Below are 72,089 nucleotides of genomic sequence, written 5' to 3'. Positions count from 1 at the left end.
TAAAAGTAGGCAGCAGGTCTCATCGAAGCTGAATACCTCTGTTTTATCTTTCTGTTTTGCTTTAACTTAATGACAATTGTTTCTAAGTTGTACTTCTGGTACATTATTTACTATAGACAGAATCTTCTACTTAAATGAACAGAAAATAAGTAAAAGGCCATGTTTTTGCCATGAGGGAGTTTACAGTTTATCTCAGCAGAAAAGATAAATCCAAACATAAAAGCAAAGAAGAATTAGACTTGAGCCAGGTCCTTGACTGTTAGCACAGAAAGATTCAGAAAACAGGTCATCTGAGTTGTTGTGTTCATCTGAGAACTCTTTGAAACGAAGTGGACATTGAGATAAGATCTAGAAAGATTTCTTACTCAGGTGTAAGCATCATTGAGTTGATATTGAGTTAATATCCTAGAACTTTATTCCCATACTCTTGAGAAGCTTGTTTCTTTTATTTGTGCTTCCAAGTAAGCATACATTTGGACAAGGATTTCATGGCTAAAATATTTTAAAATAACTATTTTAATTTCATTTTTAATAAAGGTAGGCTGCTAAGGTAATAGATGGGGGCGAGGTGGTGTTTGTAGCAGGTGGGGAGAAAATGGGGTGCCGAAATGGTGTAGAGAAGATGACAAAGGGAAACCTAATTCCCTTCAAAATGTGACCTAGGACTGGCCATGATCAGCATTAAGAATGTTGGTCAATCTGTCACAAATATGGAAAATTCAAAATGACAGACTTTTCTAAGTAGAATGTTCATTAAGAAAATTGTTTGGGTCCGGGTACGTTAGCTCACGCCTATAATCCCAGCACTTTGGGAGGCTGAGGCAGGTGGATCCCCTGAGGTCAGGAGTTCAAGACCAGCCTGGCCAATATTGTGAAACCCTTTGTCTACTAAAATACAAAAAAAAAAAAAAAAAATTAGCCAGGGGTGGTGGTGGGCTCCTATAATCTCAGCTACTGGGGAGGCTGAGGCAGGAGAATTGCTCGAACCCGGGAGGTGGAGGTTGCAGTGAGCCGACATCATGCTGCTGCACTCCAGCCTGGGCGACAAAAGTGAGACTCCAACCCCCAAAAAAAAGAAAGAAAGAGAAAAAAACAAGAAAATTGTTTGGGCAAGAGTGTTGGATCCTTTTAGCTAAATTCAAACTGTGTCCCAGCTGACTTGTCTTCTGCCATCAGTTCCTTTGTGGTGTTGGCAGCCTCACATTGAGCATGTTTGAAATGTCACCAGAGCAGTTCCTTCTGCTGAGTCTTGAGGACAATTAGCCATTGTCATTACCTATAGGTGTTAGTGGTACATTCAGAAGATTTCACATTGCCTGGATGCCTGAAGAACATGTACCTGGAGGAATTCCTAGTATGGTTGCACTTAGCCCCATTTGGGGACCATTAGAACTTAGAACCTTTAAAGTGTCACTCCTGAAAAGGAAAAAAATAAGCATAGACAAGGGATTTCAGAGAAAAGCTACTGAAAGAGCACTGAGGTTGATTGAAATGGTGCTCCACCTGCTTGTGATGTCAAGGAAGTATCTTAACTCTATTCGTGCAACAAATCTTTATCTTGTACCTACTATGTGCAAAGTGTGGAAAGAATATCTGATAGGATTGTTGTGAAGATTAAATTGGATAATATTTGTTAACTGTATAGCCCAGTGTTTGAAACAGTAGTTGCTCGGCAAATGGTAACTGAGATTAATGGCAATAATCAAAGGCACACTTCCATATTTTCATTACTAAGCACAATCCATATTTAAATTGAAATAATTGTAGAATACCTACATGCAGAGATATAGTCTGCACAATTCCCATTTCTAACAGAAAGGACAGGTCAAGTCTCCTTTTCCAGACTTGTAAGAACCAATTTAAACTTTTCAGTATACTGGAATTTTGATGAATTAAATATTGTTCCAATAATAATAATAATATATTTTTATGTAGCTTAAAAATACATTTTCACATTCATTAACTCTAAATGAATTATTGCCAGTAGGCTTGGAAATCTCCCTGTTTCATAGAGATTTTGGTATGTAAAATTTTTCTTAAATGAATTTGGCCTGGATCAGAAAGTGAGGTAAAACAATTAAAATATCCAATTTGGGAGAATTCTTGGTAGGTTTCCAGCATGTCGTTCATTTTTATAATCAAGCTGTTATATGATCTTTTTTTTTCATTATGCATGAGCAAATAGACTCCACTACAGTCAATTTGAAGCAATTATTATCTCTGGCACGATATAATCAAAAGGCTACTGCTATTTGTTGAAGGATTCTTTGTTTGCCAAGATTATTAATCAAGTTATGCCAGGAGCACATACAGTGCTGCTTGGCACTCAGCAGCTGGCCCGAGCAACAGGAAAATAAATCAGAATTCTTGATGCTTGTATTTTTTAATATTCCTGCCAGTGTGGGTATTGGAGAACATTTCACATTAAATAGCACTAATTGCCTTAATTGGCTTATGGCTAACAGGCCCACTGTACTGCTGGTATGTAGTAAAAGTAATTGGGTTTACTGGGAGCACTTAGATTCTTACATTTTCAGTGGTTCAGGTGTGACACACAGAGCAAGACAGTTGCAGTGCATGTATGACCCTGGTGTCTTATAGAATAGTGGGATGTGGTGAAGGTAAGAAGCCCCCTCTGATTAGCCTGGGGTGACAGCTCTTCACACAATCATTCATGGTAAACAACTCTTTACAGAGAACACATGAAGGTTTATTAGCCAGTCTTGACTAACTCCCAGAACAATCCATGAGCAAGCAAGAGTTCTGACTTGCCTGGAGGGCAGCTGCATTTGCAACTGGCAGAACTCAGCTTTGCTTTTAGGTGTCTAACAACAAGTGTAATAACACTGGCAAAATTTAAATTGCCTTCCTATTTTATCATGGCCCAAATACATAAATCTTGATCCTGTCTTCATTGCCATTGGGTGTTTTCATTTTATTTTTAGTGAGGTATGTCATCCCAAAGGGCACCTCGTGGCTAGGTGAAAATGTGCCCAAGGACTGTTCAGCAGACTCCAGAGAGTACAGCCACCCCGTCTCCATTAGCTCCTTTGTCAGATTGCAAATGCTAGACGTTCTGCAGAAAGGGCTTCACCCCTTTAAAATGCAAATGGACCCCACCCATGCACACACAAACTGGCCATGTAAACTTTCATACATTCACATCTTAATATGCTTGAATTTAAAATGCTGTAAAGGGACATGAGGTAAACACTCTAAAGGAGCTCCTAACAAAAAGGGATAATGGACAGGTGTAAATAGGGAAGAGAGCTCAAGATGGGAGTCATTCCCCAAAACCATTACACTCCACTGCTCTCAAGTAGTGAAAGTGTGCTTTATTTACTGATTAATGTAATTAAACACGAAAAAGCAACTTCTTATTATACCTACACATTTAAGGAATAATTTCACTGCTAAGTGGTATTGAAATCACATGTGGCTAAGGAGGAGCAAAAGTATTAGAATAACAAGGTTTGCCATTTGTAGTGGAAATTAAGCTGAAATTTCAATTCAGGAAGCATTAGAGTCACATCTTACCAAAAGGGGAAAGCTCACCATTTTGAGCATATTTGGTGGGTGGACAAAGTTTTGAGACTAAAAGTCATGACTGCGATAAGCCAAGTGCTCGATACACACTGGAGTAATCGATGCCACCTCTCTGTTTGAAGGACCTGGGGGTCTGGCTTTCCAGAGATGAGGAGGTGGGTTTCAGTCTTAGCCCTACCCCTGCGTGACCTTATCGGGGTCACTCTAGGGAGGGCTCAAGTCTTTTATTCTCTGTCTGCCCTGGGAAGGGCCCCATAGCACACAAGAGTAGCTAGGTAGAAATCACTCAAATTTGGAGATTTTTACTAACATAAGAAAGGGTAGAAAGGAAAAATGAAGCCACAAAAAACCCTTAAGTGATACAGCAGTTCAGTCTGTTTCTCCTTTTCTCTGATGTTATTACATCTGAAATTTATAATCACTTCTCATCCATACTTGTGAGCAATTAAGAGCATCTGCCAAGAAAAGAAAGGAAAAACTGAAAGTGAGTAATGGAATTGATGGCAAAGCAGGGAGTTGTTCGTGTTTCTTAAGTTGTAGGTTTATTAGGAACACATTCTTAATGATTAAAAGCAGTGGTTATTTTCATCTTATGTTCAAATTTTAACCTATTAAAAGTAAAACATAGGTAGACTTCCTCATTACAGGTTTCAATGCCAATCTGTTTGAAAACTAGCACAAAATAAAAGCATTCTGAAGAAAACTATTTCTAAAGTAATCCCATTACATTTCTACTTCTTTGGATGCTCTGGTAAGTAGGATATCCTTACAAAATGTAAATGTATTCCGTTTTTTATTCTTTCAACAAAAGTCTATTAGGCGGTCACTATCTGCCAGGTGTTGATCTGGACTCTCAGGATATAAAGAAAATTAAATCCGTGACCCATGTCTCTGGGTGGCTCGTTGTTTATTAGGGAAGATCTAATATGTTAAGATGCTTTTGGTTGCAAGCTGCATCTCTAGCTGTCTTCAAGAGTGAGGAAGGGCATTGAGATATATTACAGGAAAGCCTGACATAAGGCTGTTTAGGGGGAGCTAATCCAGTGGCCATAATGTCATCAAGAGGGTCCTTTCAGACATTCAACTCTGTGCAACCCATATTGTGCCCATTTCATCTTCTGGCTGCTTCTCCTAAGCTCATGGATATCTGCTGGTAGCATCTATGTTTTCTTGTAGTGGAAGAGACAAATAGCTTCCTTTTGCTCTTAAGAATCATGAAATTTCTTGCCCAAACAGTAAACCATCTTTTATGGACTTTAAAAGCTCAGATTGGTTCAGACCTACGATATCTCTAAACCATTCCCCAGTAAGGGGCTGGGATTGCCATCATTGGCTTAGCCTAATTAGGGTCCATCTCTGCAGCAGGGACCCACCAGATTTCCCTGAAGCATAGTGGCTGTTCAGAGAAGGGTTCTATTAGGCAAGAGGAGGGAAACAGTTCTGGGCTATAATGTTTCCCTCTTTATCTTTTGTAATACTTAAAGCTATTTCAGTAAAGTAGGACTTGATCAGCTGATGATACGGTTTCTGAAGGATACATCTTCTGCTAGGCTAATGGTTCTCAAACTTGAGAACCTGGAGGGCTTTTTAACATACACTTTTGTTAATTCTCAGGCTGTACCCCAGAGTTTGCTGATTAAAGAGGTCTGAGGTAGAGCCTTGGAATTTGTTTCTAACAATTGCAAAAATGCTGGTGCTGGCTTTGGGAACCACTGTCTAAGATGTTGCATCTAGCAAAAAATTGGCAACCTTTGATTGGCTAAGATTACTATGAGAGTTGGACAAACCTTACTTTAGATTTTAGAAACATTTCTTTTCATGAGTCACAGTTTTTCATTTACTTTATCATTCAGATGCCAGGTTAGCCTTGAAGACATTCTTTCCTCTTTAAGATACACCCTTGTCAAGTTACACAAGAAAGGCCTCAAATATCTTTTGAAAGTTATTGCTACTGTTAGTCTAATTGTCTTCAAAATTATCTTTAAAAGTGTACATGTGAAATGTAAACTTTATGATAGCCAAGTTTTAAGAAAGTTGCAATTCACATTTCTGCAATTGTGAAATACCTATTATTGTGTAAATTGAGCTCTTCTAGGGAAAATATATTACTGAAAACATTGGAAAACTAATGGGATATAAAAAGATCATGATGTATTGACTCTCCACATGTTGAAAACAGTCTGTTTTTTTGACACCAAATACAGTAATTTAAACCATCTCTTTAGCCCAGTTTAAATAATGGACATTTGTTTAACTTAAGCAGTAAGCTTGGAGATCCCTGTCACTGGAAACTCGCTACATTTTCCAAGACAATTTGAGTTGGCAGTTGAACCACTATGGCCAGGTACTATTCTGAGAACTGTATCTATTTCATTTAATAAATATTTTAAAAAGAAAAAAATCAATAAGAGGTTTTTTTTTTTTTAAGAGTCAAAGTCTTTTCTGTTGTCCATGCTGGAGTGCAGTGGCACAATCATAGCTCACTGTGGCCTCAAATTCCTGAGTGTAAACAATCCTCCTGTCTCAGCCTCCCAAGTAGCTGGGACTACAGGCAAGTACCCACCACATCTGGCTAATTTTTTTTCTTATTTTTTGTAGAGCAGGTGTCTCTCTTGTTGCCCAGGCTAGTCTCAGACTCCTGGCCTCAAACAGTCCTCCCACCTCTGCCTCTCAAAGTGCTGGAATTACAGATGTGAGCCACTGTGCTGGACCAGTGAAAGCTATTTTAAAATGTTTTTATAATTTTGTGCTTCTCTTTTAGTGACTGCTATGGTCTGAATATTTGTGTACCCCCAGATTCATATGTTGAAATCTTCTCCCCCAGTGTTACAATATTAGGATAGCAGGCTTTGGGGAGGAAATTAGATCATGAAGGTGGAGCTCTTATGCACGGATTAGTGCCCTTGTAAAAGAAGCCCAAGGGAAATTTTTGCCCCTTCCTCCTTGTGAGGACACAACAAGAAGATGAACCAGGAAACTGGACCTCACTAGAACCCAGCCATGCCTGACACTCTGAAATCTGGGACTTCCAGCAGGTGGAATGTGAGAAATAAATTTCTCTTGTTTATAAGCCACCCAGTCTGTGGTATTGTAGTTTAGTGGCCTGAACAGACTCAGACAAGGACCTAGAAAAGATTAAGATTCACAGCAAAGATCTTTTAAATATGTCTTTCCTTTGCTTAAGACCTTTCAGTAGCTTCTGCTCACTCACTGCATGAAGATCTAGTTTTCTAATGGCACCAAAACCCCACGTGACAGCCTTACTGGTGGAGCCTCGCCTGGGGCCCCTCTGCCCGGAACGTTTTGCATCCAGCCGCTGACTTTCCTTCTGGGTCAGGGCAGAATCATGCTCCCTCCCACTGTGGGTTTCTGCACACACCCTTCCCTCTGTTAGAAAAACTTCCTCACACCACACTTGCTTGATCATCCTATTCACATAGTCCACATCTTCACATCTGGACTCAAATCTCACTTTCTCGGGAAAAACTTGCTCTGTCACTAGGATTTGTGGAATGAATACATGAACACAAACATTTAAGAGCCTATTATAAGACAGGCATGTGCAATATGATACTTAATTCTTCTGTCCAGTAATCAGCCAGCTAAAGGCAGCTGCTGCTTCAAACGCGAGAACTATAATTTGCTCAATATTGTGTTGGAATGGTGCTGAATATGGGACCTCATATGCTTCTAGTAAGCAAAGAAGAATGTTTTCCATTTCTACAAAGCAAACGATTATCACACACTGTCTGCCTTGATTATATACGGTCTAGTATTATCTAGTAGAAGGTATGTTTTGTTTCTCCATACCTTGGTGAGGCATTAAATTGGCCTCACCAAGAAATAGTATTAGTTTGAATAGTGCAACAGAAGCTCCTTGGAAAATCCAAGTAAGAGTTTCTCTGCCCATAAATGCTGATAGGAAAAGCAGTTAGTTCTTTTCTTTCTTTCCTGCTCAATGCTTGACCCTCTATTGAACTTAATAAAACATAATAATGCATATGAAAATGTTTTAATGTAAAAAGCACAAAATAATTGTACAGTGCTATTTTTATAAATAAATGCTTGATGAAGGACTTAAAATGATGCTTAAGGAATATCCAGATATTTTTCTAAACTCTGTGTAGAGCAGGAAATTTGAATTTTTACAGAAAAGAATGACTATGATTCATTAAGAAAAACAACTGATTTAAGACCCACAACCTAAATTACATTCAGTGAAAATGGCTCCAAATTTAATGTGAAACTAATTTTTTTAAAGAATAACTTCTATAACATTCAGGAGAAGCCTGAATTTAAGACATCCCCGTTTCTCTCAGCTAGGCCATGACATTCAGTCTCTCCATTTTCATTGCATGGTATATATTTTACATCCACATTTTAATTGAACCTTTGTCAAAGACAGTCTTCTAACCAAAGGAGATGGCCGTGCTCAACATCATGGCATAGACTTGAAATCTGAAATTGCATGTATTCTTAGGATGCTAAGCCATTTTGGGGTTTTATTTTAGCTCGTAGTCTTCTAAGGCATAACCACTAAGATGTGGTTTAAAGAAACATTGCAAAAAGTTAAAAGAAAAACAAATTTAAAGATAAAATTTCAACAGAGTTCTTAGAATTTTGGAGATGTAGTAAACATTCAGAGCAAGGCTAAAAATTATACCATGTTTGTGAGATTTAGATGAATCTAAAACTGCAGGTTTTCTAGAAGTTTGCCTACAAACTCTAATGTGCTATATCTTTTCCTATAAACAAAGCAAGTAAAGCTTAAATTACAAATCCCTGTAAAGTTTCTAGAATTTTTCTTTTAAGACAGCTTTTTGTTATTTCTTTTTCAGCCTGCTGTACTGCCACTACCCAATATATAATATTTCAGGAAACATTGCATTATGAAGGGCTCCATAACAGTTAATGAAGATAAGTCTGTATGGCATGATATTGTAATGAATTTTCTGGTGAAAATTAATTAGATGTGTGAATGTGTGAATGCTAACATTTATTTACATCCCAGTCTAAATGTTCAAAGAGGTGTATGTTAAGCACACAATTAGAAGCAATGATGCATTAAATTGGCCTCACCAAGAAATAGTATTAATTTTAATAGTGCAATGGATGCCCCTTGGAAAATCCAAGATAAGATTTTCTCTGCCCAGTTGCCTGCTTTTGAGACTCCTTGTCTGACTAAGTCACTTCTTTACATAAAAGTTGGCGGAAAATTGAGGATGGAAGGGGAAAGTGCATTTCCTATTTCACATCATAAGGCTGGCTAATGTCTCATTAACCTATGGACTTGCTCCCAATTCCTTTTGATTTGCACTGTGCAAACAGTATCTAACAACTACTTTTGCAAACAGTCAATGACCTTTTAAACCAGGGAGGGAATTCCTCACAGCTGGAAGCCTTCTGTTTCTGTGTTCTTTTTAGAAGTGTTACTTTCCTTAAACTATAAAGAAACAACAACAGTCCTTCCTCATTCCCCGGGTTTCTCTTAGTTTCAGGTGAGTTCTTGGTAGACAGGAACCACACAACCCTAGGATGAGCAGTAGAGACTTCCTTGCTAGCTCAAGCACTATTCTAATATTCTGGGATTATTTTTAATTTACACTGGAAGTTTACTGGGCTGCCTTTTAGTCATATAATTAGGTTTGAATATTTTAGTGTTCTAGTGCTTCCTTATGTCACACTATATATAAACTAGTAAGAATAATGACTACCATCTATTGAATCCTAACCGTGTGTGAAGCACTGGGCTAGTATATTACATGGACTGTCTAATTTAATTCTCTCACAAATGCTATGCATGGATAGGCTTTATTTACATCTCCGTTTCATGGGAGTGAAAAGTGGCACTCAAAGGCTAAATAACTTAACAGTTGGTAAGTGTTCGAACTAACTGGGATTTGAACCAGTGTTTGTTTGCCCAGTATGCCAATCAGCCAATGCTAAATGTTTAGGGGCAGTTTGCATTATAATCTTTAACCACATTGGCTGATTAAATAATAGTTCTTTTGTGATTTTCTCTAATGAATATCTTATTGAATCCTCTAAATAAATTTCACGTATATATAATACAAAAAATCCCAAGAGATATTGAATAATAAAAATATTGGCCGAGCGCAGTGGCTCACGCTTGTAATCCCAGCACTTTGGGAGGTCGAGGTGGGCGGATCACAAGGTCAGGAGATAGAACCTTCCTGGCTAACACGGTGAAACCCGTCTCTACTAAAAATACAAAAAAATTAGCTGAGCGTGGTGGCGGGCTCCTGTAGTCCCAGCTACTCGGGAGGCTGAGGCAGGAGAATGGCGTGAACCCAGGAGGCGGAGCTTTCAGTGAGCGGAGATTGTGCCACTGCACTCCAGCCTGGGCGACAGAGCGGGACTCCGTCTCAAAAAAAAAAAAAAAAAAAAACACAATTATATATTGTGTTGAACACAGGAAATAAAGATTGTGATAGTTTGCACCCTTATAAGTTTGCAAACTCCCTCTAAATTAAAAAAAACACTAAATTATACATTTTGTGTAAAGGAATTGCTCAGGTAACAAGGCCCCCCCGCCCCGCCATGCTTAACCCAAATGTCCTATTCTCCAGAACTGACAACTTCACAGAAAGACAGCAGTTAATGAACTCAGTAACAAGGCTGAGTTAGAGTATGTACTAGTCTAAGAGAAACTGCCGAGTCAAGTAACATATTTCAGTAAATAAAAAATGATTTCAGACAGCTCCGAATTCTAGATAAAACTGTTTTGCCTCAGAAAAACATTTCTGGAAGAAAAATGGCAAATTTCATCATCCCTAAAAATGTGACCACAGTCAACACTTACAGCCTACACCTGCCTGCACTTTAGTTCTTGTAAATCCAGTGAGAATTTGACATCACCTCAGGGCAATGAGGATGAAACTCTATTATGAATGTGTAGAACTGACTGAGGACCTCATCACCACATTTCTGTTTCGTCTGTTATCCATAGGACTGAAGAATTTGATCAGTATTCGCCTCAATTTTCTGTACAGGAAAAAGACAGAGAAAGGTAAGAAACGTGTGAATTTGTATTCTAAAAAGCAGAATAGAAAGGAAAAGTACATTCTTATCGAGACCTTGTCAAGTGGCAAATACTATAACGTTGAGGTCAAAAGCTTCCTTGTTTACAAATGTAATTCTATGGCAAAGCTGTTATAAACTGTCTTATGGTTTCAACCTCTTGTAGGTTAATTTTACATCAACATACATAAAATTTAAAGCTAAAGGAAAATTGCCAAATAATTCCAGGATCTAACTTTATTTGTCCGGTAAATATTGTTGATCACCTACAGCTAAGCATTGCGGTGGGATTGGAAGTGGGGAAGTAAGTAAAATAAGTAAAACCTTCTCTCACTTTAATTGCATATGTGAGATTTTAAATTTGTAGCATATTCTCTGTGCTAGTTTTTTAAACAATTCAGATTCTACAAAAAAAGTTTCATTGGGATCATTCCAAAACATATTTGTCAAGGTGGTCTGTCACTGTGAGGGTTTATTCTAACTTTTCACTTCAATTTAAAAAAATGATAAACCTTATTAACCATAGAGTGACTGGCTTATATCAAGATCTATAGTGTAGTTCAAATGTTGCCTCCTCCCCAAAGCCTTTCTTGACTTCCTCAAGTGGATGTAATATACTCTTTTTTTCTGAACTCCCTTACCATTTTTTTTTAATTTTCAGATAATCATTGATTTAGATACAGTTAAAATATAACTGTAAGATATAATACACAGAGATTCTGTGTACCCTTTACTCAGTTTACCTCAATAGTAACATCTTGCTTAGCTGTAGTATAACATTACAATCAAGAAGTCGACATTGAGACAATCCATCAACTTTATTAAGATTTCACCAGTTTTGAAAGCATGCAATTATATATGTGTGTGTGTAATTAGTTCTATGTAATTTTATTACATATGTAGATTCATGTGACTACCACAGTCAAGATACAGATAGTTTGTTCACAGGACTACATCATGCTAGTGACAGCCATGTAGCTCCCTCCCTACCGCTGTCCCCAGTCTCTAATCCCTAGCAACCTCTAACCTGCTTTCCATCTTTATAATTTTTATTGTTTCAAGAGTGATATATAAATGTGTTATATAATATGTAACTTTTCCAGTTGGCTTTTTCACTCAGCATAATTCCCTTGAGGTCTATCCAAGTTGTTGTGTGTGTCACTAGTTCATTCTTTTTTATTACTGAGTAGTATTCCATGGTATGGATGTACCACAGTTTGTTTAACTGTATACCCATTGAAGGGCATTTGGATTGTTCTCAGGTTTTGGCTATTGCAAATAAAGCTCTATGAAGATTTGTGTGTAAAAAAAAAATGTATGATATTCCCAAATCTACATCTTGGAAGAAACATGCTGATACAAATGTGTAGATATAAAGGAGTGATAAGCCACTGGTAAAATCAAATTCGTAAACCCCTAGGATGAGGGAGACCTCATAGATCATCCAGTTCATTCCTCACACACAGACATAATATGTTAATATTATATACGTTGTTGTCATGTGTCTGCTTGAAAATTGTCACTTTTCCTTTTGACTCCCAAACTTGAAATGATTCTGTTTCAAGTCTCTCATCTACCTCCAATGAATCTGAAAAAAAAAAAAAAAAAAAAAAAAAAAGGGATTGCAATAGTCCCCACCTGCAAAGCACCTTTGAAAGCAATATGAAGAAAAGCAATCAGAAATGAGTTGGGCAAATTGGAATTCTGTAATAATTGTGGGTAGTGGAGAGTTCAAGTTAGGATATCAGATTGATTCCTAGTTTCTTAACTCCCTTGACTGGTGGTTTCCAAGGTTACCCGGAGGTCTGGTTAAAAAGTCATCTCTGGCCCCACCCTCAGAGTCTCTGATTCAGTAGGTCTGGGTGGAGCCTGAGAACTTACAATTCTATCAAATGTCTAGGTGATGCCAATGATATTAGGGTGGGGAATGGGGCACTTTGAGAACTTCTGCCATAGATCACTAGATAATTTATTTTAAATAGCTGAGCTTCAGCTTCCACATCTCCAAAAGGGAATGCCATTACCTTTACAGTCTTACTATGAAGACAAATACCTTGGCACACACAATTCCTGCTACATAGTAGATGCTGAAGAAAATGTTTATTTCCACCCCTGTATCAACTTACAATGCTGAAATATTTGGTAACTCCTAAATAATCCATATACAATAAAAATGTAAGGGGGGATAAATTTGAATGTGTTACTTGTTTGCTTGCTGTTTTTTGTTTGATCAGTGTGATTTGATTATTCCTAAAATTTCCATTCTTCTAAAAAATAATCTTGATTGCCTTTTATTAATTTTTTCTATCCTTCACTATAAAAATCCAATATCAAACTCATAAGAAAAACAAAATCTCTATTTTAGGATCCTGAATATCCACTATCTACTAATAGGCTATAATTTTTTTATTTAAAGGTATCTTAGAGATTATCTGGCCAAAACTGCCCATTTTATAGATGAGAAAACTTACCCAAGGTCATAATGCCATGTAGTAGTGATTAGACCTCAGGTCACTCAGGCCACTAGGCTTGACCTGAGTGACCTGAATCTGGTCACTTCCTGAAAAGGACTTCACAACATTTTTCTTTATTATTGAACAATATTTCTATTAAATAATAAATTGGCAGGAAGGGGAAGCAGGCAGGATCAGGGCCCGGCCTCAGTGTGCCTGAGTTCCAGTGATTATGTCTGGCTTCTGTAGGAGCCTGCCCCATGGGAGGTGGAGCTGGCAGCTTTAATCACTACAGGTGTTGGGTTAGAGTTGAGGAGGGGGCCCAACCTGGTACTAGGGGATGACTGGGAGAGCATTAGAGGACCTGGGTGTGGGACAACATTCATTTCCACCAGGGCAGGGGGCCTTGGTTGGCCTCCTGTGGCAGGTGCTTGGGTGAAGACTCCTCTTTGGACTCCTGTCATCACCACATCTTCTGCAGGTGCCTGTTTGGCCTCTTGTCAACTATTCTGCCTTCCCTCCAGGCTGCAGGAAATAGTGCTCTAGTATCCACTGCCCAGAGTGCACAGTCCCCAGCAGTGGGAGCAGGTGGGGGAGGTGGTGGGCAGCAGGGCCATCTCCACTGGCTCAAATCAGCAATCTCTTCTTAACTTCAGGAAAAAGAATACTGTTGCTTATTGTTGCCTTTATTGCCATTAGAAAAACTTTAACTTTGGGGAAGAAAGTACAGTGTCTCTTTAATAAATAATACTGTGAATTTTTCTGCAAACACTTTTGTTGTAGAAAAAACTGTTCTTGTCACACAATCAGGAAAGATTAGGCTTGCACACACTTTGAAGGGTGAGGGGGAATGGAATTAATTGAGCAAAAAGGAAAAAAACTCAGCAAAGCAAGAGGGGTTCCAGTTAGCAGGCCCCCATCTCACAGATTGAATCCCAGGTCACCACCCAAGAACAGGAGAGACCAGGCTCCTCCCTTCTGCAAATGGTGTGAACTTCCCGAGGCCCCACCCTGTCCTCCCAGTGCGCAGGTGGGCACTATTCAGAAAGTATCAGTCGGGAAAGGGCAGGCTTCATCTGGAAAGGGCAGGCTTCATCTGGAAGGGGCAGTCCAGTTTTTCAGCCTTCAGGCTGTTTTAGGCTTGAAGTAGGGAGTTTTGTGAGGGAGGGGGACCCTTGGCTGCCTCCTGTCTCTATCTCTTCTACTTTGATGGTATAAAGCTGTCTTTGAAGTAAAGATTCTTCTAAGGACTGGAGATTTCAGGGATTCCCAGCAGCACTCCTGTGATAAGTTTTCTCTTAAAACACCCACCTTGTTATCTTGTCTCTTCTTGTACCTCTGGTGATTACCAGTTATTACGGCACAGAAAGAAAATGGGAGATAGGAATCTCAGATATCAGTAGGTGGGAAATATCCTTTAATGTTTTTACTCGCCCATTTTCTGGGTTCTTATTTAAACTATTTTAGTCTATAATTAAAGCCATGCATGAATATAGCTAGGTTCGGTCTGGAAATGTTGATCCCTACTACCATCGACGTCCCTAAGGTTCTTGGCATCTGGGGGAGGAGATAATAAAAGAAATGGCAAGAAAAAAAAAAGACTGTTTAATAGTGATAGTCTATGCTGGTGATTTTGAACCACTGAGATTCCCAAACTGAGTAAGAGAAAAAAACTAAAGGGACAGTTATGCACTGAACGTTTACACCTCCTCTCTCCAAATTCATATGGTGAAATCCTAACCCCTAATGTGATGGTACTTGGAGATGGGGCCTTTGGGAGATAATTAGGGTTAGATTAGGCAATGAGGCTGGGACCCTCGTGCTGTAATTAATGCCCTTATAAAGAGGAGGTGACATGGAAATCCCTCTCTGCTCTCTAACATCTGAGAATACAGTGAGAAGATGGCCATCTGCAAACCAAAAAAAGGACATTGGCCAGATGCCAGGTCTGTCAATACCTTAGCCTTGGACTTGCCATCTTCCCCAAACTGTGTCAAACAATCTTTCTTGTTTATATCATCCAGTATGCATTTTTGTTATAGTAGCTGACTACTGAAGCAACTGGAGTTAAGAAGCTTGGAGAAAATAAGTCTGAAAACTGACTTTTTTTCACACTAACTGCAGAGGAAACATAGGAAAAAAAATTGTATATATTACGAGATGAAAGGTATATTAAGCTATACAGAAGAGCCTTATAAAAGCAAAGAAATGACTATAAAAGTCATGAGAAAGTTGCTCTTGACAGAGGAAAGAGCCTATGGAAATACACACACAGGAGAGATGGGGCCTCTTAGGTGTCACCACATTCCATTTGTTATCCTGGATGGGTTTGGGTGTTTGTCTTAGAACTATTGGTAAATGATACAAATGCTTTTATGTACTTTTTTATGTATATTTCCTAATATTTTTAGAGCCTCGTAACAGAGATTAAATGTCTGTTAGATGTTTGGAATTTCTGTCTGAAATCCTGAAGAATTTGATTGGAGTATGTTAATAGTAATATAGATAAAATAATATTTCTTGCAATAGCACATTGCTGCTATTTGTATGGCCCTTGATTTCTCACTTTGCTTTTTCCCAAAAGGCTGAATTTATTAGGTGCTCTTTTTAATATCTTACAATTATCATGTATTAGATTTTAGTCATTTATTACGTGCCGAGGTTTTCAGGAACAACTGTAAGAAGTAAACCAAAAGTGTTTACTGATTTTATTTTGAAAATAAAATAGTGAAAAGTGGCACTTAGGCTAAAAAGAAGTTTTATAATTTAGGTTTACACCAACTGAAAAACATGAAGGAAAAAAGAGATGGTAGAAAGAAAGGAAAGATGAATGGAAAAGAAAAACTACTACTTGTGGAATGCTCAGTGTATGCTAGATGTCTTCATTGGTAGCACTGCATTTACTTCTCAAGGATCAGGAGAGGCCACTTCCTTTTTACAAAGGGGGAAAATAAACAGAGGAGAATTTCTTGTACCCCTTCAGTTCGGTGGCATGCAATCTCTAATGTTAGCATTTATTAGGAAGGGGGAAAAAGGCGATGGAGCCCAGGTCTGGTGGTATTGACAACCTTCCAATTAAAGTGGCCTTTGAAGAAGTTTCAGTTGCTTCCTGTCATTTCATTAGAGACAAGGATTGGGAACTCCATAAGGTTTCCACACTTGCACTTTTAAAACCAGAGGGTCTTACATTAATACAATACATGTGAATAGATCTTTTCTTCAAAATCTGACGTGTCACCTGGCTCCACAGAGAAGACAAAGTCACACCTTATTGGGGGATGGTGGAATAGACTTTTGAAATTAGGAGAAATTGTATGATGTGTCATTAAATGCAATTTCTTTTTAAGAATTCTTTCATTGGTAATTATTCTTATTATGTAGGTGGACAGTCTCTTAATGTAGATAAAGACCTTTGCAGCTGCTCTCATCGTCGGCCTCATGTTTAATATGCACTTTGTAATTAGTGTGGATGTAAAGCCCCACATTTGCAGTCAGCCTCCCTTTCTGTCAGATCGGTTTTTAATCTGGGCTATGTTCAGCTGCGAAAGGCTGATAAGCATTTCTGAAATCTCTGTACATGACAAACAGCACTTTAATCTCGCCTTTCAATTTCCAGTGCACTCATTACACAAATTCAGCTCAAAGAACCTTGATGCATGAAAATTAGCCTTCCTGGATGCAGTACAATTTCTTTTAACCTTTTCTAAAATACTCTGATCCTCCAGGCCATTTGGCCCAGGAAAATGTAGGCAGTGGCTTACTTGTAAAATGGGGAAAATTCATCCCTAAGGCCCATGAATGCTAAAGTTGAGCTAAATATGAGCTATTTGTTTTAATTGAGGATGCGGGAAATGATTTCTTCAATTTTAATCTAATTTTCAGAGAATAAACATCATTACATAGAGATAAATTATATTTCCACGTAGTACTTTCATAAAAGGAACTATCAACTAGCCTAGCTGCCTGATGGAGCTTGCTCATTTAAACCCCAAGCCAATTAGCACCAATTTTCAATCAGTTATGTAAGTATTAACCTGTTCCTCTCTGTATGTAATCTGTCAGTGAGCTGGCTTGGAGGAGATGAAATTCTTAAAGTGTCAAATTGCTTTCCTTAATATATGCTTAGGTCTTTATTTGCATTACACCCTAAGCTCTGATTTCAAGCTTTCAAAGATAAAAATGTGTGAAATAGCTGCTGTGCCTTGCTAGTCTCTAGAGATGGGTGGGAACTGGGGAGGGATATGTACTACCTGCTGAAAGATTCTCCAGTCCAAAAACTGAGACTATCCTACAGGGAAGCAGGAATCAATTTTATCTTTCATTTGGCTGCACGTCCCGTGTAATATTCCTTGAACACAAATCACAGTGAGTTGAGGACAAAAGATTCCTAATATATTTAACCCTGTTGGGATTGTTAAAAATAAAAACAGCATCTGAAATTATCCCACAAAAAAGACAGATTATTGTATGTAAATAAACGCTTTAATAGAAGCTATAAACGTTTTTGGTAAGAAATTTTTCAGAAATGACTGAAGGGCTTTTCTCTAAGTTTAAAGAGGAATAACTAGTTGCCCCACAAGCCCCTGCCTCACCCAAGCACAATACAAAGGCTACAGCTGAGCTCAGATCTTTAGGCCTTGATTTAGAGATTTGCTTCCCCACATTTCGGCAATAACCTCTTCAACTATCCACATGCCAGGAGAGGTTTGGGAAAATAACCATGTTTTGTGTTTAGGCAAGGTATTAAGCAAATCAAATTCAAGGTGTCTCATAAAGACAAAAGAATAATATTTATTCAATGACTCTTGTTGCCAGACCTTTCGGTGAGATCAACCCAGGGGATCTGTAAAACCCACAATGAAGAATACAGTTTCTTTAATAGGAAGAAATATCTGTTCTCCTGAATACAACACAGGGATTTAAGAATGAAAAATGGATAAAATGTGCATATTCTCTTTATTTTTAGGAATACAGAGCCTGAGGCCTCACCATTTCTTCACAAATAAGCCTAGTCTTCAGACTTTGTTGACGCAGAATTCTAAGCCTGGGAAAACAGGCAAGGGCAGGAGAGAACTTTGGAGGAGGCTGGTTTGATGAGACCACGGTAATTTTCTGTTTTCAAACCTTGTTGAGCTTTGTTCTTTTAGAGAACTGTCTTAAGGACTCCACCCAAGGCAAGTTGTAAGAGACAGGTTTCCAGGGGGCTTGCTAAGTGAACAATTGTATTTAAATTACAATATCTGTCACATTTGTCTACCCATGTATGCAGAACTCTAATAAGGGAGGGGAGTAGATTTCCTTTCTATAATGTCACTGGAGGCAAACAATAGAATTTTTCACATGGTAGAATTTACTTTTTGTAATTGTAAAATTCTCTTTTAGTAATTCTAATGCTGGAGGCAACTGCTTAAGAAAAGGCCTGAGCTGCCTCCCAGAGTATATCACATCTCTGAGGACTCCCAACCTGAAAACAAGAAAGCAAGCACAAATTCCTGGGGATCCAGTCTTCTTCACCAAAGAACTTCCAATGATTGGGCACTGGCATTGGCATTATGCCAATTGTATGGACATGTCAGGCCACCATGTTTACCCCACAGTCCAGACTAAAGCCATCTGCTAAGGCTGCCTTACCAACCCGTCAGTAGGTCCACCCTTGAGGACTCCAAAATAAGCCAGAGGTCACTCAAGTGAGCACCCTAGACCGCGATAGTTTGTTGATGTGCTGTGAGAAGTGGCCTGTAGATTCTGCTATCAGGTGATGGATACCACTCCCATGTGGTGTGGTTAACAACGTACAGGTTGGACCATCGTCTGTTTCATTCATTCGTCCATCTATTTAAGTAACATTGCTGAGTAGTAATCATATGTCTAGCACTGCCCTTGAGTGAGTGGAGAGTAGGGGGTGTATGCGTATGCAATGGTGTTTATGTCCATGTTAACTTCCTCCAAGGAAGATCTACTCAAGGCTCAAAAGGTCAAGGAAGAATTTGAAGAGTGATAGTGTCTCTAAAAAGACCACATCTTTCAGCCCTAGAACACTGTATTGTCTATCATTTTTGTACTTTATTTATTATGTCTCAGCTGTTTTTAATCTGCTTGGAAAAAGGTGATGAATCGTTTTCCAAGTAAATCCAGTGGAGCTCTCTCGGACTCCTCAGGCCACTTTCATGTGTTAATTTAAGAATGCTGTACTGAAATAGAGATACAAAGATGAAGAAGGCAGATGTCTGTCCCTCAAGGACCTCTGAGTTTAGGGAGATAAATGCAAACATAAGCATTTAATTATGATACAACCAACATGTATGTCCTAACACAGCATTTCTCAAAATGGATTCCATAGACTTTCCAGTCTTTTCCCTAAGGTGTGTGAATCAATCTGGACCAGAGAGATCCAACTGTACTTAAAATCTCAGTTCCACTGTTACTGGTGGAAGAGATCTGAGTTACCCTGAGTTACCCCAGCATATCCTTTGAGGTCCATAGCAACTTCAGTCCTTGTCTCCTCAGAAGAAAGCATTTGACTGAGAGGCATAAGGCAGAAAAAGAGACCGAGGCAAGTTTCTGAGGAGGAGTGGAAGTTTATTTAAAAAGGCTTTAGAAAAGGAAAGAAAGGAAAATTCATTGGGAACAGGTACCCGAAAGTCTAAGAGAGAGGAGAAGACAGCAAAAAAAAAAGGAGGTCTTTAAACTTGACCTTTGGACTTTATAGGTTCACCTCTTTCCCATGATTCTCCCTTTAGGGTGGGCTTCCTGCATGCACAGTGCTTTCCTTACCCTTTGGAAGTGAGCACACGCCGTGTGTTTAGGGAATTATACCCATGCCCATCTGAGGCTTTTTTTCATTCTTTTGGTGGTGTGTGCTCCTGGAACATCATGCTTTGCCATTTTGTCTCTTAACATGCATGCCCAAGAAGCTGCTTCTCCCTGGGGCCTGCATTCAATTAACACTTTTAATGTTAACAGGTGTGGACCATCAGGAGATAGTCCCTCCCTGGCTGCCAAATTATCATTTTTAGAGAGGCAATGCGATAATTGCCAAACCATCACCCAACATTTCTAGTGGGTGGGGGGAGCACTCTCTCCTGCCCACTCATGCCTGTCTACATCTAACACCACTACTCACTGTTCACAGCACTACAGGCAGCATACTTTAGTTCCTGAGCATTAGTGTTCTCCTTGTAAAATAAGGATGCTACTTGCTACTTTTGTTGTGGAAATTAAATGGTAAGGCAACATGTAATGACTTGATGAATTACATTTCTTAGAGTGTGCAGAGTGCCTTACATGTCTTATTTCAGCCATACAGTATTAGAATTGCCACTAGATATGGAACAAAAAAACCACAGGTATATAAATGTGTTAAAATTCATGGGAGGCCATTGTTTTGGAGTAGCCTCCTGCACTACGTCCTAACAGACAAGACAAAACCAGAATCTAGTCACTTGTGCTAAGTGCCAAGTAATCAAACTAAACTTTGAAACAGGCCAACTTCCCAAAAACAAGAGATTTGCAGTAACGAATCAGATGGGGCCTAGTTTTCCTGAGACAGTATGACAAGGAAGTTCTATTTCAACCCATTCCTTTATTTTAATGCATAAGAAAAGTAACTTTGAAATGACCAATCCCTGTCCCTTGTTGCTGCTTCCTTCAGCCCTTTTCTGCCTATACAACTTCCTCTGCTCAGCTCATTGGAGTATTCATTCGATTTTACGGAATAAGGTATTGCCCAATTTCAGAATCACAAATAAAAGTAAACTAACTTCTTAAACAAAATTTGCTATAATTTTGTCTTTTGACAAAAGTAAATACACTAATAGCTTACTTATGACAAAAGAGAGAGAGAGCTGCTGTATACCACTGACAGAATATACCTATCATTAATTTATTCTCCTCTTTTCTTAAAAATGCCAACTTAGGAATGCTTAGGAATTCTTTCCATACCAATCCAAATTCAACACATTTCCCTCTAAATTTAAACAGTTCAAGTCTAGCTGGAAAACGTTTTCCAAGCCCTTGAATGAATGACCCAAACTTCTGTTTTCAACAGAAGACTGCTTTTTAAAGTAAACATTGAATTGAGACTATCTTTCCATTAGTACAAGTTTTAATAAAAATGTAAAGTGGTTTGATTTCAGATATTTTGCATCTGCTTTGGAGGCAAAGATTTGAATTTCATGGTAAAATAAAAAAGATTTTGACATTTCATTATAAATATCAGCTCTTTTCAAATATATTGTTCTGTCCTAGAATAATGGCATTTCATTCAACATCATTTCCTTATAACATTGATGAGAAAAGAAATCCATTCCCAGCTGCGGCCACTCCCTGTGGGGTTTGCACATTCTCCATATGTCTGCGTAGGCTTTCTCCAGGTAGTCCAGTCTCCCCCGTATCCCACAGATGTGCACGGTAAGTGAATTGGCATGTCTCCATGAAAGCAGACGGATTGAGTGTGGGCGTGAGTGTCAATGTGCCCTGCAATGGGATAGTGTCCTGTCCGGGGCTGGTTCCCACTTGGAGCCCTAAACTGCTGAGGTAGGTTCTGGCTACCTGTGATCCTGAACTAGAATAAGCAAGTCAATAATTATCATTCTTGCTTTTATTAATTGTTCTTAAATGTTTGTATAGCTCACATTTATTTCAGTGGTTAATCTGAGAAGTGCTTGGGGTCTTTATGAAGTGTGGTGATGTTTTCGTGATCAGAAATATGTCGTAGAAGCTCGATTCTTGTTTATATCAATTTGCCTGTGGTCAAATTGGTTTTGTTCTAAGTTGTTTTGCTTACAGTCAGTTTCCTAGAAGCTATGGACAACACTGAGTGAGGACTTGCTGTGATAGAAACAGGTTGCCTTTGAAGAACAAGTAAAGTAAAAGGAAAGGAAAATCAAATTGGATCATAATTCTGACTCTTGAGGTTGGCCCTAAGTTCAGATACACCTGTCAGGTAACCAGGGGAGGTATGGCTACTCTACCAAAAGAGCCATACTGCTGCCAACATTCAGCTCTAGAATATATGGGCACCACTTTTCAAGAGCAATAAACAGTGCATAAAAATACCACACATACATATCATTTCAATGCCTGGTGGATGCTTCGGTGTGCAGAACAGAAAAAGCAGGAGGTTGTATTAAGTTAAAATTATCTTGAATTAAACAAATATTCCATATTTCCTCAAGCCTAACATGCCCTTGATTTTAAAACATGCTAAATATTTGATGGCAGCATTTCTTGGAAAAAAACATACGTTTCAACATGAATATAAACAGAGTATTTCTAGTAACAAATCTAACATAGATTTCTCCACACAATTGCATGCCACTTTAATCTTTACTATTACAATTAACCTTGATCCCGAGATTTCTTCACCTTCAGGGTCTGTGTTTCTAAGTCACCTTTCACTATTGGCAGCCCTGGTTATCATCATGTTGCAACTAAATACTATGCTGAATGAGCCTTGGAAAATCTGTACCCTTCCCTGAGATTTGAATGCATAATCACAGGCTCCTGCCCAGATGTTTCAGTACCATAGCCCCAACTACTTCATTTCCCATTTATTTTCAACCTTAGTTTATTCTCTACTTCTCTGCCATTTAAAGAGTTTAGCTCGTAATTGGGTAATATCTTATAGAGTTCTTAATGTTTTCATGAGATAACACATATAAAAATGCTTTCAAAACTCTAAAATGCTTTATAATATCCATTCTTCTTATTTAAATGTGTACTCTTCTCCATCACCCTCTCATCCTCCAAATTGAATTCTGCCTCAGAGCAGACTGTTGCCTGCCTGCTTTATGTCCTGCATAGCATCAGAAGACCTCTAGTCCACTTAACATGGGCTTGGCATATATTTTGTTACTAAAGCAAAGGGCTTAACAGTAAACTGATTAACAGGTTGGCATTTTTATTTTAAAAGTGGGTGGTGTAAATGTGCCGGGGAATTAGCTCTGGCAGCTTAGTTGCTTGTTCCCACACCCGATTTGACTTAGTTTATCCATATAAAAGAGAAGAAGAAATATAAAATAACCACCATTTCAGGATTGTGAGGATTTGTTCAAATCATCAGGCATAACAGATCGTAGCTTGGCTCTGCAATCTGTGTGGGCTTTGCTGTGGCACTCACATAAGAGAACCGTATGAGTTTATTCTGCAAAATCTTTATAAGATAGAGTCCTCACCCACATTTCCTGTGAGTGTTTCTGTTTTCTGTCTCTTGCTTGCAATTAAAAACTGATTCTTAGAAAATTGCAGGATTAGTCAGCAGTATTGACAGAAGGAAAAGATAAACACTGAAAGAAAAACCTACAAGAGAAGTGTCTCAACATAATGGGGATAAATTGCGCCAATTTTATCTCTGAAAACTGGTTCAAGAAACATTGGAAATCCATCCTTCACCTTCTAAAATTCTTTGATTCTCCTGGAAACAATAAACACCTTGAAAAGTTTGTCTTCAGTTCAACAGTTCCATAGGAGAAGCTGTCTAGTTTTTAAAAGAAAAAAAGAAAGAAAGAAAATATATATTCTCCATCCCTGTAAAACAACCACAGATGATTTTATATTTATGTTTCATAAGGGACTGAACACGTTTAAGCAAAGCATGACTCTTTCTGTTTACTGCCACTATTTTCCTGTGGTCATCCTTGATAGGTCGTAGTTATTTTCATATGAATCCTCTCCGAGTATCAAATGTGTTTTTGTAATTTGTCTTGAGCAATAATAGTGGATCTTATAGCTATAGGCTATATTGCTTGACACCATCAGTACCGATAAGTGACAGAATACAAATAAAAAACATTTTGCACAATGCATATGCTTTGAAAAGAGTGAGAGTGGAAAGGGCAGAGGCAATGTGCCCAATAGGAGAATGTTGTCAACTACCAGTCAGTTGTGCACATTGTTAAATTGAGTTGGCAACTACTGGATTCAACATCTGTTAAATCTATTAACAGTATGAGTTGTTTCATTTTACTTATTCATATATTTCGTTCACTTTCATTTATTATGTAGGTAGTTATATCATCTAAAAATCTTACTTAATATGTTAGAACATTTTAATACTTGTTCCTAAAGATTGCTCTAATTGCTCTAATGCTCTAAAACCATTTCTCTGTCTTGAGTAACACTAAAAAATTAAAAACAAAAACAAAAGCTAATTACCTTTCTTTGGTTTAGTGAAGCCTCATGAACTTTATTCAGGTATGAAAGATACAACAGCAGAGGTAAAATCTCTGTGTGAATGATGACTAAGTCAAGCAATACATTACCAAATATTTACTGAGTACATACTGTGTGCTAGGCACTAGTTAAGATTTCAGGAAACAAAACAAAGTCTCTGCTCCCAAGAATCTTGTTTCATGTATGAGACAGACAATGAAAAAATAAAATAAAAACATTTAAAAGAGTACCCTGTAGTAATATTAAGTGCTACAAATAAGTTAATAAGAAAGAGAAAAAATTGCTGTAGAAGGGAAGGTTTATAGTTCTTGTTTAGCCACACTGGCCTGGGAAAGCGTCTCTTGAGAAGGTATCGTTTAAGCTGCATTTTGAATATGGAGAAGGAGCAGTCATATGCTGGGAAGTCAATATTCCAACTAGTGTGTCTGAGAGTAACAAACATGGGGAAGGGTACAGGGAGATGGCTTTGAGAGGTAACAAGTACCAGATCATGTATGATGTGGGTAGATCACAGGCAAAAAAAAAAAATTAATTACTCGACTATAATGAGGTAGAAAAACTGTGGTGGGGGAGACAATTACAGAAGGCCAGTCTAGAGAGAATATATTTGACTCTTGTAGAGTAGAGTTCAAATTCAAAACCAGTACTGCAGGCAGGACAACTTATACCGATGCATTGGATGTGAATTGGAAAGTGACAAATAAAATTGGAATTTTGACCCCAAGAGCTAGATGGATAACATTACTGTTTATATAAATGTTGAAAACTTGGTAAGAAGAAGATTCTGGGGCTTGTATATGTGTGTGTGTTTGGCAAGGGGATCAATAGTTATTTTTTGGCCATGTTAAGTTTGTAGTGACTACTAGACCTCCAAGTAGAGACGTGAAAAAGGCAATTAAATGAGTACAGAGTACAGCAAGGAAACTAGATTTAGAAAATAACATTTGAAAGTTACCATGATGGAATTCATTTTCAATGTCATGAGACTAGATAAATCACTTAGAGAGTGAATGTAGTCATAGAGGAGATGGCCGGAGAGATACCTAAAGGACATCAATGTTTCAACAGTTGGCAAAGCCCCTGAATTGAAGGAAGCAAAAGCTTCCTCTAAGCCTAGAGAAGAACTTAGTCTAAGAAGAAAAGAATCAAGAGCCACTAGAAAATCAGGTAAAAGGAAGACAAAAAAAAAATTAACCACTATCTTTGCAAAGATGTGTGTCATTGGAAATCTTAATACATTGAGCCATATCACTGGATGAAATGGGAATGTAAGCTTGATTTGAATTCGTTAAGGAGAAAATTGGTAAAGAAGTGAAAACAGCAAATACATACAGAACCTCTCTCAAGGGTCTTGCTAGGGAGGGAAGTAGAGAAATGTGGCAATAAAAGGATTTGGAGTCAACACCACTTACTGTTTATTTTAAGATCAGTGATATTGCACTCATGGTGGTGGGAATGATAAAAAGGTAAATAGGGAGAAAGTAACAATACCAAAGAGAAAAGGAAATTCTGCCGGATAAAAGCCACAGAGCAGTTATGAGGGCAAAGGAACCAGGGCACAAGTAGAGGATTTGTCGTAGATAAGAACAAGGCCAACTCATCTGCTGTCCCAGTAGGAAAGAAAGGCAGACTCGATGGGTGTAGGTGCAGGTAAGCTGGTAGAACTGGTGGTAGCTCAATAACAAATTGTAATGGTGTTCTCTTTTAAATATGGCCATCAATTAAGTCTTTGGAAGTAATTGCTAGCTATAGATGAATGATCTTCATTGAAGGTGCAGTATAGCAGCTTTATAGTTGTTAAGAGAATGGTAAAGGAAATAATCTATTCTCTGTTATATATATATAGTTATATATAATTTATTATTTATTAAATTTATTTTTATTAAATTTATTTATATTAAATTGTAGTTTTATATAACTAATTTATATATACCATATAAACATATACATTTTTATATATGCAGTTATATATATATACGTATAACTACAATTTAATGTTTCCTATTGAAATTATCTCTGTTAAATACACTGGTAGAAAAAAAGCAATTTTATAATAGAAAGTAAAGAAAGTGAATTTATCTGCTTGAAATATATATGAAAATGACACCAAACAATGCTGATTTTAACAAGAACCTCCTTTGTTGTCAGCAGACACATGTTCAAGGCTTCCACATTTTTATTTTTTTTTAATAGGGCAACTGTCAATTTGAATTACTCCGTCCTGCTTTGCATAATAATTTACATGTTTATACACCAAGAATGCTCTGATAAAGGACAATATCCCATGAGAGATGAAAAGGCTTGATTCTTGAATCACACTTTTGCATCCTTGAATAGCAAACCCCCTTTTCCAGCAGCAAAATTGTAGCATTGAGAAAGACAACAGACCCGGTCAGTGGTTTGTAGTTATTTTTTACTGTGAAATTCCATTATACAAAATTGCTTGGAGCAATTTTAACCTACATTACCCCAGTTAAAACACGTTTTGTTTTTTAACCATGAAGAGTAATTCTTACCTAAAAGGGGGTGATCACAAGGAAGCTTTTCTGAGCTCCCAACAAGAAAAGCCAAGCCACTTTCGAAGAAAAAAAAAACAAACTTGTTTGTTCACAGTTTTTGTTTAACACACCTAGTAATTTCAATATTTACTGATATCCTTTACTTATCAAATAAGGATTTTGGTCTTTAGAGCTTAATGCTCTGCTGAGAGTTGCTGAGGGTTATTAGAGTTCTCTGAGATTTTATTTTTATCTCAGACATAAAGTTGTCTGGGTACATCCTAAAAATACCATACCTCTCTTGATTTTTTCCTGCTTCTCCGTTAGTGAGGCATGGCCTGAAGCTAGGATAAACTCCCATTTAAACTACTTTATAATATGCCTCCCTGGTGTGCAGTTTCTCTGTGTTGCTTTCTCAATTTCTCCAAGCACAGCACATCAGAAAAGACCACATAAAACCCTGGGAAGATGATCACATGTGGGTTAGAGATCGTTGGCATCCAAAACTTAGGCATGAGATTAGGAGTTGGAAATTCTTAAGGATTCCCATGACGCCAGTGAAAACCCACTGTTAATACCTGCATTGATGGTTGAATGCCAACTCCAGTGGCCTTACTGTGGCTCCCACTGAGAACTGTCTGCATTGGCATCACCTTCCACTGCTCATCCTTCCTTCCTGTCTACCTGCCTTTTTGCCCCGCTACAAGATAGTCACTTAGTTTGGATTCTCACAGGGTTCAGTCATCTTTTCCCAAGCCAAACATTATTTCAGTGCTTTTAAAAGTATGTTTCATAGAGTGGTAATGTCTCATGGATGGGTCTCACAGTCACATCTGGGAAGTATTTTTTCAGGGTAACTGGGAACTCTCCAATCTGGTCTTTTCAAACAGAGAACATCTCCATCCCTTTCTATTTTCTAATACAGATTGAGTGTACCTTATCCAAAATGTTGGGATCAGTAGTGTTTCAAAAATTTTTTTATTTTGGAATATTTGCATTATACTTACTGGTTAAGCAACCCTAATCCAAAACCCCAAATCTAAAATGCTCCAATATGCAATTTTTTTCGAGCATGATATCAGTGCTCAAAAGCTTTCAGATTGTGGAGCATTTTAAATTTCACATTTTTGTATTAGGGATACTCAACCTGTATTAGGGTTCTGCCTTATACTTTTTTTTGAGAAAGTGATCTGTTTTGGAAAAAAGAAAAGTTAGAAAATTACAGAAATGATCCATACTAATGGAAGTGGAGGCATTAGTCTGTGAATCCTCCTAGGTTGAATTTTAACAACAACATTCTAGAGGTAAAACCTGGTGGGACTAAGAAAGAGTGAAAGTGAAGGATGGACATTTATGGTCAGTTCTTATGTGATCTCAAATCACATGGACAGCCAGCCTCTTCAACTTAGATGTGGAAGACAAGCATTGCCTCCATGTTAGCAACAAGAAAACATTCTCTCTGGATATCTTCAAAAATATCTTAACATTATTTTTCTTTTTCCATTTCTTTGTGGCCTCATTTGCTTTTTGCAGTCTTTAGTGTAGTACAGTGCTAGGGGTAGAAATGGAAATTTGTATTTTCCTGGAGAAAACATAAAACAGAGTTAAATAAGGGCTGGATTATAGTGCCTCGCGATTCACCTAGTGAGTCACAAATAGAATGATGGATTGCTCTTCGGTCATGAATACCCATAGCATTAATCAAAAAAGAATATCATAACATATAAGTTCTCTTTTCTCCTCCTGCAATGTGGTAGAATTACAAGATTAGTTCTGTCTTTTGGCAAAGAAGAGTTTCTGCTCCAGACTCAGTGTTTTTTAATTCATCTTGGGAACTAGGCAATGAACAAGCAAGAGGGTACAGGAACCGAAAACACCTAGGTTCTATCATACATACAACTTTCAAGAATTCTTTTTATATTTAATTAAACCAGATATTTTTGCCTTATAACATCTTGCTAGATGGTAGGAGCTACTTATTTGTTTTGTGGTGGGGGTACTAGTGAACAGAAACAGTGAAGTGTGATTCTCCCCAGTTCACCCCCACCCCTCCATTTCAGGGTCAGCATAGTTCATTTTTCCATAAATCATTTTTAAAGCAAGATCCTCAGTCAAAATTCTGGCTTTTATATAGAAAAAAGAATTCTGATCCTTTGTGTCTCCGTAGTCAGCTAAGCTCCTCAAGTCTCACTTTCAGTTAGCGTGAGTAAGAACAGAAGCCATTTCATCTGACTTGGCTAATAACCACGTCTGAAGAAAGCTGGACCTTGCTGCCTGATGGTGCTGCAAGGAAATAAATGTTTTTCCCTGATAGAGCACTCACACAGTCGGATTTGTGTTGTAAAACGGAGGAAATTATCCAACGGCTGTAATTACAGTGACTCATTGACACAAATGCTGAGAGGCAGATGTGGCATAAATAATGAGAGAACACAAAGAAGACTCTTCATTATCAAATCCAGCCTTCACATCTTCCATCACATAGGAAGGCCACAAGGCCAACCCTGAGAATCCCTCTTTCCCCCAAGGCTCTTTGATTATTCTTCCACCTGGAGAACTGGGTGGTGAATATCAGACTGATCTATAAGAGTAACACAAAATGCAAACGTGAGCCATCCTCTAAGACTGCAAACTGTGTGCCATCAAATGAAAACTGCCATATGGATGGAATAAATAAGGCATATTTAGGGACTGTGCCAAAACCACAGAGCAAAAGAGAAACCCAAACCAAAGCATGACTCCAACAAAAGTCAGGCTGAGCCATGAGGAGACAGTAACAAACGGCAGTGAAATCAATTTCCTCAGCAGCATAGATGGTAGCCAGCACAGGAGGACAGAGCTGTTTTGAAGTCAGACACACCTGGATGACTTTAGAGAGTCACTGATGCTCTCTCAGCCTCAATTATCTCCTTTATAAAATGGGGGACTTGTTTTAGGGAACAGAGAACTAACTCTTACAAAGCTGTGAGAATTAAGAGGTAATAAACATGAGCATAAGGCCAGGTGTGGTGGCTCATGCCTGGAATCCCAGCACTTTGGGAGGCCAAGGATCATTTGAGTCCAGGAATTGAGACCAGCCTGAGAAACCTGGAGAAACCTCATCTTTACAAAAAATACAAAAATTAGCCAGGCAGGGTGGTGCATGACTGAAATCCTAGCTACTTGGGAGGCTGAAGTGGGAGGATCACTTGCGCTCAGGAGATTGAGGCTGTGGTGAGCCATGATTGCGCTACCACACTCCAGCCTTGGTGACAGAGCAAGACTCTGTCCCCATCCCCCACCCCCAAAGAAACCACAACCATGAGCATAAAAGGTGAGCATGACTCTAGGTATATATCCTCAAGAAATGGTAGTATTTGTTTCTGTTTACTAATAAGAATGGGGTCTGGATATGTGTTGAGAAGTGCTCAGAACGAAGCACTCCCTCGCTCCCTTGCTCTCCTTCCCCTCCCCAAACTTCTTGTCCTCTCCTCCCACTGGCAGATACGCCATCCATATGCTAGGAAGTTGAATCCCCATTGAGTGCATTGACAGAGCTAGTTAAAATAATAGATGTTTAGAAGGGAGAACAACATGAAATTAGTTATCATCCACTTAAATACTTATATAATTTATTCAAGTTTACCTTGGAATCAGATACTTAGAGAGGAAACGCAGCGTAGTCTTAAAGAGCATGGACTTGGGAGACTGCCTGTGTTCATATCCCACCTCCCACTTGCTGCTTTGTGACCTTGGGCACTTAATCTGTTTGTATTCCAGTTTTCTTTTTGTAAAGTGGGGAAAGTCATCCACATAATGCTATGAGAGTTACATAAGTTAATTTTGGTAAAGTGCTTAGGATATTTATCACCTGGCAATTAGTGGGTGCTACTTAACTATTAAATAAATAGATGAACACTAATAGATAGGTATGATGTGGTGGGATATAAAGGATAACTAGTAAAAATTACATTTTTATCTTTTTATTTAGGTTTTTACCAAAAATTTGAAAAATATAAAATTTTAGTTAAAGGTCCCGACAGTGATAACAAATACTTAGTTTAACGTTATACCTTTTAGAAGAAAACAAATGGTAAGCCATGTCTGCAATGATATGAAAAAAGAAAGACATACCTTACAATTTCTATATCATGAGCATTGTATTGACTAAAGCCTGAGTGGTAGTCATATACACTATGAAGGTTTCTTTTTCTTTTTTTTTTTGAGCTGGAGTCTGGCTCTGTCACCCAGGCTGGAGTGCAGTGGCGGGATCTCAGCTTGCTGCAACCTCCACCTCCACCTCCGCCTCCTGGGTTCAAGCAATTCTCCTGCCTCAGCCTCCCAAGTAGCTGAGATTACAGGTGTGCGCCACCACGCCTGGCTAATTTTTGTATTTTGAGTAGAGACGTGGGTTCACCATGATGGTCAGGCTGGTCTCGAACTCCTGACCTTGTGATCAACCCACCTTGGCCTCCCAAAGTGCTGGGATTACGGGTGTGAGCCACAATGCCCAGTCTAGTTTCTACTTTTTGTCTTTGTTTTTGCATCTTATAGTATTCCAAAATGTCAATTTATAATGGTGATACCTGTAACAACTACTTTATTTCTTTATATTTTTATGATATGAATGAGGACATTTAATGAATTGTGTATTTTTTCTATTTACAGATTTTTTTTATTAAGTTGAATACCATAAAAACCCCGCATTAGCACTAAAATATCAATGTTAATTATATTGCTGCTAATACTAGTTAGTAGTAACACTGTTATTACTGCTGATAAGAATGACAACAGAGCACCTGAGCTAGTCCAGTGAATTGTGCATTTTAAGCCAACATCTCATTTGCGATTTCTGCCTTTTTCCACTACAGTAAATGTATTTTTTATGACCCTAGAGTAGCAATCTGTATTTTTAGTTCCAATAGAAGTTCAACATTCCAGGCCGGGCGCGGTGGCTCACGCTTGTAATCCCAGCACTTTGGGAGGCCGAGGCGGGCGGATCACGAGGTCACGAGATCGAGACCATGGTGAAACCCCGTCTCTACTAAAAATACAAAAAATTAGCCGGGCGTGGTGGCAGGCGCCTGTAGTCCCAGCTACTTGGAGAGGCTGAGGCAGGAGAATGGCGTGAACCCGGGAGGCAGAGGTTGCAGTGAGCCGAGATCGTGCCACTGCACTCCAGCCTAGGGGACAGAGCGAGACTCCGTCTCAAAAAAAAAAAAAAAAAAAAAGAAGTTCAACATTCCAAAAGACTGTCACACACTCTATATTTGTGTTTTTCACCCACTTTACGTTTATTGCAAATTATTCGTTCATTCATTCATTCATTCATCCAATACTGATAATCTATGAGATGCTAGAATCTTTTCTTAGAACTTGTATACTAAAGTGAGGAATTTTCAGAATTGTTTTCACTAATGTTCACTATGGTTAGTAGCTTTTACATATTTTGGAATCTGGAGAACAATGAATGGATAAAATTCATAGCCTTCAACAGTCATTTAAAAATTTGGAAACATTCACCAGTTAGTGGATTTCTCTTTGTAGTATAAGTATACCATGGTGGAAGCATTTCCCCTCTGGGAACAAGGAAATCCAGACCCATAAGAGATTAAAGTTTTAGGTACAGGACACACCAGTCCCTCACATGGGTACCATGGGAATGATGATAAACAAGGCTGCTTATACTTTTACTCTTAGGTTCCCAAGCCCATATTTTCTACCTATTAGGGACACAGTACCATAAAATGGTCATTGATTTAGAGAGTATATGCTGTCCTGAAAGACACCAAACATTCAAGATACATATTCTGGTTGGCACTCTAGGTGCATCTTCAAAAGGTGTTTTCATGCCATGTCAAGCTGGCAGCTTCTGGGTGATGCAGGACCAGTGTGATAGGACCAGTGGATTCCATAGTCTTATGCCCATTTCTGTATCTCTTTTACTGTAGAGTGGGTCCTTTGTTTTGAGGTAATATTATGAAGAAACCAGTGTCAGTGAATCAATCTCTAAGTCCCTGAGTAGAGGTGCTGGAAAAGATCCTGTGGGCAGGAAAGGCAGGTAAGTGTTAATCTCAGTGAAGATAAACTGCCGCCCTCTGTCAGAGTGGAAGGAGTACAATGTAATGAACTTGCCACAAGTAGCTGATTGAACTTGATGGATGGTGCCATAATGGGGGTTCAGCACTGGTTCTTATTGTTGACAGGTTAGATAATAGGCAGAGGCAAAGGCTGGATGGGCCCTGGTCAGTGGGAACTCTTACTTTTGGCTTTATGTGTAGCTTCCATTCCTGCTACCCTGGCTACTACATTCACAAGCTTATTGTGCGAGGACAGGAGAGGGTAGTTGACATCAGGTCACTGGGCCATTTGATGTACTTACTGGTTCATGGCCCCTTATTTAACATGTGCTCTTTGATAAGTGTTAACATGTAATACCAAGGTATTTATACTCCATGCTCACACCTATAAATCCATCTGCAGGATTCTATCCCAGACCTCCTGCTCTCTGAGCTTCTAACCTTCCTTCCAGAACCTGGACCATGTAGCCATATATTTTCTTTACCTAAGGCCACTTCTGTTCTCACACAAAGTGCATGACAATATGTACCACTGAAAACTATTTATTGTGAGGATTTCTGCTTATTGCCACCTTTCAAGGCCCTCCCTGAGTAGGACTGAGGCTTAGGAAGAGTTCCTTTTCAGCTTTCACTTACTGGGCTGAACTATCTTTAAACCAAGCTCGACCATTTTCCTCCTTCATGAGCTACTCACATGGGACTCTCAGCATGGCCATAGCATGACCTGAGGGTGAGGAGGTAGTGCAATGATGGTAGACGACTTGGAATTCTGTGGCACCTACTTATGCAGCTTACTTTGGACCTGCTCATGTCTACTCCTGAATGTACCACTCTGTCTTACGATGAAGTGTGTCTGGCCCCACTTCTTATGACTTAGTGAATCTGGCAGAAGCCAAATCATGATACATAGTTCTGCCAGTGTGGCCACTTGATGCCCCATGACCAGATGCTACCAGGACCTGATTTTAAAATGGTACATGTTTCTGGGCTTTAGATGGCATGGCCTTGCTCCAGAGACTTAGGGTTGGTTGCCATAAATCCTATACAGCATATCTTCCCACACAGACACCAGATGGGTCATAGGGAGCAAATGACAGGGCTGCTTGCATCACAGAAACAGAGCTCTTTCTATCTCTGGATCCCAGTGAAATCTGGTAGTTTTCTATGTCACTCTGTAAATGGGTCACTGCAGCATTCCCAAGAGTGAATACAGTGCTGTGCCATTGTATTATGCTTTTTTTGTGTGTTATTGGGTGTTTTGAAATGTATTACTTTGTCCTTTACTTTGGAGGAAATATCCTACTATGTCCCAGACCACCAAACTCTTAAAATCTTCACTGAATATTTATAGGAATTACCTCTTACTGTAGAGCACCATGTATCTTACCAAGTCCTGCAGGACCCTACAACTTCATGCTCACGTTGGCTGATTAAAATTATATGTACCAATATGACCTTGTTATATGATACCTCTAGACATGTGAATATAAACTACTTTTAATTCTTTTTGCTGATATGGATGGAAAATGATGCATTCATCAGATCAATGGCCATTTACAGTGCCCTTGCCCTCTGTTTCAGCAAAGGTACCATACTTGTCACATCAGTTCCAATCAAGGCTACTACTTGTGTAAGTTTATAACCATTGTAAGTCATCTTCCAGTATCTTACTGTTTTGTGTTTTTTTTTTTTTTTTTTGGAGAGGCCAGAATACTGAATTATATGGTGACATAATGGTGATGATCAAGGTTACTTCCTTTAAATTTTTATGGTTGACACTAATTATTACCTAATGTTCCAGGGATATTGTATTATTTTGGATTTTAACATCTTGGTTGAGATAGGGGCAATTATAGGGCCTCCACTTAGTCTTCCCGAGTTGTACCATTACAAGTATGTTGTTTCCAAATCTGCATTTTGGGACAAGGGAAGTGTTTAAAGTTATGTCCATGGATCCAGCAGATCCATTTCCTTTTTATCTTGTGACAGGATTCCATTTATTATCTGGCTACTGCAGGTCCCAACAGTAACAGTGGCCACAATAACACTTTGGGTTCCTCAGTATCAGTGACGATTTGGACCTAGTATCCAACTATCCTCAAAATATTTTAGTATTTTTCTTACTCCAGTATGTGATTATCTGAGTACAGTAATGGGGGATACATTGTAAGACCCCCAGTGGATGTCTGGAACTATGGATAGTACCAATGCCTATATATACAGATGCCCCTCAACTTACAGTACAATTACATCCCAGTAAATCCATTGTAAGTTGAAAATATTGTAAGTGAAGAATGCATTTAATACACCTAACTTACCAAACATCATAGGTTATTCTAGCATTAAACATTCTCAGAACATGTACATCAGCCTACAATTGGGCAAAATCATCAAACACAAAGCCTATTTTATAATAAAGTACTTAATATCTCATGTAATTTATTGGCTATTGTACATTATGTCAACATTGTGATAGTTTAGTGCCATTGTACAGTCAAAATCTCATGAATACTGTACTTTATGTCAAAATTGTGATGTTTGGCACCATTATAAATTCAAAAAATCAGAAGTTGAAAGATCATTAGTCTGGAATCACCTGTACTATACGTTTTTCTATACATATATAACTATGATAAAGTTTAATTTATAAATAAGGTGCAATAAGAAATTAACAACAATAATAATAAAATAGAACTATTATAACAATACAGTATTATCACTACTCTTGTGCTTTGGGGCCATTATTGTGTAAAATAAGGGTTACTTAAACATAAGCACTGCCATACTGCAACAGTCTATCTAGTAACCAAGATGATTATTAAGTGATTAATGGGCAGGTAGTATAAGCAGAGTGAATACACTAGACAAAAAGATGATCCGCACTGCTTAGAATAGCGTGCAGTTTAAAACTTATGAATTATTCACTTCTGGAATTTTCCATGTAATATTTTCAAATCTTGGTTGACCACAGGTAACTGAAACTGGAAATCAAAACTGCAGATAAGGGGTGACTACTGTAAATAGCTTTATAAGAACTGGGAAATCCTTTCAATCCATACTTGCCTTGGTATTGCAAAGCCTTTCTTCATTTATACTTAGCCTCCCCCTCAGTCAGTGGAATTTAAATATTATAATTGGTTCAGGCCTGGAAATTAAGCAAAGGATTTATGACTTTTTCTTGGGCGGGCTGGTCTCAGCTTTCTGATTATCCATTCTTGATTTCTTCTTATTACAATAAAGAATAAACAGTACTCTTGTTGGCCACTGATCTATTTTGCCCTTGGACTTCAATGTTCAATTAACCATCTCCATACTCTTTGTGGGTCAGGTTCCAAGACTGCCATTCTGACCTTGCCATTTATTATGATAATTGTGATCACTTTCCTTCTGATGCTAAGGTGTCATCACCTGGGCTTAATTATTTGTGCTTCTGTCATCTCATTGCTGCTAGAGAGCCCAGCTCTGTAACAGCATCTCTTATTGTCAGCCCTGGACTATAGCCATAGAGATAGCCATAATTGTGTTTCTAAAGCTGGTACCTCTTGCCACCAGTCTACCTTAAAGAAGAATGGGTCACTTCTACAAAACCTTGAAGTCTCAGAGAATTAAAATTTCAAGGTTCTAGAGTGCATCAGCCTCAGATTTCCTCAACCTAAGTGACAGAGATAAAAAGAGTTGTGCTACTTTATCTTAATCTATCCTGTAAGACATTTTATTTATTTTCCTTACAACTTTTTGTTTTTAAAAACTTCTCAATCTTCCTCAATTGTGATTATTAGAATCCCCAACTAATGAAAGTTACAGTTTTATTCATAGTCTATAGGCTTCTGATTAGGTACCTATATTCAATGACATATATTTAAAATTTAAATAGACTTTTTATTTTGAAATAATTGTAGATTCACATGTAGCTGTAAGAAACAATTCAGAGGCCGGGCGCAGTGGCTCACGCCTATAATCCCAGCACTTTGGGAGGCCGAGGCAGGAGGATCACGAGGTCAGGAGATTGAGACCATCCTAGCTAACACGGTGAAACCCCATCTCTACTAAAAGTACAAAAAATTAGCTGGGCGCAGTGGTGGGTGCCCGTAGTCCCAGCTATTCGGGAGGCTGAGGCAGGAGAATGGCCTGAACCCGGGAGGTGGAGCTTGCAGTAAGTCCAGATAGCGCCACACTGCAGTCCAGCCTGGGAGAAAGAGCGAGACTCCGTTTCAAAAAAAAAAAAAAAGAAGAAAGAATACAGAGAAATGCAGAGAGATCCTGCATACCTTTTACTCAAGTTCGACCAGTGGTAACATTTTGCAAAACTATAAATTCAGTATCATAGCCATGATATTGATTTTATAAGCAAGATACATAACATTTCTGTCACCACAAGGATCGCTCATGTGGCCCTTTTGCAGCCACACCTACTTCTCTCTCACCTGCAACTCCTCCTTAACCACTGGAAACACTAATCTGTTCTCCATTTCTCTAACTTTATCATTTCAAGGATGTTATATAAACGGTATACAGAGATACCATTAGGTAAATATATGCTCATCATAATTTTCGGAAGATTCATTCAGGTTGTTGTGTAAATCATTTGTCTGTTGCTTTTTATTGCTGAGTATGATTCCAGTTAACTGTTAACCCACTGCAGGACACCAGGTTGTTCCAGTTTGGGGCTACTATGAATAAAGCTGTTATACACATTCATGTATGAGTTTTTGTGTGAACACGGATTTTCATTTATCTCATATTAATGTCCAGGAGAAAAAAATGTGGGTCATACTGTAGTTGAATGTTTAATTTTTAAAGAAATTATGACTTTTCAGGGCAGTTGTGCCATTTTACATTCCCAGAAGCAATGCATCAGTAACTCAGTTTCTCTGTGTCCTTGCTCACATTTAGTTGAGTTTTTCAATCCATAAACATGGTACATCTCTTGATTTATTTAGATATTCTTTGATTTCTTTCATCAGAATTTTGTAGTTTTCATCATGTAAGTCCTATATATGTTTGTTTTATTAGATTTTCACCTAAGTATTCTATTATTTTCTTGAGTGATTGCAAGTGGAAGCATATTTTTAATTCCATTGCACCCACATGTTTATAGCTAGTATTGAGAAATACAGATGAGTTTTGTATGTTTATCATGTGTCCTAAGACCCTGCTGATCAAATTTATTAGTTCTGGGAGGGGTGTGTGTATGTGTGTGTGTGTACCATTAAGCATATGTCACCTGTAAGATGTTTGCAGATGTCTTTTATCAACTTTAGAAATTCTCCTCTACTCCTATTTTTCTGATAGGTTTTATCTTGAATGGCTACTAAGTTTTATTAAATTTTTTCTGCATTGATAATATAGTCCTGTAATTTTTCTTCTTTAACATATTGACATGGTAGATTACATTGATTGATTTTTAAATATTGAACCAGGCTTTAATTCCTAGAATAAATCTCATGTAGTCATGGTGTATAATTCTTTTTATATATTGCTGAATTCTCTCTCTAATATTTTAAGAATTTTTGCATCTATATTTATTAGGGATATTAAATTGTCATTTCATTTGTTTGTTTCTTTCTTTGTACTGACTTTCTCTGATTTTTGGCAACAGGGTAATGAGAACTTCATAAAATAAATTGTGAAGTGATCACTCATCACACTTTACATTTTGAGTTGAATTTGTGTTAATTTTTCTTTAAACAATTATGGGTATTTTCTGGTGAAATTATCTGGGCCTGCAGATTTCTTTTGGGGAGTTTTACAATTATGAATTCAATTACTTTAATAGTAAAGTTATATTTAAATTATCTCTTTTGGCTGGGCACGGTGGCTCATGCCTGTAATCCTAGCACTTTGGAAGGCCGAGGCAGGCAGATTGCCTGAGGTCAGGAGTTGGAGACCAACCTGGGCAACACAGTGAAACCCCATCTCTACTAAAAACACAAAAAATTAGCCAAATGTGGCCATGTGTGCCTGTAGTCCCAGCTATCGGGAGGCTGAGGCAGGAGAATTGCTTCAACCTGGGAGGCGGAGGTTGCAGTGAGCCGAGATTGTGCCACTGCACTCCAGAGTGAGACTCCGTCTCAAAAAGAAAAAAAAAACTTATATATATATATGTATCTTTCCTATTGGGTGAATTGCTGATAGTTTGTGTGTTTTTTGAAGGTTTAGTCCATTTTGTTGAAGTTGTCAAACATACGTGTATAGAGATGTTCATTGTTTTCCCCTATTATCCTTTTAATGTCTGGAGAGACTATAAGGATATTCCCTGTTTTATTTCTGGTATTGGTAATTTTTATCTTCTCTCTTTTATTCTTTGTCACTTTTCTTAGTTTGTTTTGCATTGCTGTAAAGGGATACCTAAGGCTAAGTAATTTATGAAGAAAAGAGGTTTATTTGGCTCATGGTTTTGCAGGCTGTACAAGAAGTAAAGCACCAGCATCTGCTTCTAGTGAGAGCCTCAGGGAGTTTTCAATTATGGCAAAAGAGGAAAGAAAGCAGGCATGTCACATGGTGAGAAAGGGAGCGAGAAGAAGAGAGGAGGAATGGCCGTGCTCTTTGTAACAATCAGGTCTCATGTGAACTAATAGAGTGAGAACCCATTACCATAGTCATGGCACCAACCCATTCAGGAGGGGTCTGCCCTCATGACTCACACATCTCCCACTAGGTCCCACCTCCAACCCTCAGGATTGAACTTCAACATGAGATTTGAAGGGCACAAGTGTCCTAACTATATCATCAATCTTGCTAGAAGTTTGTCAATTTTATTGAAAAACATTTCCAGGTTACTTCTTCAGCTTCAATTTAAGGATATGTGAATCAGAAAGCATGCCTGGAGAACTTACTAATGTGTTATTCCTTTGGTCTCAAGTTCCCCAGCAATTCTGCCTTGTCTCTACCTTTTGGAGTCTTCTTATGCTTGTTTCATATAAAATGTCCAGAGTTTTTAGCTGTATTTAGTGGAGAAATAGGAGAATTATGTTAATTTTATCTTTCTGCAAGCAGAAGCCAATAGAATAATTTTTATATGTATCAAACCTGTATCTCAAAGCAGGTATGAAACAAAAATACTGAATGGATTAGAGAAACCAATTTGGATGAAACATGGATGCAGTTCCTTACAAAGGAAAATGTGAAATATTGTCCTTGTCTATTCTATTTTTTCTGAAAATATGAAACAAATTTTGCTTTTCTCTTACTTTTGGTCATAGAGTCTACAGAGCCTTTAATATGTACAGAAACCACTTAATATGGGTTTGAGTTATAAGGTAAAGAGATGCAAAATTAAAGCCCTGGGTGGGTGCAGTAGCTCATGCCTCTAATCCCAGAACTTTGGGAGGCTGAGGCAGGAGGATCACCTGTGGTCAGGAGTTCAAGTTCAGCCTGGCCAACATGGCGAAACCCCATCTCTACTAAAAATACAAAACTTAACCAGGTGTGGTGGCACATGCTTGTAAGCCCAGCTACTCGGGAGCCTGAGGCAGAAGAATAGCTTGAACTTGGGAGGCAGAGGTTGCAGTGAGCAGAGATCGCGCCACTGCACTCCAGCCTGGGTGACAGAGTGAGACTCAGTCTCAAAAAAAAAAATTAATTAAATTAAAGCCCTACTAATTTGTGAATACAAAGTTTGTATATTTTTCATCTTATAAGCTGTCTTAATCCATTTTTATTGCTATAAAAGAGTATCTAAGACTGGGTAATTTAGGAAGAAAAGGGGTTTGTTTAGCCTGTAGTTCTATATGCTGAGAAGATCAAGGTCAAGGATCTGTCTTCTGGTGGGGACATTCATGCTGCATTACAACATGGCAGAGAAGGTATATAAAAAAAAAAAAAAAAAAGGAGGGGACATGCAAAGAGGAGGAAAACCTGAGGAGCATCCTGGCTTTATAACGACCCATTTTTGAGGGAACTAATCCATTCCTAGGAGAACATATCCAGTCTTAGGAAAGTGAGAACTCACTACTACAAGAACAGCACCAAGCCGTTTATGAGGAACCCACTCCCAGAACCCAAACACCACCCAGTAGGTCCCACCTTTAAACACTGACACATCGGGGATCAAATTTCAACATGAATTTTGGTGGAGAAAAACAAATAATACTCAAACTACAGCATAAACTTACAACCTAATAACCATAATAAACAATAACTTTATTTCCTAATAACCGTATTTTCTTATAACGTTAGGAATGGCTGACAAATGGCAACTATCCATGAAGATTCACAGCTATTAAAAATAATTAGTTTTAATATTAACTGTCCATTATTTCTATACATTATATGGAAAGATAAAAAATATGTTAAAGATGTCTTATATGTATAGACCAATATGTATATATGCATACATATATTGCAATTTATATACCAATATATACACCAATATATATACACATATACATATATGTACATGTAAAACACTTTTGTTTAACATATTTTCTCTTTCTATATAACAAATAGAAACAATGTGCAGTAAATATTAAAACTAATTATGTTTAACAGCTATGAATCTACATAGAGAGTTGTCATTTAATAGTCTTTCCTTTCCCACTGAGACAATTTCAGGAAAGTAAACATATTCTTTCAATTGTTTAACTGCCTAAAAATAAATAAGACTCTGGGGATTAATTTAATTATTCTCAGAATTAATTTAATTTTTCTAAATACGATAATTTAATTTGTGTGTGTTGTTTTGTTTTTCCAAAGTCATAAAGTACATCAGTTCAAATATCCCTGTGTTTTGTTCATTAAATTTCCATTTTTTAAAAAGAGAATTGCTTAAAGTACTAGGTTATTGATTTAGCATATAGTGAAGGTTTTCATGTGTTTGTGTAGAAGGACTCTCAGCCTGAACCAGGGCTAAACCATCTTAGGTTTTTCTGAAGCTATCTGGAGTACTTGAGTAAGTGGCTGCTTACAATAGAGACATCACAGGAAATAACTCACCCTAAGGAAATGGAGTTTAGACAATAATTAGGTAGACAGTAATACTCAGTACTATGTTAAAATTCGCCATTAAGCAGATCACCAGTAATTTTGTCAGTTTAAGCTCAACATGAAACATAAGAACCATACTCATTAAAGTAAGAAACAATGCTGGGAAACCTGTTCTCCCCACTGTTATCCAACATTTTACTGGAGACCCTAGTCCATGCAATAAGATAAGAAAAAGAAGAGTGGTTTGCAGATTAGAAAATGAACATAAAACAACTATTACTGTTATATTTTATTAAAATCCATCTAGAACTTGCAGTGTCTAATATGGTAGCCACTGACTTCATGTAGCTATTGAGCATCTGAAGTACGGCTAGTTGGAGTTGAGATGTGTCATAAGTGTAAAACACAGGTGAAATATTTTTAAAGATATATTTGAAAAGAATGCAAAATATTATTAAAGATGTTTATATTAAGTATAGAAGTAATATTTCAGATAGATAAGGTTAAATAATATAGATTGCTAAAATTAACCTGTTTCTTTTTACTTTTAAAAATATGTTTACTAAAAATTTTAAATTGCATACTGACTCAGATTATATTTTTATTGCACAGCACTGTTCTAGAAAATTCAAGAGAATAAATTAGCACATTATTAGAAATTCTAAATTGTAAGTGTTTGAGAAAGTTTTAATTTATATTTTTAAAAGATTAGAGCAGATTAAAAAGTTACACATTTAATAATTCTATTTGGTCTAATTAGCATTTTTTAAAAGCTTTAGTGAGATCTAAACTGTAAAATTTAAAATTCTCTCATTTAAAAGGCACAATTTAATGTTTTTTAGTATATTCATAGGGTTATGAAACTATCATCACAATCTAATTTTAGGACATTTTGTCACTCCTAAAAAATACTCATTAGCAGTCAATTCCCATTTCCCCTACCTTACCTCCTCAACCATAAGCTACCACTAATCTGTTTTCTATCTATATAAACTTGGTTTTTCTGCACATTTCATATAAATGACATCATACTATATCTATATAGTATTTTTGTGACTGGCTGTTTTTCCTTAGCATAATGTTTTCATGTTGTAGTATTTACCAATACTTCCTTTCTTTTTATTTCCAATATTTCATTATATGAATACACAACATTTCATTTATTCATGTATCAGTTAATAAGACATATAGGTTGTTTACCCTTTTGTCTATTATGAATAATGTTGCTATGAATAAGTTCTTGTTTTTGTTTTTTTTTGAGACAGAGTCTCACTGTTGCCAGGCTGCAGGGCAGTGGCACGATCTCGGCTCACTGCCACCTCTGCCTCCTGGGTTTAAGCGGTCCTCCTGCCTCAGCCTCTATTTATATATGGGACTTGATCATCCTTGGATTCTGTGTCTGTTGGAGGGCGCTGGAACCAATCCCCCATGAATACCAAGGGACTACTGTTATTTGTCCTCTTGGTTATACCTAACATGGGAAATGTGAATTGGTAACTCATTGTTTTGATTTTTATTTTTCTAATGACTAAGGTTACTGAGCATCGTTTCATATGTTTATTAGCCATTTGAATATCTTTGGAGAAACAGCTATTCAAAATATTTGCCTATTTAAAAATTGGATAGTCATCTTTTTATTATTGAGTTTAACAGTTCTTTATAGGCCGGGAGCGGTGGCTCATGCCTGTAATCCTAGCACTTTGGGAGGCCGAGGCAGGCAGATCACGAGGTCAGGAGATCGAGACCATCCTGGCTAACACAGTGAAACCCCGTCTCTACTGAAAATACAAAAGAAACCAATTAGCCGGGCGTGGTGGCCGGTGCCTGTAGTCCCAGCTACTCTGGAGGCTGAGGCAGGAGAATGGTGTGAACCCGGGAGGCAGAGCTTGCAGTGAGCCGAGATCCGGCCACTGCACTCCAGCCTGGGTGACACAGTGAGACTCCATCTCTAAAACAAAACAAAACAAAAAAACAGTTCTTTATATATTCTGGATACAAGTGCCTCATCAAATATATAATTTGCAAATATTTTCTCAAATTCTATTGGTAGTCTTTTTCTTGATGGTCAAATTTGCAACGCAAAAGATTTTAACTTTTGGTAGTCTCACATTTTTTTTGCTTGTTCTTTTGATGATGTGTCTAAGAAATCATCAACTAACCAACCTAACCCAAGGTCATGAAGAATTATGCCTATGTTTTCTTCTATGTGGATTTATGGTTTTAGCCTCTATGTTTGAGATCATTGTCCATTTAGAATTAATTTTTGCATATGGGTGAGTTAAGTGTCCAAATTTATTCTTTTGTTTGCAGGTATCCAGTTGTCCCAGGGATATTTGTTGGAAAGAGTATTCTCTACACCCTTCCCCTATGCATTTAATTGTCTTGGCACCCTTCTGGAAATCAATTGACCATAGATGTGTTTAATTTCTAGAGTCTCAATTATTTTCTATTGATATGTATGTCTATCCTTATGCCTGTACTATACTGTGTTGATTACTGTAAGCCTTGGAGTAAGTTTAAAAATTTAGAAATGTGAGTCCTCCAACTTTGCTCTTTTTTGAGATTATTTTTTCTATTCTGGGTTCCTTGTATGTGTACATTAATTTTAATATCAGTTTGTCTTTTTCAACAAAACAAGCCAGTTGGGCTATCAATAGGAATTGCATTGATGCTGTAGATTAATTTGGAAAGTATTGCCATCTTAACAATATTAAGTCTTCTGATCCATGAACACAGGGTGCCTTTTCATTTATGTAGACTTTATCTTTTTCAATTATGTTTTATGATTTTTCAGTTTCAAGTCTTGTGCTTCTTTTATCAAATTTACACCTAAGTATCTTATTTTTGATGCTACTTTAAATAGAATTGTTTTCTTAATTTTATTTTCAGAATAGTATTGCAAAAATATAGAAATACAATTAATTTTTGTATATTGGTCTTATATAGTGCAACTCTGCAAAACTCGTTTATTAACTCTAATAGTTTTTTGGGGATTTCTTAGTGTTTTATGTCATCTGTAAATAGCATAGTTTTGCTTCTTCCTTTCCAATCTAGGTGCCATTTATGTATGTATGTATTTCCTAATTGCCCTCTAAATAGAATTACCAAAAATGTATATCCTTGACTTGTTCCTAATCTTATAGAGAAAGCATTCAGTTTTTCACAGTTAAGTATAATGTTAGCTGTGGTTTCTTCATAGATGTCATTATTACGGTCTGTGATAGCATTTTTAAGCCTACCTTTCTAGGAATTACCCTGGGTCAGAGTAGCTTATTGTTCAGTCAGTTTTTGCCAGAAGTTGTGTGAAGCTTCTTCCCTGTGTTGATGGGTCTGTCTGTGACATGGGTAGATTTGGAAATGCTTTCAAGTCAGCTCCATGTTCTGCTCTGATTGCCCCCAAATGGGTGCAACCCAGTGCTTACACACAGCCCTCCTAACCTGTGGAATTGTCTATAATCGCAAGGAAGTTCACCTTGATTGTCTCTGGTTCCTGCTGTTAAACTTTTGGCTGCTCTGCCATTTTGCCTTTATCAGATCTACTGGTCTTTTAAGTTTTTCAACAATAATCTCCATTATTTTAGACAATGAACATACAATGGAATTCATCTCTCTTTTTCCCAAATGAAGTCAGTCTTTATAGGCAGAGCTGTGAAACTCTTTGTCTTTATGGCTTGCTTTTCTCCCAAACAGAAATCCTATATCAATTTGCTAGAGCTAGGAATGGGGACCACTTTCTGATAATGACACTCTTGCTCTGTGAGTGGGCATGGGAAGGGGTGGCAGCCCCTCCAGGCATGGAACCTCTGCCCTACGAGAGAACTGGGGCTGTGGCAATCAGGAGCTTAGTATTCTCAGTCTGCCATGCCTGAAAGCCTGCCAGCCATCCTACAAGTCAGGGCTGTGTGAAACTAGAGAAGCCTGGTCCCCTTGGCTGTTCCTGCCTGGAAGAGAGCTTCTGCAAGGGGGAGTTGGAGAGAATGGGGAAGAGAAATGTCAGCAGTCTGCCCTTCCCACAGTGAAACTATAGCTCCAGACTAGGAGGCTGGGGAAGGGAGTACCCCTGTCTCCCTGACCACACCTATGTGAGAGTAGGGCTTCTGGATTAAAGTTTCCCTAACACACAGATGGGGGATAGTAGAGGTTAATGGAGTGAATTCTGACTGAAATACTATGGACTCTTGATGTTCTCAGGTTCACTAGATTTTCTTGAATAAACATTTCTTTATTTCCTGTTTTTGCTTGGGACTATTTGTAGACGCTTTTCATGTTTTTTTTTAAATAACTTTCACAAGTTAAATTGTTGTTTCCCTGGGAAAGGATCCACTGACAGTCCCACCCCTGATTTGTCTTTTGCTATGTTTCCTTGAATGGAAAAGAAAGGGAAGGAGTTATAGTGTCATTCCTGTAATAGCACACAGGACTATATCACTGGAATGAACACATAATATCCCATGTGTGATATGGTAAAATGTTGGGGACATCTAAAATAAACAATGAACAATTTAAGGGTTTTGAACAAAGGAGGAATAGGATTGTATGTGCTACGAATATGGCAGTTCTTGCAACTACCACAAGAATATGAATTTGATAATGATAAGATGGGCAACAAGAAAATAGATTAAGAAGCTTTCAAAATTGAATCATATGTCTTATCAGCGCTCTCATTTGCAGTTTGTCCAGGAGGGAAAGCTATGCAAATGAATCCATAAAGGCATATATTAGAATTGATGACATTTGAATGGAAAAGAGGGGTGAGGGACAAGATATAGTGGAGGAAAATTTTATAGACTTTGGCAATGGATTGGTTGAAGAAAGGGAAGAAAAATAAAGCATCAAGGGTTACATTGAGTTCCTAAGGCAACCACCCTGTTTGTCGTTTCCAGAAACAGGGAATTCAGACAAAGTCTGTAATTTATAGGGAAAGCTAGTGGATTTGGATGTTAGACTTAATGAAGATGAGTACCATTGCTGCTATAAAGAAGGTCTGGATTCATTGGATCTGAATTATTAATTCATATCTGGATTTTAGGAGAGAAGTTATTGCTAATGAAGCCGTGAGTGTGAATTAAATAGATTATATAGACATAAAAGGGTCAGGAACTCCCTGGAAGAGCTGCATATAAGGGAATAGAGGGTGAGGGAGTTAGTGGAGGAAACTCCAAAGGAGTAGTCAAGGGAAAGAAATAGAGACAAGAGGATAGTCTCTGTTATGCTTACAATTCAACTTATTACCTGTATGTTATCCAGTCTTGAGATTATCAATGTTTCTGTAATTCTTTTAAAATCTCATGCCCAGTGTCAGTTTGGTACAGGAAGATATAGTCAATGGCTTCGTCACTGAGTTATTTTACAGAAAAATATTTTTTTCCTTTTATAAGATCCTTCTGGTGATCTATTGTATGCCCCTAGATGGGAAATGAAATACAAAATTAATGCACTGGGACACTCCTAGCCTGCCTTCCTCCTATATGTCTACATCCCAGTGCAAGTATTTAAAGCAGGGATGCCTATACCTTCACTTAAAGTTCAATGAATTCTTAATTTAAAATGAAGAAACAAATTGAGCTTACTTATTAGGGTATTTGCCTAAATGAGTTATTTTACTTTGGTGCCTAAGATGTGATCTCCATTCTACTTTCTACTACTTTCTATTTCTGCTACCAACATTTTTCCTCTATCACCTTCTTTTGTTTCTTTGTCTAGAGAGTCCTGCCAGTACAGCCAGCTCAGCACAGGTTTCTCTCAAGATGAGAGAGTCTTCACATCTCATACCTTCAAATGGCAATGACAATAGCTGATATTTATTAAGCATTTAGTGTATGCCAGATGCTATATTAAACATTTTAATGGATCAATTTATTTTTTATTTTTTATTTTTTTGAGACAGAGTCTCACTCTGTCGCCCAGGCTGGAGTGCAGTGGCGTGATCTTGGCTCACAGCAACCTGTGCCTCTCGGGTTCAAGCGATTCTCCTGCCTCAGCCTCCCGAGTAGCTAGGATTAGAGGCGTGTGACACCACACCGGGCTAATTTTTGTATATTTAGTAGAGATGGGGTTTCATCGTGTTAGCCAGGATGGCCTCGATCTCCTGACCTCATGATCCGCCTGCCTCGGCCTCCCAAAGTGCTGGGATTACAGGCAAGAGCCACCATGCCTGGCCTGTATCAATTATTTTGACCTTCACAAACACACTCTGTAGTAGGTACAGTTGTTATTGCCATTTTACATATATGCGAATTGAAGCAAAGGAAACTGTAAGCCCTGCTCAGACTCACATAGCCAGGGCCTGTGCAGAAGCAAGATGCCACTCAGCGGCTGGCTCAGAGCCAGACCTATCTTTTCCACTCACCACCAGAATCTATAATTATCAGAGCCAACATTTTCCTTATCTACTTCCATAGATCTTTATGAAAAAAATCTCAAATCATATATTCTTTCTCAGACTCAAAGTACTTGGAAGTTAAAATACAAATCTGATACAATTCTACTGAAAAGTTACTTATAATTCAACTGAAGTTACTTATAGCAACTTATTGTCAAAACCTACAGGTTCATCAAATATGAACGTAATAGAAAAATACAATCTGAGAACAATTAACAGACATGGTAGTTTGCAAATAGGTTTGAAAAAAAAAGTGTCATCTGAAAAGCAGCCCTTTCGTTAACCACATTTTTTCTTTTTCTTTCTTTTTATTTTGAAAAATAGTTCCCACTCTTTATTTTCCCTTTCCTATTGCTGATATCTTTCACTGTTTATTTAATCCCAATGGAACTGGACTCAAAGTATTAATGGTTCAGCCAGTCCAACACTTGAATAAATATTATTGGGCTCCAAATGCAAAGTTGTTGGATGTAAGAGACACCAGTACATTACTCACAGTGGTATTCCATAACAGAATGATGGACAGCAAGCCATTCAATATCTCATCCCATTCCACATTACAGACAGCAATTCCACAAGCATGCATGGGGCCAAAGGCCTTGGGACTTTTCCTAAGAAAGGAACATGCATACACCAAGGGTCAGGTTTGATAGGTATCCCTATTTAAAGTAAACATACAGCTGAAGCTTCAGCTAAAGATCCAGCTGGTAATTGTAATACTGAAAGTGGCATTGGAAAAACTTGTTAGATTTTTAAGTGGCAATAGAGCTGCCAGTTGAGAGGAAACAGTTACGCCCATTCACAGGCTTAATCCAGGAAAATATATACTGGAATAACTGTTACTTGTTTGTGAGGAAAATATGTCTAAAGCACTTACAATTAGCACTGAAAGTCTGGGTCTTTGGCCCCAGTTATTTACTCAGTTGCTATAATAAACCTTTATGTATTTTTATTGGGGAGACTTGGCCACAATGCTGTTTTGTTCCTAAGATGTGCTTTGGCTTTGTGAACAAGAAGTGCACCAAGATAAACCTTGGAACATATTTAAATCCAGTTATTTAACTCGCAGTAAACAAGGTCACAAGCAGCAAACTTGGTAAAATGAAATGCTCTTTATGAAAAAAGATAATCAAATATAACCTAGCCCACAGCAAAACCAAGACCATTCCCAGACCTATCTTTGGGTTCAGATGGGAGAATGCAGTTGTCTCTCTCCTCCTTGTTCATCACTATGAGCCCATTCAGATGTGGTATGGGGGAAGAGGGGAGGGAATCTGCCTCAGTGACTCCTATTACACTGTTGAACCGATTTCTATCCTAGATGCAGATAGCTGGTGGGTTGCCCTAATTTTCAGGAATATGATAAAAAGCTTTGCTATTCTACTGATCCTTCTTCTCAGTATTGCAAGGTAGCTCAACACAGCAAGTAGGACAAGTAAAATTCATTTCATTTATAAGAAGACCCTTCAGGCCCCTCTCCCTTTGAAATATGAGAAAGAATTAGGCCTATTCATGCAAGTCAAGTATTTAATCAGATTGTAAAAATAATATTTACTAGTGTGCTCTTAGAGTCACTGAACATTTGGGACACTAATTAAAAGTATGATTGTAAAGTTTTTCCCTTTGGGAACGACTTACATTTGCAGACGTTTTCCAAGTATCTCTTTCCACAGGAATTTGCCTGTAATTTTTGAATTGAAACACACACACACACACACACACACACTGAAACCAGGAATTTAATCACAGCTGGATGGGCTGTGCACAGATGTCTCACACAAGTTACCATAGAGCTGAAAGACAAAACTAAAACTAAGGGAGAAATCAGTGTTATCTTTTATTGAGACATAGAAGGGCAGAACTGGGTGCTTTAAAGATACACTTACAATGGATGTGAAGGACCTCTTCAAGGAGAACTACAAACCACTGCTCAGTGAAATAAAAGAGGATACGAACAAATGGAAGAACATTCCATGCTCATGGGTAGGAAGAATCAATATCGTAAAAATGGCCATACTGCCCAAGGTAATTTATAGATTCAATGCCATCCCCATCAAGCTACCAATGACTTTCTTCACAGAATTGGAAAAAACTACTTTAAAGTTCACGTGGAACCAAAAAAGAGCACACGTTGCCAAGTCAGTCCTAAGCCAAAAGAACAAAGCTGGAGGCATCACGCTACCTGACTTCAAACTATACTACAAAGTTACAGTAACCAAAACAGCATGGTACTGGTACCAAAACAGAGATAGAGATCAATGGAACAGAACAGAGCCCTCAGAAATAATGCCGCATATCTACAACTATCTGATCTTTGACAAACCTGACAAAAACAAGCAATGGAGAAAGGATTCCCTATTTAATAAATGGTGCTGGGAAAACTGGCTAGCCATATGTAGAAAGCTGAAACTGGATCACTTCCTTACACCTTATACAAAAATTAATTCAAGATGGATTAAAGACTTACATGTTAGACCTAAAGCCATAAAAACCTTAGAAGAAAACCTAGGCAATACCATTCAGGACACAGGCATGGGCAAGGACTTCATGTCTATAACACCAAAAGCAATGGCAACAAAAGCCAAAATTGACAAATGAGATCTAATTAAACTAAAGAGCTTCTGCACAGCAAAAGAAACCACCATCAGAGTGAACAGGCAACCTACAGAATGGGAGAAAATTTTTGCAACCTACTCATCTGACAAAGGACTAATATCCAGAATCTACAATGAACTCAAACAAATTTACAAGAAAAAAACAAACAACCCCATCAAAAAGTGGGCAAAGGATATGAACAGACACTTCTCAAAAGAAGACATTTATGCAGCCAAAAAACACATGAAAAAATGCTCATCATCACTGGCCATCAGAGAAATGCAAATCAAAACCACAGTGAGATACCATCTCACACCAGTTAGAATGGCGATCATTGAAAAGTCAGGAAACAACAGGTGCTGGAGAGGATATGGAGAAATAGGAACACTTTTACACTGTTGGTGGGACTGTAAACTAGTTCAACCATTGTGGAAGTCAGTGTGGCGATTCCTCAGGGATCTAGAACTAGAAATACCATTTGACCCAGCCATCCCATTACTGGGTATATACCCAAAGGATTATAAATCATGCTGCTATAAAGACACATGCACACGTATGATTATTGTGGCACTATTCACAATAGCAAAGACTTGGAACTAACCCAAATGTCCAACAATGATAGACTGGATTAAGAAAATATGGCACATATATACCATGGAATACTATGCAGCCATAAAAAATGATGAGTTCATGTCCTTTGTAGGGACATGGATGAAGCTGGAAACCATCATTCTCAGCAAACTATCGCAAGGACCAAAAACCAAACACCGCATGTTCTCACTCATAGGTGGGAATTGAACAATGAGAACACATGGACATAGGAAGGGGAACATCACACACTGGGGACTGTTGTAAGGCGGGAGGATGGGGAGGGAGGGATAGCATTAGGAGATATACCTAATGCCAAATGACGAGTTAATGGGTGCAGCACACCAACATGGCACATGTATACATATGTAACAAACCTGCACGTTGTGCACATGTACCCTAAAACAAAGTATAATAATGATAATAAAAAGATACACAATAACTAATAGCTAGTTGATTCATTACCTGATTAATTCTTATAGAGTCAGAGAATAGGAAAATGATGCTTAAATTCTCCTTCAGAAACTCTCGTTTTGCTTGTTTTGATATAGTTTATATTTAAAAAGGTAACAAAATTCTGAAATATCACAATAGATCAAATAGATCCACTTTAGGAAAAATGCAATTTAAATAGATGACTTATTTCCTCTAATCTTTTGTGCTTCTAGTCTTTACTTCATTTTTTAAAATTCCCATTGTCATAGTCCCAGCTTATGTTAGCCGAGAAATGATCTTGTTTAAACATGTGCACATAGGCCGGACGCAGTGGCTCATGCCCGTAATTCCAGCAATTTGGGAGGCCAAGGCAGGCGGATCACAAGGTCAGGAGATCAAGACCATCCTGGCTAACATGGTGAAACCCAGTCTCTACTAAAAATACAAAAAATTAGCCGGGCGTCGTGCTGGGCGCCTGTAGTCCCAGCTACTCGGAGAGGCTGAGGCAGGAGAATGGCGTGAACCCGGGAGGCGGAGCTCGTAGTGAGCCGAGATGGCACCACTGCACTCCAGCCTGGGCGACAGAGCGAGACTCCGTCTCACAAAAAAAAAAAAAAAAAAAGTGCACAGAAGTTGATTTCTTTCAGCCTGTGTGCGACATTGAAGGTGGCATTGAAAGTAGAAAATATAATGAGGAATAGCTCAAATGTAAAACAAATTTTACTGCCTTTTCTCAGTGTTCACCATCCCATAGGGATTAATAAAATCAAATTCACAGTAATAATTCAGTTATCACTGTCTTTGCTAACATGGGACCTCTAGGCCTCAGCAAAGTCCCTTCCAGATATCCTTAGGTGTCCTCAGGGAGAGCTTTTCAAGTGCTTGAAAATATGAATACTCGCCAAAGAGCAGGCAATACTCCATTTCTCAGTGCCCTCATAAAACCCAGCTGAAACTCAGTAACTTTTGTAATGTTTAATGGCTTTTCCCCTATCTGTCATATTTTACTAAATACTTCTCAACTCAGCCCTATTTCCACTCTAGTATCTTAGAATATTTGGTGAAACAGCTCCTTCAATACTGTTGTTTTGTTTCCATGTGTATCTGAGTTTATTCTTAGAATCTACATAGGTAATCATGGCTTAGGCTAGGTGTAGATTGCATAGGAGCTACTATACCGTGCTCAGTATCACAAATATGACTTTGCAGCTTACTCAGCGTCTTAGTGCATAACTCCTCCTTCTCCTGAATAGGCTATACTGTTATTATCTGAGAAGATTCTCTAGCCCCTCAGCTAATAGCTTCTATCTGGCCAACATAAGCAGTTAATCACACACGCCCAGACCTGTCCCTAAATGAGCCTGAACTCAAGCTGGAACCTCTGACAAAACCATGTAATTGTCCTTATATATAAAAATTTACATTACCAAATAGTCACTGCATATTTAAAAGTAAGACATTAATACTATGTAAAAGATTTGTTTCTCTTTTGGAACCAATGGCCATCATGCCCATCACTTTCTGAATTCACACCTTCCAAAGAGGTCCAATTTGAGGGGCCCTGGAGAAAAGACGACTGTAGGAAACCATGAACAATGCTGCGTTGGCTAAAGTATCACAATGCTGCCTCGTGGAATTAGCTATAGACCACATTTAATAGAATCTTCTCTTCTTTCATCTGGGTAACATTTACCAGTCTTTCCACAGGGAGAAGAAATAACAGTTGGCGTTCTGGTCTGCTGAGACACAAAAAGCAGGCACACGTTGAAGGTCAACGCTACAGTCTGTCAAGTTGTGGGATGTGTGTCAGGCGGAGCATTTGTTTCATTCTCCTCTCATATTAAAGAAAGTATCTAATCATGTCCCTTTGAGCAAAAGGATGAAAAAAAACTTGGAAAGCATCAGTGTTCTTTGGATCACTTGACAGTGCATGAATTATCAACATATATGAAATTATTCATTTATGCAAAACTGTAATTTGTATAGCCTCTTATTCAGCATGAATACTATACATGTGTGCCAAACACACACAGTCGTAACTTCATTAGAATAAGTATTCAAGGCAGGGATGTCTAACCTCTAATTTCCTTCCCTGTCGCACACACATGCACACATAAATTGCAAGAGAAAGTCCGCATTTCCTCATGATAGCCCCCTTTGTTAAAGGCAGTAACCAAAATATAGAAAATATGCAATGTTCACTGGAGAAGATTTTTATAATTGTGTGAGCAAAGTGGAGACTCCAAAGGCAATATCTGAAGGCTACGTGATCCCTTGCAAATGACAGGAACTTCACATTCCTGAAGGAATGTTACAAGGTAGCAGCAGACGAAAGTGGAGGGAGAGAAAAAAGACATATTCATTTCACATTTAAAGCACTACCACTATAGAAAATATACAGAATCTGTCCTCTTAATTATTCCACAGATTTAGTAGTAATTAGCTAAGGGTTTGGAAAGTTTCACAGTAAGAGTGAAATAATTGTATAAATTCATTCTATAAAAAGAACCAACTTCCTGATTATCTGGATTATCTCAGTAGGAGATGAAGGAGAAAGAGGAGGAGAAGAAGGAGCAGAGCAAAGAAAAAAACAAAAACAACTAAAATGTCGCAACCTATTGGGCTAAATAAATAAAACCAAAACAACTAACAGATGGCTTTTTCTTTATGGTCAATTTTTATGTGCCCAATATCAATATTTACATTTGTGGTTTTTTTTCCAGGGATAGTGGAATGGGAGATCAAGGGTGATGGTTACAGTAACCAACGCTGTTCATTCTTTCTGACAGAACAAATGCCATTTCTGGAGTAGTGGTGGTGGTGGTGGTGGCGGCTAGCTTTCCAACTGTCTTTATGGGCAGGCACAAAGGAAAGGGTAAAGGCAGCCAAAACTATTCAACAGCAAAGACTCATTAGTGTCTGAATGTGGAGCCCCAGCAACACAACCCTTTGTAGAGTGAGTTAATGCCAGGAATGCTCACTGCTTTCTTCTTACCCAAACCCTACTCCATCTCTTAACTGAGGAAGCTTTCATGATTTGATTTGCTTTTAGCAAAGGAGGGAGAAGGGAATCCCTAACAAGCTGAGCAAGAGGCTTAATCCCACACTGTTTTCCAAGAAGAAAATCTTTGTTGGACAGTCTGCCTCTATAACCCCATCCTGTACATCTCTAGTCTACAGAATCCTCAGTGGACCTTCAAAGAGCTAACCGTTAACTCTAGACATGCCTAATGGGACTGGCTGTTCAGCCTAGTGGAGCTGTTATTCAGAATAGTGGACAACTGACAATCCATCTGATTAAGATTTTATTGTTTTTATTAGTAGTGGTAGTATTTAAATAGAGGTAGAAAGGAAGAAATAAAAGTTGTAAAATGCTGCATGAAACCTCTTTGACTCATCATTTATATACCCAATATCCAGATATTTTGTTATCATCAACCAACCACTGAGCACATTGAAATGACATATCGTTGTGGAAAAGAAAAAAAGATGCCAAATATCACATAAAAAGAAGAAACACTAATCCAAGTCTATTTACTTTATGTAGAGCTAGCTATGAAGATAATGTTTTAAATTGTTATTAGAGACTTCTGGTTTCAGCTCTGAAATGAGAGTGATCATTTCCATGCTGTATTTAAATACTACTACAAGAGAAAGTTGGATGGTTGTAGGGCAAACCAACACCCTGAAATTGGGAGAAACAGGCACATGGAGAGAATGACAGCTAAGATCAGTGGACCAGTAGCAGAAGCAGCTGGAGCTCATAAACTGGTAAGACACTTAACTGGTGATTTGGTGAATCGCTGGAGTCAGAATGTGGACTACTACTCTGAGAGTGAGAAGCTCCATGGGGGCTGTAGTACTGGGGAGCTTCACCCCTTTAAGGGCTTTAACTCCAGAAATCACACTGGGCAATCATGATAAATAGCTGAGATCTCATGGCTTTGATAAAGGGAGATAAAAGTAATTATTGTAAAATACATCCAGAGCTTTCCCTATAACAGAGCCCTACTCTGCAGGGAAAATATTTTTACAGATCCTTATCCCAGTTGGAGAAGGGCATTTCTTCTACTTTATCCCCCTTGAGCCTTCTAGTCTCACCAAAGTGTGGTTGTGTGTATGGAGGGAATAGTCAACAGAGATCAGGACTTCAAGGAGATAAATTGGGAACACTGTAGTCAGGAAAGTAGGAAAGTGGGATGGGGAGGGGCTATATCATTGAAAAACACTTGCGAAAGTCAGAGCCCAGAGACACAGGCTCACTAAAAGCCTGAGGTGTAATTGGAACATAATAGAACATTCCCCTCCCCCGTATCTTACCCCCACATCAGCAAGGCTCCAGTATAAATATAATTACAGTAGGTCACAGTTGAAAAAGTTGTAAGACCCACTCTCTGAGGAGGAATATTTAGAGAAGGCCAAAGTAAATGAGGGAGACGAGTAAAAAGAATACTCGAGGAATACGAGGCCTCTGACAACTACAGATACAGCAAATATTAAAAACAGTCTAGCTCCTAGCCAGATTAACATAAAACTCCACACTAAAGGTCTATTTAATCAGCAGGCCAAGAAGTAAGAAAAAAAAAAAAAACAGTGAAGAAACAAAGCAACCATAAGAACCAGATTCATATGTTACACAGAGGTTAGAATTATTAGACCAGGAACTTGAAATAACTATCGTTAGTATGTTAAGGGGTCTAACAGAAAAAGTAGACAGCATGTAAAGTACAGATAGGTAATGTAAGTAAAGAAAGGAAGCTCTAAGAAAGTACAAAAAGAAAAGTCTGGAAATAAAAAGTACTGAAACAGAAACAGAAAATGCCTCTGATAGGCTTATCAGTAGACTTGATATGACCAATAAAATAATCAGTGAACCTGAAAATAGGACAATAAAAACTTTCCAAACTAAAATAAGAAAAGATAAAAAGAATATCATAACACCCAACAGCAAGAGCTAGGAATATTTTTTCAACAGGTGTAAACTATGCATTATTGGAATACCAAAAGGAGAAGAAAGAACAATTGGAACAGGAAAAAACACTTGAAATATTAATGGTCAAGAATTTTCCAAAATTAATGACACACACCAAACCATAAATCCATGATCCAGGAAGCTCAGAGAGCCCTAGCAGGATGAATATCAAGAAAACATACCTAAGTATATTATATTCATACTGCAAAAAAACAAAAACAATTAGAAAATCTTGAAAGAAGCTGAGACGGGTGCTTGGGAAGGCATTAAAGAGAGTCAAGGATAACAATTACAGAAGACTTCTCATCAGAAACCATGCAAACGAGAAGTGAGAGAAGTGAAATGTTTAAAGTGTTGATGAGGAGGGAAAAAAGCATCTATAATTAAGACAATTGATTATGAGCAGACCTACCCTGCGTGAAAAAGTTCTTCAGGCAGGAAGAAAATGATATAGGTTGGAAATTTGGTTACACGTAAAGAAAGAAATAATATCAAAGAATAAATGAAAGGAAAATACAATCTTTTATTTTTTATATTTTAATTGATCTGATAATTTTACATTGTTTAATGTAACAATGGTAATATATTGAGTGATCATAGCATATGAATAAGTAAAATGAATAACAATAATGTCTCAAGGGATGAGAGAGAGAAATTGGGAATATTATGTACTTACACTACTTATAAAGTAATATAGGGCTATTTGAAGACAAACTTAAATTATTAAAAATTTGCACGGCAAAATCTAGAAAACCACCATAATTTTTTTAAAAGCATAATTGTTATGGTAAGAGAAAAGATAATGTAGAATCATTTTCAATGCTTAATTAAAACTGGAGAAGGGAGAACAATAGGAATGAAAAATAAAAAGCAAATGCCACAAATAGAAAATAACTATGAACCTAGCAGATATTTATCCAACTTTATCAATAATTACTTTATATATGATTATCTAAAGGCATCAATTAAAACACAGAGATTGCCAGAGTTTGTATAAGAAGGGTACTTTAAATATAACTCAGATAGAATGAATAGAGATATGCTATGTTACTATGCTAAAAGTAATCAAAAGAAATCTGAAGTAGCTATGTCTATGTTAGTTTCAGACAAAGCTGACTTCAGAACAAGGAAAATGCTTAGGAATAGAAATGATATTATCTAATGATAAAGAGATATTATATAATGATAAGGGGGCATTACATAACTATAATGTTCAAGAATATATAATAACCCTAAACATGTATGCACCTAATAAGAGACTACTAAAATACATGAGGCAAAAACTGATGGAACTAGACAAATGCACTATCACAGTTGGAGCCTTAATCACTCATCTGTCAGTAATTGATATAGAAAGCAGGCAGAAAATCAACAATGATATAGTTGACCTGAATAGCGCTGTCAACTTGATTCTCCATCCAACAGAGGCAGAATACACATTCTTCTTAAGTTCACTCGAAACATTTTCCAACATGACATATTGATCCATAAAACACACATTAACAAATTTAAAAGAATGGAAGTTATAAAAAATACAATTAAAGCAGAAATCAATAATAGAAAGATAACTAGAAAATTTCAAAATATTTGGAAATTAAACAACACATCTAGACAACAGATGAGTCAAAGAATGTCTCAAGATAGTTATTTAAAATATCTTAATAAAAATGAAAATACAAGATATCAAAATTTTGGGGTATAGCAAAAGCAATGCTTAAGGGAAATTTATAGTATTAAAGATGTTGGATAACTTAGATGAAGTAGATTAATTCCTTGGTCAAAATCCACACAAGCGGAAATAGATAACCTGAATAGCCTGGAAAAAACAATAGTATAGAGATGGTAAACAGACCCATTGCTGCATTTGTCAAAACCCATAGAATTTTACAGGATGTTGTGTGAGTCTTAATGTATGCAAACAAAAAATTCATTTAGGAGGTTGAAAGATCTCTGAATGGACTGCAGATTATAATAAATGAATCTAACTGTATTACAAAGGTTTCAGTTGGCTTCACTGAAGGAGGTAGGAGAAAATGGAGCTGACCTAACTTTGAAAATGGGTGGACTTTGTAAGAATCAAGGCAAAAAAGAGCTGTATATAAGAGTTTAGTTGATAAAGGTGTTTCCCATAGGTGTAGAGATAAACAATTCTAACATGTAATCCCAGCTACTTGGGAGGCTGAGGCATGAGAATCGCTTGAACCTGGGAGGCAGAAGTTGCAGTGAACCCAGATCATGCCCCTGCCTTCCAGCACCTGGGTGACGGTGAGACTCATCTCAAAAAACAAAACAAAACAAAACAAAATTTCTATACATGTAAACCGAAATCAAACAATTAAACAAAGAGATGGCAGTTGGTGATAGCCAGATGTCTCTGTTGGAGTGAGAGGTTACAGGCAAGCAAGTTGAGGAGGCTAGAATGATCAATGTGGTAAGAATGATTTGATTTGGAGACATGAACATGAGTTCATGTTTAGCTTGAGATAAACACACATGGTTAATAAAGGTATTTATAGATCTGTGTATATACTTGGGCTAGTATACACACATACATTCCCTTGCTCTGTCAGATGAGATGGCCTAGAAACAATAACACTCTAGTAGCAACAAGCATACCTAGAGCTTACATATTGATTTCTAATACCATTTTCTTATAAAAGGAAACAGGCCTTCTTGAAGAAACGGCTAAGTCTGGAACTGGGGCAGCAAATATACAATATGAGTCTGGAGCACCCTGTAGTGCCAGAAAGTAAGAAAGTTCTCAAACACATACACTCAAACACACACACATACACAGACATGCACATGATGGGGGTATGTCAAGGAGTCACAAAGAGCCAACTGAAAGCATTCCCTCTAGCCAAAGTATTGAAGCAATCTGAACAACAAAATAGGGTAGTTATGGATTATAACCTAAAGTATAGAATAAATATCTGAAAGCCAATACTAATATAACAAATGGTTAAAAACACACATATAAAAGGCAAATTTCCCATTCAGAAGAACTCCAAATAATTTATGTAGATATTTCACTCTTACAGAGGTGAACAGAACCACCCACTCCTTAAAGTATGGGCTATGCAGCTGGGCATGGTGGCTCACACCTGTAACCCTAGCACTTTGAGAGGTCGAGGTCGGGGGATCACGAGGTCAGGCGTTCAAGACCAGCCTGGCCAAAGAGACCAGCCTGGCCAACATGGTGAAACCTCATCTCTACTAAAAATACTACAAAAAAAAAAAAAAAAAAAAAAAGCCAGACATGGTGGTGGGCCCCTGTAATTCCAGCTACTTGCTTGAATCCAGGAGGCAGAGGTTGCAGTGAACTGAGATCGCACCACTGCACTCCAGCCTGGGTGACAGAGCGAGACTCTGACTCAAAAAAAAAAAAAAAAAAGTGTGGGCTCGGCTTAGTAACCTCCTTTCAAAGAATGAAGCACATAAAGGGGGAGGAGGGGGTGTGACTTTACAGGGGAGAAAACTGATGGATACTACCTCAGACAGGGGATCAAGGAGAATGTCAATATTCATGGCATGTTGACAGTATGCACTTTTCCTTTGTGGTCTTCTTTCCCAAAACTCATAACCTCAGTCTAATCATGAGAAAAGCATAAGACAAATACCAGTTAAGGGATATTCTAGAAAATACCTGACCAGTACTTCTCAAAACTGTCAAGGAAATTAAAAATAAAGAAAGTCTGAGATTGTCACAGCCAAAAGGATCCTAAGGAGACATGGTGACTAAATGTAATATGGTATCCTGAATGGGATACCCTAGAACAGAAAAAGAAATTAAGTAAAAACTAAGGGATTCTGAATAAAGTATGGACTTTGGTTAAAGGTAATATATTAATGTTGTTTCATTAATTGTGACAAATGTACCATAGTAATGTAAGTTGATAATATAGTAAGTTGGGTGTGAGGTTTATGAGAATTCTCTGTTTAGATTATGTTCACATTTTGTTTTGTAAATTTAACACTTCTCTAAATTAAAGTGTATGTTTAAAAATTACTATTGGAGGTACAATTTTTCAGCCTTTCTTTAAATGTTTTAAAATAACATAAGTAGTACATGGTTATTGAACAGAAATTATAAAATGAAATAGAGAAAAAGAAAGTAAAAAATCACCAAAATTTCAATTCTTAAAAATAACCACTGTTAACATTTGGGGGTATTACTATTCAGACTTAACACATACATATTTTTTCTTTATATTAGGATAATCCTATATGAACCATTTTGAATCCTGTGTTTTTTCACAAAAATATATATTTTCATTATCAATTCATTGTAAAAACAGACATCTTTATCATAATGTTTAATTGTGACAGTATTCTATTTTGCCTTTGTAAAGTAATTCATGTAACTAGTCTCCCTACTGAAGCATTAAATTATAGATTTCCCGCCAAACCCTTTGTAAGCATACTGATAAATTATTTTAGGTTAAAATCTTAAAGCAGGTTGTTTAATTAAAAGATATGTTCTTTCTAAAGGTGTTTGATATATATTGATACATTTCCTTACAGAGTGGTTATACAATTTTATACTCCTCCTAGCAGTGTAACTGCATGGACTTTTCTTTATCTCTTTGTCTTGTGCCGCTATAACAAAATACCATATGCTGAACAATTTATGAAGAATGGAAATTTCTCACAGTTCTAGGGAGTGGAAAGTCCAGGATCAAGGCCCAAAGTCCAGGTTCATTGTCTGCTGAGGGTGCACCCTCTGCTTCCAAGATAGTGACTTAAATGCTGTGTCCTCCAGAGGAGAACACTATGTCCTCACATGGCAGAAGGCGAAGGGCAAAAAGGAACAATCTTCCTCTGTCAAGCCTTTCCATAGGGGTAGAGCCCTCTGGACTCAATCACCTCCTGAAGGCCACATCACCTAAGTGTACTCTCTTCAGAACTTAGAATTACATGCTTACAATAAAAAGAAAATGATTTGCCAATGTAGAAGAAAAAAAGATAATTGATTGTTATTTTAATTTGCATTTATTTATTAGGTTGATGCAAAAGTAATTGTGGTTTTTGCCATTAGTGAGATTGAAGATGTATTCACATATTTAATGCTCATTTTCATTTATTTTGTGAATAGCCTCTATGTATCTTTTGCTTGTTTTTCTATGATTGTATGTCTTTCACTTAATTTATTAGAATTATTTATATATTAACAAGAGTAATTCTGATATAAATGCTACCAATATTTTTCCATTTAGTTAAAAATTTCTTAAAATTTTGTCCTTCTTTCCTTTCTTCCTTCCTTCTTCCCTCCCTCCCTCTCTGTCTCCTTTTCTCTCCTTTTCTTTCTTTTCTTCTTCTTGCCATAAAGCCAATTATATTAAGCATTTGTTTTATACTTGTACCTCAGAATTTGTTTTTATTTGTTGTGAGGTAGGGATATAACATTTTTTTTTCAAGAAAGTATTAACCATCTTGAATTAATTTTTGTATAAGGTGTAAGGAAGGGATCCAGTTTCAGCTTTCTACATATGGCTAGCCAGTTTTCCCAGCACCATTTATTAAATAGGGAATCCTTTCTCCATTGCTTGTTTTTGTCAGGTTTGTCAAAGATCAGATAGTTGTAGATATGCGGTGTTATTTCTGAGGGCTCTGTTCTGTTCCATTGATCTCTATCTCTGTTTTGGTACCAGTACCATGCTGTTTTGGTTACTATAGCCTTGTAGTATAGTTTGAAGTCAGGTAGGGTGATGCCTCCAGCTTTGTTCTTTTGGCTTAGGATGGACTTGGCGATGCGGGCTCTTTTTTGGTTCCACATGAACTTTAAAGTAGTTTTTTCCAATTCTGTGAAGAAAGTCATTGGTAGATTGATGGGGATGGCATTGAATCTATAAAAATTAATTCAAGATGGATTAAAGACTTACATGTTAGACCTAAAACCATAAAAACCCTAGAAGAAAACCTAGGCATTACCATTCAGGACATAGGCATGGGCAAGGACTTCATGTCTAAAACACCAAAAGCAATGGCAACAAAAGCCAAAATTGACAAATGGGATCTAATTAAACTAAAGAGCTTCTGCACAGCAAAAGAAACTACCATCAGAGTGAACAGGCAAGCTACAAAATGGGAGAAAATTTTCGCAACCTACTGATCTGACAAAGGGCTAATATCTAGAATCTACAATGAACTCAAACAAGTTTACAAGAAAAAAACAAACAACCCCATCAAAAAGTGGGTGAAGGACATGAACAGACACTTCTCAAAAGAAGACATTTATGCAGCCAAAAAAACACATGAAAAAATGCTCATCATCACTGGCCATCAGAGAAATGCAAATCAAAACCACAATGAGATACCATCTCACACCAGTTAGAATGGCCATCATTAAAAAGTCAGGAAACAACAGGTGCTGGAGAGGATGTGGAGAAATGGGAACACTTTTACACTGTTGGTGGGACTGTAAACTAGTTCAACCATTGTGGAAGTCAGTGTGGCGATTCCTCAGGGATCTAGTACTAGAAATACCATTTGACCCAGCCATCTCATTACTGGGTATATACCCAAAGGACTATAAATCATGCTGCTATAAAGACACATGCACACGTATGTTTATTGTGGCACTAGTCACAATAGCAAAGACTTGGAACCAACCCAAATGTCCAACAACAGTAGACTGGATTAAGAAAATATGGCACATATACACCATGGAATAGTATGCAGCCATAAAAAATGATGAGTTCATGTCCTTTGTAGGGACATGGATGAAACTGGAAATCATCATTCTCAGTAAACTATCGCAAGGACAAAAAACCAAACACCGCATGTTCTCACTCATAGGTGGGAATTGAACAATGAGGAAACATGGGCACAGGAAGGGGAACATCACACTCCGGGGACTGTTGTGGGGTGGGGGCAGAGGGGAGGATTAGCATTAGGAGATATACCTAATGCTAAATGACGAGTTAATGGGTGCAGCACACCAACATGGCACATGTATACATATGTAACAAACCTGCACATTGTGCACATGTACCCTAAAACTTAAAGTATAATAACAATAAAATTAAAAAAAAGAAAGTATTAACCAGCAATTCTAACACTTCTCATGGTACATCCTTTCCCTACTGATTTACAGTTTCACTGTATAATTTTAGACACTTGTTTCTATTTCTTGGTCTCCTAACGTCATTTTTTTAATTTCAATGCCTATTCCAGCATATGGAACATTTTTAATTTGTCATTTTCATTTTGATGACTAAATTGACAACTTCCTCAATCTTCCTGTTGCTTAGCAAAGCTCAATAATCTTGAGAATGTGCAGATTTCAGGAAGTCTTTTCTTCTTTGACCACCTCCTGGGAGGAAGGGGGGCCTGGAATTTACTAATCTGAGTGGAGGTTTTAGTGTCAAATACTCTGGCCTTGGCCTTTGTGAAAGAGGAGACCATTTCATGACCAATGATTGTCTATATGTTAATTCCACTTTAACAGCTGGACAATTTGGTGACCTGTTTGTTCAGATGTTAACACGTTAAGTGCAATTGATTCTCCTGTTTTACGTTGTAGGCTTAACACTCAAGAGGTCAGGAAGGATTAGTCTCCATACCAATCTGCCCCATCCCATAGCAGTAGCACAGGATAGTCCTATGAAACTGGTCAAAAACTTTCTCACTCTGAAAGTGAACACCATTCACCCCTAAAGCATTTATTTTCTGCTGTCAAGGCAAGCTTCTCTGGGCAGGAAAATGCTTTGTTAAGACTTGTTAAATCTTAACATTTCTGAGAACTCTATTCCTCCCATGTAACAGAAGTACTTTCTTAATCACCAATTCTGTTAGTGGAAGCATTACATAAGATTGGAAAAATTTTAGGGAATTGAAATCTAAGCAGTTTTAAGTGACCCATTAGATCCATGGTAAGGCTGGATCTATGGATGAGCTTTTTTCTTTCTTTCTTTCTTTTACATCTTACCTTACTGTTTGCTCTAAGTTTTCCAGGAAAGCACAATTTTATGTTTGAATTTGATGCTTCTATTTATTGAATGTACATGTTTCTTCTACACATGAAACGGCTTAGTGGTTAAAGGTATAGATAACTGAGTCAGATTGTTTGGACTCAAATTCTGGCTCCACTATTGCTAAGAATAATTATGGGAAATAAGGCAAAAGGATCACAATGATTTTTCAGTGTTATACTACAGCATTGTCTAAAAAACTCACCCAAGGATTCTTTAATTACTGCTTTTGATTTACAATTCAGATCACCTGCCCAAATTTTTTAGTCTTAGGGCCCTTTTACATTTTAATTAGTTATTAAGGACACCAAATAACTCTTATTTGTGTGAGTGTATTTATTGATATTCCTCATATTAGAAATTAAGAGAGAGAAAATTTTGAAGTATTTATTAGTTCATGAAAAAATAATCATAGTGATAGACCAATTACATGTTAACAGGAATACCTTTTTTTTTTTTTTTTTCTGAGACAGAGTCTTGCACTGTCACCTGGGCTGGAGTGCAGTTGCATGATCTCAGCTCACTGCAACCTCCGCCTCCAGGGTTCAGGTGATTCTGTTGCCTCAGCCTCCCAAGTAGCTGGGATTACGGGTACACACAACCACAACCAGCTAATTTTTTTTTTTTTTTGTACTTTTAGTAGAGACAGGGTTTCACTATGTTGGCCAGAATGGTCTCCAACTCCTGACCTTGTGATCTGCCCGCCTTGGCCTCCCAAAGTGCTGGGATTACAGGCGTGAGCCACCACACGCAGCCAGGAATAACATATTTTAAGAAAAAATAACTATTAATACATTTTCCAAAGCAAAAATTTTGTAAGATGAATGGCATCTGATGGGAGTTCAGATGCTGCCTCAAAATATGGCACCTTGGCACTGAGAAAATAGAAACAATGAGGTCTCCCTGAGTTTCTCCCCTGAAGCTGGCAATAAAACCTCTGTGTATAGGTACCCTCCCTATATACAGAAGAAGCAAATGTCTTTACCTCTGAAGACATGGGAACACAAAGAAGAATCTGAACAAACAAGCCATGTTAAGTTCCTCCCAGTTTACCTTTAAATCATACTCTCTTTGTCTGATCATAATTCTCCATAACTATCCACTTATTCATCAAAGTTAGCATGAAAATACCTAGGTTTCTCTATTTATTTGGGTCTTCATTACCTTATGAAGGCTCCCATGTCGCATAAAACTTAAATACATTTCTATGCTTTTCTCTTATCAATTGTCTTGTTATAGAGGCCTCAGCCATGAACCTAGCAATGAGTGAAAAAAGAAATCTCTTCTTTCCTATACATAGTTTTCTGTTTTTGCACTTCTCAATTTTTACAAATAGAAGTAAACTGTGTTCTCATATCTGCTCCTGCACTTAATCTGTTCCTGTATATTGTTTTGGTTAAAGTTTATAAAGAAAATTTGGCACTTGAAGGTATGTAGTTGGAAGAGTCTTTAATAGCGTCTTCTGACAGTTGTGGATATTCTTTGTTAGTACACCAAAACTATGCAAGAGTTTGTTTGGAAAGATTAGTTGCAATGTGGAATCTGAAACCACATTAGTGAACATTTTGCATTTCACATTAATGTATTGGTGTATTTTGCAGTTTAAATGTGTTATTTGCCTATGCATAATTTTGTACCATCATACATTGTCATTTGGAAAATATTGATTTATTAATTATGCAAATATTCTAAATGTTGACACATTTCTTTATATCCAAAATTATAACTATTAATATCACTATTGATCTTATCAGATAAGTCTTCAAATATTAGGAAGCTATCATGCTCATGGTTGCAGGCATACTTTTTCCAAAGTTCTAATTTTAGCTTGAAAGTTCTAATTTTATCAAACCAACAAATATTGATAGTTTTTTTTTTAGGAGTCATAATTACTTTATTCATATTTAAGAAAATGCCTACTGAATATCTAGATCTGAAAAACAATGGCTTTTTACTTTTTTGCCAAAGAAAGTGATTTTTTTTTTTTTTAAGACGGAGTCTAGCTCTGTCGCCCAGGCTAGAGTGCAATGGTGTGATGTTGGCTCACTGCAACCTCTGCATCCCAAGTTCAAGCAATTCTCCTGCCTCAGCCTCCAGAGTAGTAGCTGGGACTACAGGTGCCCATCACCACGCCCAGCTAATTTTTTTGTGTATTTAGTAGAGACGGGGTTTCACCATGTTCCCCAGGCTGGTCTCTAACTCCTGAGCTCAGGCAATTCACCCGCCTCAGCCTGCCAAAGTGCGAGAATTACAGGCGTGAGCCACTGCGCATGGCCAGAAAGTGATACTTTTATTTCATGAAAATGAAATCTGAAAAGCATTAGCCAACCCGCTGCTGAGCTCAGGCTGCAAGGTTTACTTGTACTGAATTCATAAAATGTCTAGGTCAGTTAACAACTCAAATAAAAGGGCTTCTTGTCAAGACTACTGTGGAATTTCACTAGGCAGCAGAAGTTCATTATGTGTACTTATCATTTTGGAACATAGAATATTACAAAGATATATACTCAAAGTTTGAAATGTAATAAAATTAATGTTCTTATGTTATATTAAGGACATCTTACATGAAATAATTTTTTTTTAAATCTGTGAATATCTGGTGGTAAAGAAGGTAATGGCTACCAGTAGAGTGGTGTTATCAATTTCACTCACCATTGTTTAATGTAAATTTCAATTCAGTAAAAAGGAAAAGTATAAGTCATTATTATTATAAAAGCAGTTTTGACCTGTAGGCCTCTAAAAGAGGTTCAGTTTTTCTAGAAGCTGAAGGGTCACAGTTTGAGATTTGATGACTTGTATTTTAGCATGTAGATCCAGTAAAATAGCACGTGATTTCTTTCTGGTAAAGAACATAACCCTAAAATAATAGATTTATTTTTCTATAAAGCATAAACTAGTTTGTCTCTAATTTAGCAAACTTATTTCTGCATGCTTTTCCTAAATGACTATATAACCTCTGTTTCTCAGATTCTCTTGAATCAGCTGCACTATTCTGTTAGTTCTTTCCTTAATGAGTTAAATATTAACACTTACATGTTCCCACCATATATTTGCTTGAGAATTATGTCTTTTCTCTTAAAAATTATGTTTTGACACCACTTACTATGTGCTGTTGAGTATGTGGTTTAAATTCTCTATGCCTTATCTGTCAAATGGAAATATTTATAGCTACTACATAGGGTTATTTTAATAATCAAATGATTTAATACATGTACCACACTTAGAGCAGTGTCTGGCACAGCATAAATACTGTATACTATGTAAGTTTACCTATTACTCTTTATATTATTAAGAAAAACTCTCTAATAAATGTTTTTAAATAGACGTCTCCTCCACCCTAGGAAAAAACAATTCTCATGTGACTAGTTTTGAAAACATGAAAACAGTCCAAAAATTTTAGCATTTATACAAATGTTTAAAATGAACCTAACATCCCAAAAGACTATCTTGTCCTTTCTCTGATACGTAAGATGAGGTGAAACCAAAATAACTACAAAAATCTCTGTACTTGGTGATCTTTTCCCAAGAGCAAATGCTATGTAAAATAAGCCCTCAGCTGAGGTGAGTCAATGGGGTTTTGTTTTCAGATAACTCTCCCCTCAAGTCCTGCTTTGCTTCAGTTGACTTAGTTATTTGCCAATTATTGGATGAGTGCAAAACATCTGAGAATGACAGAAACAAACCATAAGTGAAGTTATGCAGTTCCAGTCATAATGTAGCCAGAAAATGAACTGAAAATGGAATCTGAAAAGCATTAGTCAACCCACTCCTGAGCTCAGGCTGCAAGGTTTACTTGTACCGATATTCATAAAAATAGTTTAAGTAGGAATCAGGGAAGAGTAACTATTTTAAAGCTGCCAATAGTTTCTTTTTATTGCTTGAGGTAGAGTGAAGTAGAGAGTTGAAAATTGTTAAAGTAGGAATATTTTGCATTTTGTTTTAAACATAGAATTTGTCATGGGGTAGATCTTTCTTTCCTTCCTTCCAAAAGTCATCATTTTAGCCAGTGTTTTCTAGCCTTGTAGATGCGAAGTCATTATACTGGCAAAAACAAATCCAAAGGCAGAGACTGCAGACTGAGATGTTATTCCATTATTGATTCAAACTGCTGTCTTGGCCTTTGCTGAGATGAGTATGGCTGTGTGTACTTGTTCTTTCTCTCCCAGAGGCCTGATACAGGGCAGGACTCCTGGACTTAATAAAAGAAAGGAACAGGGAGTAACTCAGTCTTATTTTCTTAAAAAAAAATAGATAATTCAATTTTTTTCTTAAACTGGTCAATTTTTGTTTATTGATAGTTTAAAAAGTTTCTTTCAGTGTTGTAACTTCATATTGTCAATGCCATATAAATTATTCAAATAGTTGCCAAATTTACAAAAACTTCTCTTCAGTTTGTTAATGTTTGTAAGATTTTAGAGAATTTCAAATGTTTTTGAACAGCAACTAATCTCAAATATTCTTTCAATTGATAATGCTCATTGATCAGTTTGTCAACGATGTTCTCATTTTATGATTTATTGTGAGTTTTGTATTATCTGATATGTGTTTTGTCAAATCAAAAATGTAAAGCTTTTAAAATTTGTTCACATGGTTCCCTCCTCCCCACTATGAAATTATTAAATAATCGAAGGACTTCCTTAATACTTCTTTGTAAAATGTATCGTTTCCTCCAAATGACTATTCCTTTTGGTATGATCCAAAAAATATTTTGTTACAATTTGCTTTTTGTAGTTAGAATAATTTCTATCAATTTTGTTGCTCCTATGTATGACTTCTGTTTCATATTTCATCTGACTTTTTTCTTTGAACAATAAATTGAAGGGTGAAAACATAAGGTACTCTTCATATATATCTAAACCAAGATTTACTTGTTTTATTGAAATGGTCCAAAATGTTATTTCAAATTGCTATTAGTTAGTGTAATCAAGTTGTATCAACTTTGTGAATATCACTTATATACAGATGGTAGTCTTTAAAATGTTGAAGCACATTGCAAGAACTAGACAACTTTGTTACAAGCAGACTCTTATTTTTCATTTAGACTTGGTGATGAAAAATCAATATTAGAATGTGTCTTAATCTGTTTTCTTTTGCTATAACAGATTACCAACGACTGGTTAATTTATAAAGAAAAGAAATTTATTTCCTACAATGTTGAAGGCTGGGAAGTCTAAGATCAAGGGGCCATATCTGGTGAGGGCCTCTTGCTAGTGAGGAATCTCTGCAGAGTCCCAAATTGGTGCAGGGCATCACTTGTCAAGAGGGCTCACAAGAGAGAACCCAATTGGCTTTTATCACAGACCCACTTTCATGATAACTAACCCATTCCTGTGATAACCCATTAATTCACTAACCCATTAATCCATAAATGGACCAATCCACTCATGAGCACAGAACCCTTAAAGGCTCTTTATACATGAGCCTTTAATACACTTCTTAATAGATGAGTTTAAAAGAAACAAACATTCAAATCGTAACAGGATGTATGTTGAAACAGAAAACAAACATTCAAATCGTAGCGGGATGTATGTTGAAATAGAGAACAAACAAACATTCAAATCGTAGCAGGATATATGTTGAAATAGAGAACTATTTCAACTTTAGCTGAATCAATAAATACTTTAATAATAAAATAGTCAACCTAGAAATAGCAACTTTGAGCCTTATGGGGACAGATTTTTCTTGTGAGATTTAGGGAATGATCTGCATGTGGCCATGTTCTTATCATAATGTGACCTTCAGCCCTGCTCCTTAGTGTGATGCTGCATGATAAATGAGCACAGTGCGTTGGATGCTATTTCTCTGCCAGGATGGCTAATATTCACTTGAATATGCTAAGAGACTTATAAATACTCCACTGAGAAATAAATGACGAAAAAGCTCATGACTACTTCAACACCTCCTGTATTAGTCATCTACTGCAGCATAACTTAAGACACAACAGGCCGGGCATGGTGGCTCATGCCTATAATCCCAGCACTTTGGGAGGCCAAGGTGGGTGGATCATTTGAGGTCAGGAGTTCGAGACTAGCCTGACCAGCATGGTGAAAACCAGTCTCTACTAAAAAAATACAAATTTAGCCAGGAGTGGTAATCCCAGCTACTTGTGAGGATGAGGCAGGAGAATCACTTGAACCCAGGAAGCAGAGGTTGCAGTGAGCCAAGATCATGCCATTGCACTCAAGCCTGGGCAACGAGAGTGAAACTCCATCTCAAAACAAAACAAAACAAAAAAGACACAACAGCTTAAACAGCAAACATATTAGCTCATAGTTTTTATGGGTAAGGAATCTGAGCATGGCTTATTTAGATGCCTCTGTCTAAACATGTCTACGCAATCAACTTGTTGGCCAAAGCTGTAGGGGACCATCCACATCCAGGCTTACTTGGGTAGCTGCTGGCAGGCCCCAGATCATTTCCAAAATTTACTCACATGGGCCTCTCCACAGAGCTTCTCCATGAAGTGGCACCTGACTTCCCTGGAGTGAGTGGTCCAACAGAGAATAAAAGAAATAACAGAAAATGAAAGCCAGTCTTTTTTATTATCCAACCTCATAAGTGACATCCATGACTTCTGCCATAGTCTGTCAGAAGTAGGTGGCTAAGTCCAGCCTACAATCAAGGGAAGGGGATTATACAAGGGTGTGCATATGAAGCAGTGGGGATCATTGGGCACCATTTTAGGGGTATGAAATAAGTATGATGAAGGTAGGTCAGAATTTTTTTCAAAAAGTCAATCTTAAAAAACTGTGATGAAAACATCTTACTTTTGAAAATCTTACAATAACATATGGCCATATGACCATGTTCTTAGAGGCTTGGAGGAGGTACAAGTGAGGGTTCCTGAAACTTCAGCCTCATTAGTTTCATGGCAAATCCCTTCTATCTACACTTCTCCTAGGGCAGTAGCTGGCACTTAGTAGACTCATGGCAAGTGATAGTCCCTGTTGCTAATATTAATATACTCCTTCTATTAACATCCATATGTTTTCCAGCTAGGTATGGGCACCATGTATTTTCCAGGTAATCTGCTTTAAATTTTAAATTTTTGTTCTATTTTCTTGGTCCACCTTTCCCATTTTCCTGTTTAGACTTTACTATGTCATTCCATATGGTCCTTTGCTGAATTTTTCTCCTCAGTGATGCCACATGTTAGAACTTGAGTTGTCAGCATTTAGTTGAAAATTCTCTTCAGGGTAAAGAAAATGTGTAAAGTGAAGTGCACATGCTTATAATTTGAGAAAATCGGGGGCCCTTCCAGTTTTTACTTGGTCTCTGAATCCCAAACTCATCAATCACCATTTTCTAGGCCATGTGAAGGTGGCAAAAGGAAAGAAATAATGTGAAACATCAGTGTTCTCACACTGCTATAAAGAAATAGCTAAGACTGGGTAATTTATAAAGAAAAGAGGTTTAATTGGCTTACAGTTCTGCAGGCTAGGTAGGAAGC

General features: G+C 37.5%; 1 long non-coding RNA gene across 1 annotated transcript; it reads right to left on the bottom strand.

Annotated features, from left to right (window-relative positions):
* Window positions 1-28,965: 28,965 nt before the first annotated feature.
* On the bottom strand, window positions 28,966-49,871 carry LOC129489145 (uncharacterized). Its single transcript, XR_008659916.1, has 3 exons — window positions 49,715-49,871; window positions 39,606-39,710; window positions 28,966-29,291 (listed from the first exon to the last, which is right to left on the bottom strand). It is a non-coding gene; the product is annotated as an uncharacterized lncRNA (long non-coding RNA).
* Window positions 49,872-72,089: the final 22,218 nt, after the last annotated feature.

The sequence above is a fragment of the Symphalangus syndactylus genome, chromosome 9 (assembly GCF_028878055.3).
Source record: "Symphalangus syndactylus isolate Jambi chromosome 9, NHGRI_mSymSyn1-v2.1_pri, whole genome shotgun sequence".
NCBI lineage: Eukaryota > Metazoa > Chordata > Mammalia > Primates > Hylobatidae > Symphalangus > Symphalangus syndactylus.
The sequence above is the reverse complement of the archived record's forward strand: the minus strand, read 5'-3'. Positions and strand labels throughout refer to the sequence as shown.